At 41.4% G+C, this 72,089-nt stretch overlaps 1 protein-coding gene across 1 annotated transcript; it reads right to left on the bottom strand.

Moving 5' to 3' along the window:
- Positions 1-7,430: 7,430 nt before the first annotated feature.
- UBE2QL1 (ubiquitin conjugating enzyme E2 QL1) lies at positions 7,431-58,514 on the bottom strand. The gene is made up of 2 exons (XM_075271035.1): positions 57,252-58,514; positions 7,431-8,503 (listed from the first exon to the last, which is right to left on the bottom strand). The coding sequence occupies exons 1-2, from the start codon at positions 58,068-58,070 to the stop codon at positions 8,372-8,374; spliced, it is 951 nt and encodes a 316-aa protein (XP_075127136.1). The 5' UTR covers positions 58,071-58,514; the 3' UTR covers positions 7,431-8,371.
- Between the last annotated feature and the right edge of the window lie 13,575 nt (positions 58,515-72,089).

Consider the following 72,089-nt stretch of genomic DNA (forward strand, 5'->3'; position numbering starts at 1 on the left):
TGAGTTTATCAGTCGCAATAGAATGAGATTGACCTTATTGGAATAAAACTGTCTGCTGGCAAGGAAAGGAACACCATAAAGTAGCCCCTTATTTGGAAAATACCCATTTGTCTGAGGAAGTCTTTAACTATGCTGACAAGAAAAGGCTTAGGGGGTGTTCACACTACCGCTGTTGATCGTCAGTAGTGTTTGTTGCCATTGTCTGTTACAAGATTTTAGCAACGGACACTAGCTGAACCATCACAAATCTGTTAAAATATCTATTCATTTCAATGGGACTTTATCTTGTATCCTTGTGTCCGTTATACACCCAGTCCGTCACATTCATTTTTTTGCAGACAAAAAATCCTACACGCAGGACTTTTGTATCTGTTAAAAAAAAAAACAACAAAAAAAAAACCGGTCTCATGATGGATATCACATTTCCATTATTTTTTTAACATTAAGCTCCATGGGTAATGGACAGTAACGGATGGGTGTCCTTTATACTGTCTGAATTTTTATATACATGCTCAGAAAGCAGAAAAAAAAAAATAAAAACAGACACTAACTGACACTAAATGACTAGAGATGAGCGAATATACTCGATCAAATACCTCCAACGCATAGCTCCCGGCGCCAGGGAAGGTGGGAGGGGCAGTAAAAATTTGATGCTCTTGGTCTAAGTTTTAAGTTTTTGGTCAGGAAATTGGTCAAGAATCCGCCTCAAAATCAGCCTACAAAAAAAGCCTCCCAAAAGAGTTCTATTGGGAGGCGTTTTTTGGAGGCTGATTTTGAGGCGGATTCCTGACCAAAAAACTCAGTGTGAACTCAGCCTAACAGTCATATCAAATAGTCAAGAGTCATGGGAGTCCTCCAATATTACCTAATGGGTCATGTGTTGGTAAGAATGATATGAACTACATAATCAACCCAAGTGTACCATATTTTACACTGAGATGCACCAGAAATATTAAAAGATGGAGGCCTCTTAATAATTCTGCTGCATCTCAAGAGTTCTATTGAGCCAGAATTTACATTTAGACCAGCTATAAGCAGGTGTAAATTTCTGTTGGAAGTTATAAGTAAATCTGTCAGGCAAAGCAATTTTCCCTTGAGCTGCCTCGGTACTTGCCCTCCTCCACAGAATTAATATTAATAGCATGTATCAAGTTGGAGAATGGCCAAATGCACCAAGGGGTTTGCCACTTTACACCACAAAAATGAGACAAACTTACCGTATTTTTCGGGAAAAAAAAATTTTCAGGCAAAAAATGGTAAAATATTTAATGTATGGGATTTGTAGTTTTGGAACAGCTGCAAGGCCACATTGACAGGTGACCCTGCAGCTGTACGGGGATGTATAGGGCGTTTTTTTTGTGGGGCCAGGTGTACTTTTTAGTTATACCATTTTGGGAAATGTTTATTGCTTAGATCACCTATTATTTAATTCAGAGGCAAAACAGAGAGAAAAACCTAGCGGTTTAGCACTTTTGATTTTGACGTTCACTGTACATAAAACTATTAGTAGACCGGGCATTTTCAGACACAGGGATACCTAATGTGTATGTTTCACAGTAATGTTATACTTTTATATGTATTCTAGGGAAAGGAGGTGAACTTTTATTTATTTTATATTATATTTTTTTTTAAGTGTTTTTTTTTTTTTTTACTATTTTATTATCCCCGCCTAGGGGGCTTGAACCTGCAATCATTTGATTGCAAGTCCCATAGACGGCAATACAAGTGTATTGCCGTCTATGGGAGATTCTATACATTACTATCGCGGAGTGTCATAGACCAGCCGCGATAGTAATATATAGCTATGACAGGCCTGGGAGCCTTCATTAGGCTCCCAGCTGTCATCGGAACAGGTCGGCTCCTGCGGCCTCGCCGTGCAGGAGCCGGCCTGCATCACTAAAGGTATGGGGTCGGTGGGGACCGGCCCCGGGGCTAACTAACTGCCGGGACCTGCGGAGGAGGAGCAGATTTACAGCATGGCCGTGCTACTGCCACCGCTGGTTTTCTTCAGCGGCAGGAGCGTGGCAATCTGCAGGCCCCGGCAGCTAAGACAGTCCCCGGCATCTGCTGTAAGGCCGGGTTCACACGGAGTTACGTGCCGCGAGATTTGGCACGTAGACGCCGCGTGACCCTTTGCGTGCCGTACACGCTCCCATTCATTTCAATGGGAGCGGGGAGCGTATGCGCCGCGCTAGTTTGCGGCCGTGCATTTATTCACGGCCGCAAACTAGCGCGGCGCATACGCTCCCCGCTCCCATTGAAATGAATGGGAGCGTGTACGGCACGCAAAGGGTCACGCGGCGTCTACGTGCCAAATCTCGCGGCACGTAACTCCGTGTGAACCCGGCCTAATAGACCGGCAGATGCTGGGGAGTGTCTTAGCTGCCGGGGCCTGCAGATTGTCACGCTCCTGCCGCTGCAGAAAACCAGCGGTGGCAGTAGCGCGGCCATGCTGCAAATCCACTCCTCCCTCCACATTCGGACTATAAGACGCACCTTCATTTTCCTCCGAAATTTGGGGGGAAAAAAGTGTGTCTTATAGTCCGAAAAATACGGTATTTTAATAAACTTGGGCCCAAGTATAACACCAGTAAAAAGGTGTTCAGGATTAAATTGTTGCCTGCCAGCTGAGAATGCTTGGGCTAGTGACTAGTTGCAGTGGTGTATGGCACCTGATCTGCTGCAGCAAAATAACTGAAGACTGTCAGAGACCATTGGAATGGCAGGAATTTAAACAACTGAGTAACACTGGGTTCACCCCAGCGTCTGGACTCCGTTATTAGGTTCCTGCAGAAGACGGAAACCTGTCATGCTGAGTCCGGCCATGAGCACCGGTGAGTGTTTTATGCTCTCTGCGGCAAAACCGTTTTTTTTTAAAACCGGACACAGAGTACTGCATGTCTGATTCTGTGTCCGGTTTAAAAAAATGGTTTCGCCACGGAGAGCATAAAATGCTCACCAACGCTCACGGCCGGACACTTTTCAAACCCATTCAAATGAATGGGTTTGAAAGATGCCAGCAGGTTTCCGTCTCCTGCTTCTGTTTTGTGCAGGAAACGGAAACCTGCAGAACGGAGTCCCGGGCGCAGATGTGAATGAGCCCTTACAGGTTTTTTTAAGTGTTCTCTGCTGTTGCTTAGGGGGTGAAGGCCAACATCTCCAGTTGCCAACCTTCAGTGGGTAACAACAGATGGCCATGTACTATTTCCTTACATAAGATGACCCATTTTTTGATATGTGAGTGTTACACTGATGTATCATACTGCTGTACTAATGTGTTGCACTATATTACATTGATTGCTGTTTTTCCTTGTGGGTGCAAACTATAAGGCAGAACTGTAGCTGTCCCTAGACTTTGCACCAGGGTATGTAGTTGTTTTTTCACGTCCCATTGTATGTATCCATGCTGGCTGTTGTATGATGCTTAGGATTCACTGGGGAAAGAGTTTGCTATATATAACGGAGTTTGGTGGTCCAGTCCAGTGGCAGAACTATCACATAGCATTTGCTACGGTGTCTGTGACCTTATGGCGTCAGGTGACCCCCCTGCTTTTGTTTTTTTCAGGGTCCTGAAAACTGTACACAATGCCCTAAAGAAATGACATGGAGTCACTCTCACCAAGTGTCCAAAAGTGGGACTCATCCTGTCACAGGTAAAGAGAAGTACAGAACATATAGTATTGCTCCATATTGTAGAGAGGTGCTCACTAGTCAACCAATCAGTGCCTGCATTTCAAGTGCAACTGGCCAGGCCAAAGCCTCCAAGGTCTTTTTACTCAATCTTGTATTCCAAACTGAATATAGAGCCCTTGGATGCCCCTTTTGCACTTGAGTTACACTTACATATTGATAAGAATGACTTTTTAATTTCAAAGAAATGACAGATCTTTTGGCCTATTTAAAGGTGTATATACACTCACCGGCCACTTTATTAGGTACACCATGCTAGTAACGGGTTGGACCCCCTTTTGCCTTCAGAACTGCCTCAATTCTTCGTGGCATAGATTCAACAAGGTGCTGGAAGCATTCCTCAGAGATTTTGGTCCATATTGACATGATGGCATCACACAGTTGCCGCAGATTTGTCGGCTGCACATCCATGATGCGAATCTCCCGTTCCACCACATCCCAAAGATGCTCTTTTGGATTGAGATCTGGTGACTGTGGAGGCCATTGGAGTACAGTGAACTCATTGTCATGTTCAAGAAACCAGTCTGAGATGATTCCAGCTTTATGACATGGCACATTATCCTGCTGAAAGTAGCCATCAGATGTTGGGTACATTGTGGTCATAAAGGGATGGACATGGTCAGCAACAATACTCAGGTAGGCTTTGGCGTTGCAACGATGCTCAATTGGTACCAAGGGGCCCAAAGAGTGCCAAGAAAATATTCCCCACACCATGACACCACCACCACCAGCCTGAACCGTTGATACAAGGCAGGATGGATCCATGCTTTCATGTTGTTGACGCCAAATTCTGACCCTACCATCCGAATGTTGCAGCAGAAATCGAGACTCATCAGACCAGGCAACGTTTTTCCAATCTTCAATTGTCCAATTTCGATGAGCTTGTGCAAATTGTAGCCTCAGTTTCCTGTTCTTAGCTGAAAGGAGTGGCACCCGGTGTGGTCTTCTGCTGCTGTAGCCCATCTGTCTCAAAGTTGGACGTACTGTGCGGCGTTCAGAGATGCTCTTCTGGCTACCTTGGTTGTAACGGGTGGCTATTTGAGTCACTGTTGCCTTTCTATCAGCTCGAACCAGTCTGGCCATTCTCCTCTGACCTCTGGCATCAACAACGCATTTCCGCCCACAGAACTGCCGCTCACTGGATGTTTTTTCTTTTTCGGACCATTCTCTGTAAACCCTAGAGATGGTTGTGCGTGAAAATCCCAGTAGATCAGCAGTTTCTGAAATACTCAGACCAGCCCTTCTGGCACCAACAACCATGCCACGTTCAAAGGCACTCAAATCACCTTTCTTCCCCATACTGATGCTCGGTTTGAACTGCAGGAGATTGTCTTGACCATGTCTACATGCCTAAATGCACTGAGTTGCCGCCATGTGATTGGCTGAATAGAAATTAAGTGTTAACGAGCAGTTGGACAGGTGTACCTAATAAAGTGGCCGGTGAGTGTATAGTGTGGCAATGTGACTTCTGCAGTAATATGTTTGTGCCACTGGGTGTACAGAAAAATGTGTACAGTATTTCACCCTGGCAAAGCAGGGTGCAAGAAAAAAGTCTCTGGAAAGTTGGGTGTTTCATTTGATTTATAGACAAGTGGGTTGTTAATGAGATGAATTAGCAGCAGGTGGAAGGCTCTACAATAAGGGTCCATTCACATGGAGTAAACGCGCGCTCATTTTGACAAAATACACATGTAAACAATACACGTGTAAAAATAAGACTCCCATTGACTTCAATTACATTTTTTTTACACGTGTAAAAAAAAAACGCTTCAAAAAACACGTCACGTTTTTTGGTGCGTGTTTTACACGTGTAAAACATATAATTGAAGTCAATCTTTTGATTGGTTTGAAACCCTGTGGGGAGAAAAGTATAGCCCAGCCTACCTTAAGGAGATGCTGATTGGAGCAGAAATATCCACTGGGGGTGGAGTGAAGTCCTTTTTAAGGGTGTAGTTTTGCAGGGCTGACAAACAGAGCGGTCCTGCTGGCGGTCAGATGCCTTACCGCTATCCTCTGAGTTGACTGTAGCAGCTTGATTGCTTTTTGAAACTGCAGTTTTTACTGGAAAAATATTGTGAGCCCCTGAGGATTCTCCTTGTTGATGAAACGCGTAGGGATGATTGTTTTGAGGAGTATTTAGTGGAGACTGATGGTATACACTTTGCGGTTATTCTACTGGCAAGTAAGAGCAATTAGTTTTTCCCTTGCCTCTGTTGGTGTGGCGTTAGGCCAGTAGCCTCAGAGGGGGAGCCTCACTATTGCCCTAATACATTTTATCAATGCCAGATAAATCTATTGTATCACTTAGTGTTTATCCACAACTCCTTTGTGAATAACCAGGGAGATTAGGGCATTAAGCTGATAGGGTTGAGTAGAAATTGTACACCCTTCCCTTACCCCTAGTCCTGCAAGTTGCCACACAAGCAGAGGTCCGGTAACTGATCACTGTATTTTTAACCCTTTGTGGTTTTAACCCTATGTGTTGCACTTTTTTATTTTGTATATCAATAAAAGTGAAGTTTTACAATATATTAGTTACCCTTGGCAAAATAGATAGCTCCTGCCTGTACCTTGAAGTCAATGGGAGTCTTATGTATATTCTTTACACGTATATTTTGCCAAAATGAGAGCGTGTTTACTCAGTGTGAATGGACCCTAAGATGTCAACCCTTCCCATAATTCTCCTGGTCTGAGGAATCCAGGCTCCGCCAAAGCCTGTGGAAGAGAACAGCTGTATTTGTGGAGATACTGGGTAGTAGGTCCAGGGTCTCATAGTGAGGGACACTGAATACGTAGTCAGTAGCCACATGGCTCAGGATTTATTTTTTTCCTGTGATGTGCATGATGTTTTGCTGTGAAACAGAAGAATAAAGTTGTGGAGTGAGAATTTATTAGAGATTTCTGATGTGCCAACCATCTTGATGATTCCATGAGCTAAAATAACCCCTGAGCTGTCACAATGGTGTGATAGTGCTCAATACCATGTCCCTTACAGACTACCTTTAAGCATTAACTATCTAGAGTTTTTTTAAAAAAAGCTTTAAAACAAAGAAAAAAAATTCACTGTGAAAATGGTGAGATTATATATTGACAATATTGTGAGTTTGGTTTTATATTCATAAAGTGATGACAAACTGTTTATAGCGACATGTTATAGAATAATAACTATAAACTGTGTGCTGGCTGTAAAATCATACAGGATTTGCAGTAGTTTTAATGAGAGATGAGCGAGTACTGTTCGGATCAGCCGATCCGAACAGCACGCTCCATAGAAATGAATGGATGCACCTGGTACTTCCACTTTGACGGCAGCTGGCCGCTTAACCCCCCGCGTGCCGGCTACGTCCATTCATTTCTATGCGAGCATGCTGTTCGGATCGGCTGATCCGAACAGTACTCGCTCATCTCTAGTTTTAATGATAAACATTATCTCAACTACACTTAATATTTTTAATATGTGTTATACTGTTATGAAACAATAGGGGGAATTTATTAAGACTGGATTTTCCTCTTCCAGTATTAATTCATTCTTACGCAAACTTTCATGTATGAGTTATAGTACATCTGTCAGGCCATGTCAGCATTGATCTTCAACCACTTTTCTAAAAGTAGCAAATAGGTTGGAAAGTGAAGATAGTGCCACATTTTTTGAATCAATAAAAATGTTATTATTTTAGTAAATTCCCCCCAAATTCTGTATTCATGCTAATTGTGAACAGACAACATGGCCTTGGCATGAGAGAAGAATAAGCTTTACCTTCAGCAAAGATAACACAGACAGAGCTGAAAAATACACACCTTACATTACAGGAGAGAAGTTTCCATTACCAGTCAAGAGAAATGTCAGGTTGAGGTTCCTGCCAAGGTTAATGTAATTCTGTATAACGGAGTCAATCTGAAGAGAAAAATGACATGAAAGCCTAAACCCGACCTCTTGGCTGCTGCTCATTAATGATTGCTATTGTCAGAATAAGCCTGTAAACACTTTTGTAATGATTTTATTTTACAATAGTTCCACACTATAACTCTTTATTATTTTTTCCACTGTTATATTTCGTCAGTTATCCAACACAGATCACATCGAACACAAATGAGGTCTAAAGTTTGAGTCACAGCAGACCACAGCTCCACATAAAGACAAATCTTCAATGTTGTGTTGACCTGCCAGGAAAAGAGACAAAGATAAACAGCACAGCAAACATGTACCTGCAATGCACCGCTTGCCTATTAAATATTAACGGCTTCATGTACATTTACATTAATGAAGCAGCAGTGGCTAGGAATTCCACTGTTGCTTTTTGGCGCTGCCGTCAATGGAAGAAGCCGAAAAACCATGCGTCTAGGATGGACAATGAAGCAACCTCAAACTCCTCTCTACAGTGACCTGAAGATGATTGCTCATCAGTCTTGAAGCATGACTTTAACACGACATTCTGTGCCACGCACCTTTCTTCTTCCATGTCTTCCAGTGTAAACACTTCTGAGCATAAATAAATTAAGTCTTTCTGTCAATCACATTCTTAAACTGAAGCTGTAGTAGAAAAAGACAGATGGGTGATGTATGATGTACAGCACTGAGGAGATGGCATAGTGATTTATTTCTTAAATATATATAATTTTTCTCTCGGTGAGGTGGTTTCCTTCCCCTTGTCTTGAAGTCTATTCCTCAGGGTGGTATTTGTCAACCATCAGACACTGGTGGGGTAACCCAACCATACTTCTCATGGGTCTTCACCAAACTCTTAAATGTTGCCTCTGCCTCTTTGCGGCTGAAGGCTTTTTTAGATTTTCCAGCTTTCCTGCAGATACGACCCTATGGGAACAAAAATATGGAACACTGTCAATAAACTTCAAATGATTCATGGTGCTGAATATTTAACATGACACTGTCTAGGCATCTCTATGAATCAATGTAATAAAACAGAATGTGAGTAATGTTTGAAAGGCTTCCAATTCTAAAGTGATCCACATAAACCTCGCTTCTGCAAATGTTCTTCAAATGTATCAAATGATGTATATTCTGAAAGTGAGATTCACTGCAGGAGATTAGGAGCAAGGATTTACATTTAGAATAGGTTTAACGTATAGAAAAATGTAACTACTACATTCCAAACCTATATTACTGAACTGGAATCAAGACAAGCTCATGTCCCAACACAACTAACATAAAACCTATATTACTGAACATAACACCTATAGTATATTCATATCTGTATTAAAGTAATTTTATGGATGAAAGAGTCCTCTATAATGGGTGAAGTGATGGGTATCATAACAGACACCTAATAGACTCCATTACAGTCAAAGCAATCTGTCAAGCTTTAGGGTGTTCATCAATAGATGGATCTGCCCTTATTGTTATTTCTGTTGTGTTCCTATGATAGAACAGAGAAATGGAAAGAATGATGCTGGTGTGAGCATATCCTTAGATTTATTGTGACATCCCAAAACAAATCCTTTGGTTGCAGATATGAATCTACATTCTGTAAAGATCAATCATTATGGTAAGGTTAGGTTCATGCCTGAGCCTTATCTCCACTCGGGGAACCCGTTCCCCATCCCAAACCTGGAAGACCCCATTATAGCCAATGATGTCCGTGGGAAACCGAAACGTAGGTGGGAATGTCTCTACCTGTCCTTTATATAGCAGTGCCAGCAGATTTAAGGGGTTAAAACTGGTGACAATATTCCTTTAACTGTACAGCCCATAACCAAACAGTACTACCTGAAGTTCAATTGATTTCACTAATAGTATATCAGGGAACAACTCATAAAACATGCCCAAGTACATCTGTATCAGGTTTCAAAAGCAATACAACGTTTGCAGTATATTTTCTATATAGCTATGAATTTCCAACCATGCATTAGGTAATCGCAAAACACACACCCATGTATAGCTTTTAAGAATAATCTGCACAACAAGAAAATGAAGGCTTCTACTTATATTTCCATACTATGCTCCCAAAATATCTGAATGTGAGATTTTATAGAAAAAACACAATAAAATCAACATCAAATGAAAGCTATAGAATGCAGGTTCTGGGTTCATAAAACAGATCTAAAAAAAAGTCTCACATTAGCTACCATAGGCGAGGTTGTAGTTTTAGATCAGCAGGGGTCCAAGTCTTGACAGAGCTGCTTATCAGCTGCTTGAAGGGGTGACAGTGCTTTCATTGTTTGAAGGGAGTCAATGATCTCCCCCAATCATAGAAAACTGCCACCACCATTTTCCAGAGCACATTAGTGTGGTAAACATCATACTTTTATGAAAAAAAACAACTTTAAAGTCTTATGAAAATGAGGAAGTTGGTGCAATGAAGTGCAAGAGCCCCTTCAAATAGCCAATCAGCAGGAGTTCTGAAAATTGGCCACCCTACAATCTATATTGATAAAAAAAACACCTTGAGGCTAAGACCCCATATAGTGGGCTGGTACAGAAAAGTGCTGTGGGGAAAAATGCAGAGGCAACACATCAGTTTTTTCCGCAGTGCTTTTCACAGAAAGTCCGAAGAAGATTCCTCTGCAGACCTTCTGCTTCCATTATACCTATAAGGAAACAGCTGAGGTTTCCATAGATATAATTGACATGCTGTGATTTCCAAAACAGTTTTGGAAATCGCAGTGTGTCTGCTGACAGTATTTTTCTACAATGTGTGGATGGGATTTTCGTTCACAAAGACATGAGGGCTTAATGTTTGCGGGACAAATTGTTCTTCGTAATGGTACCATTTCTTTTTTTTTTTTAACTGTAATTTTTATTGAAATTTTTGAATAAAGGAACAGGAAAAACAAAAAGGGAAAGGCGGATAGCCAATCCCCACAATTTACAAAGAATCAAACAGCACAAAAAGAGATTGCACTCTTCCAGTTTCTAGCTATGAGAGTTTTCGTAATGGTACCATTTATTAATCTGTACAATGTACTGGGAGGCTGGAAAAAAATTCTGAATGAGGTAGCATTGGAACTCTGTTGTAGCCATCACTCTCTTTGGTGAAAGAACAGCAGGATATTCAGACAGATGCTTATGACTCAAATTCAGGATTCTAAACAGACAGTAGCAGACTATGGCCTGGTTCACATCTACATTTGGGCGATTCTGTTCCCCTCTCTCCATTTTTCGTGCGGAAAAATGAACCCCATTAAAGTCCATGGGGTCCGCCGGTTTCTGCTTTTTTTTATGTGGATTACTTTTCTATTCAGGGGGTCCCCAAGCGGACTTCCCAAATGGAAACCCATGCGTAGATGTGAACCGGGCCTAAGCCACTGCTTTAGAACAGCTTTGGCTTGATTATGTTTATGAAACAGGTGACCAAAAAGACTTGAGATTTTCAAATCAAACTTTCATGGAAGGTCTTAAAGAGGACCTTTCATGTCCTCGGGCACATGTGGTATTATATTATAAGAGCTATCGGTGCCTTTACTGTAGCTCTTCTGTGTCAGAAGGGCATTTGTGACAGTCTGTGAGGAATGCCCATCCTGACAGTAGAATCCATAGTGCTGTACTGTCAAAGTGGGGCGTTCCTTACTGCACAGCCATGACGCTGAGAGGTGAGAAAAGCTACCCCCCCAGTACTAGTCTATGGACGAGTACTGTCAGGAGTGGGAGGGGGTGTTCCTCACAGCTCAACGTCATCTCTGTCACCCCCACTGACAATACAGCGCTATGGACTCTACTATCAGGAGGGGCATTCCTCACAGACTGTCACGAATGCCCTTCTGACACTGAATTCAGCGCACTATCAGCTTTCCAGCGTTATATAATACCGCATGTGCCCGAGGACATGAGACTGACTGGGGAATCTGCAAGTTCCATGAGCCAGTAGCCATAGCTAAAGGGGTTGTGCTAGATTTGCAACAAAAGAAAACGATCCTAATTGCAGACCAGCAACGGAAACAAAATGGCAAATTTCAACCACAGAAACAATTAAGAAAACAGATTCCACAGATATGTCTGTAGTGAACAGTTGGAATTATGCGGAGAAATTATGGAATTAAATGTCCTAAAACATGTAACCCTAAGACTCCCCTAATCCCACAATGAAGTGCTGGTGATCCTGTGAATTCCTGTGCAACACAACCTCTTGATATTTCTCCAGATTCACAATTGATGGTTACTACAAAATGTCACGATACTGGAGAAAATAGATTTTTGATGTTTTAAGTGCTATGCATGCTTTCATAGACTTTTCTTCTGATTTCCCGCATATTTACACCCCCCCCCCCCGCCCCGTAGATTCCCTTTGCACACTGTTGGCTTTAGGCCAACTAAAGGAAACTGTCAATGTGCCGAATCACCCTGTTTGGCTACATGATGTCCCTTTTTATTTATAATAAATGTCCTTATCACTGCTCTATTTACAATTTTCTACTTTATTTGTCCTCTAGGGGACGGACAGCGTTTGCTATCAGGATAAAAAGGTGTCAGTATACAATCAGTATGTGCACCAGTCAATTTTAAAGTCTCAAAAGGAGGGATGGCATACTGATGTGTGAACCAAGCCTTAGATAAAGGGCCCTTTCAATACCTCATTGTACCCACCCAACCTTCCAAATGACACATAACCACAGAGCGGTAAATGCAGTATCTGTGATCATTGCAACTGTGCCAATCCAATGTTATCTTGCTAGGCCATTGTATTTCATCAGGTACAAAACATCGAAAACCTGAATGGATAGGGATAATTTAAAAATACCCTGTACCCGCTACTTCAATGGTATTGAGAACATTTCTTGGCCTAGCCAGTTATTGCCGTCCTTGGATTATAAAGCTGTTCTATCTGATTGCTTGAAGTTGTAAAATGTTTGTCTCCAAACAGAAGCTTTAGAAGCATTCAATCACCTCAAACAGACACTGGTCTCCGTCCCAGCACTTGGCATGCCAGGCTTCACATAACCTTTCACACTACTCTGACATGAATCAAAAGGTAGTTCCACACGTGTGTCACGCAGAAACATGGTGGGCGTATGAGACCAATAGCCTACCACTCCCCCTTACTAGACAGTGCTGCTCAAGCTCAGCCGACCTGCTTCAAAGCAATAGCAGTTGCTGTCGATCTAGTCCAGAAGTCAGAGGATTTAATCCTACAACATCCTCTCACATTGCAAGTCCCACATGCAGCTGCAGAGCTCTTACACACTACAAAATTCAAGCACCTTTCACAGGCAAGAATGAAGGCCTCAGATTACACCTCAAAAGTGTACAGTTATAAACCCAACCACGCTGATGTCATGGGATCTAGAAAAGGAGAGAGTAGTAGAAGAAGTAGAGGCAAAGCATGATTGTCACAAATTGATAATTGCTGAAAACAAAGGGATTTTCAAATGTTACTGAAACACCATTAACTAAACCTGATGCTGAGTAATTTGTAGATTGATCCAGATGGTGGAGTGAAGAATAAGGATACTTTGTCATCGGATATGAGGTAATCCAAAATGGTAAGGTAGTTGTGCCACATCCATTCCCATTCTCTGCAGCAGCACAAGAGGTGGAAATGAAGGATCTCATTGATGCATGTACATTGTGGAAAGGACTGAGAATTGCTCTAAAAATTCCAGGTATGTTTTTGGAGTAGCACATGATTTTGGTATTATCTGGAAAACAAGGGGGTTTCTGACATTCTCAGGCAAACTAATAAAAAATGCAGAAGTTTTGACAAATTTACTGAGCTATTAGCAGAGGTTGCCCTAATTAAAGTAACCGCTCACACCAAAGATAATGAGCCACAGTCTGTTGGAAATCCACAAGCAGACCAGGCAGCCATAGAAGCAGCTGCTATTCCAGTGCTATTCATATGTCTACTGACAGTCCCAGATGAAGCCCTCCTGACAGAGTTAACACCTCAGGACAAAAAGGTATGGCTGGAGGATGGGGCTGCACAAGCAGCAGGACCCTGGCAGGTAAATGGCAGAACCTACCTACCAAGAAGTTTATATCCTATGATGGCTGAAATGGCCCATTGGCCAACACATTTATCAAATGGGACCATAAGCACTTTGGTCCAACAACATTGCTTTTCAGACTTTCAGTGACAAATTTGTTAAAGGTTACCTTTAACAAAGACAAGACAACTTTTGCACAGGTAAATGTCCTAGTGCTTTGGCATCTCTGATGACTAAAACTAGCAGAGACTGACCTCCAATAGGACTTGAAGGTCTGCACATGTGCAGTGGACCATAGTATAGCCATTCCCTTTCTACAGCCCCCAGCATTCTCGATGCATGCATGGCGAGTTGTCCTACACGCCGGCCGGCTCATTATCTATGCCCAGCGCTGCTTCACACGTGCATGCTGATTAGCAACCGCTGACCCCCATCTAAGGTCAGTCTCTGCTACCTGGATATGTTTCTATTGTGTGTATCTACATTCAATCACTGTTTCTACGTTAACTAATGGTCTTCTGAATATATCCAACATGCATTTAAACTGTTATTTTTTTAGTGATACTCACTGTTGAGCACCAACGGTAGTGTGAACGCTCCCTAACTCGTACCTAAAGTTCTACTGCTCCGTAGGTTACTCTAACAGATGAATGATTCGTCACGTGACTCTTCCTATCCAATCATCTATTACTCTAAGTTTCATTCATATATTTCGGTCACGTGACTCTTCCTATCCAATCACCTGTTACTCTAAGTTTCATTCTTGTATTTTAATATGAATACTTTTCTCTATTCTACGCTGTCTTACCTACTAATTTAACTTGTCCTGATAACTCTTTCCTTAATATTAAATCCTTCTTGCTCCCTAATTGATGGTATCTACTAAAAGAAACATAACCTGGTTGTTTCTCAAATCTCTAGATTGCCTAATAAATAAGCATCAAATCTGTTCTCATGTTCATGCCATTTTGGTTTCGACTATTAAATTTGAAAATATGATTTTAAAATCTGAGGCGCTACTAGTGAATTCAGTAGAGTTAATCACATATCTACATAATTTGCATTTCATAGTACCACATCCTGTGAAACCTGAGTTACTTCTACATGAGTTTGAACATGATCTAATGGGTAAGTAGCTCGGAGATAATAAATTCCTCAGGGTAGTACATTTTTTAGCTACACAATGAATACCTTTTTGTAATATTTTATCTGTAACTGGGTCAGTTTGCAAGATAGGTAAATTTCTTTTTATAATTTCTGAAATTTTATTGTATTCCAAACTGTATGCTGTAGAGAAAATAATTTTGTTATTTATATCTTCCTTATCCTCTTCATTACGATCATTCAACAGGTTAATTCTCTCTCTTAATTCTACCTTTTTTAAAGTTCTAACAAGTATCCAGTTCGGATAACTTCTAACTTTAAGTCTCCCCACTGTTTCTTTAGGATGCCTTCACACAATGTAACGCTCTGCTCATTTTGTCCATTTTACACGTGTAAAAATACACGTGTAAAATGTAGTAAGCCATTGAGTTCAATGGCTTACGTGCGTATTTTTGCGTGCGCAAAATAATGCGCACGAAAAAAAGCACGTTAAAAAAAGCCATTGAACTCAATGGCTAACTATATTTTACACGTGTAAAATGGACAAAATGAGCGGAGCGTTACATCGTGTGAAGGCTCCCCTACTTAGTTTTTCATATTCTTCCTTCTTACTACAAGTTCTTTTTGTTCTCACCAACTCTCCTACTGGAATGCTTTTCAACATATGTTGTGGATGACAACTATTGCCCCTTAGGATTGTATTACCCGCCGATGGTTTTCTAAACAGAGTTGTGGATACTAATCCTTCATCCTCTGCACTTGTGAGCCTCACATCTAAAAAACTAATAGATTCTTGTTCATGAAGATAAGTAAACTTAAGACCCAACATATTATTATTTAGATACTTAATAAATTCTGGTATGGGCACTACATTACCAGACCAGAACGTTAGAGACATGATAGGTATAAAAACACAACAAAAGATTAGGAGTAAATCTAGGTTGAGTTAAAGTAAGAATTGGGATCGGTGAAGTTATGGAGTGTTCTTTTGAATAGAAAAAGAGTTGAGTTGAATGGGGGGAGAAGTTTGAATCAACTTTATTTAAAAACGGACATAGAGATTAATGATAGAATGACGTTCAGATGTTAAGAGGAGTTCCCTAATAGGTATATAAGACTGATCGAACAGAAGATAAAGTAGGCTATGACTAAGGGGTAGGAGTACCCATAAACGCATCAGCCATATGGGTTTTTTATCACTTTTGTGTGTTTTCACCTTCACTTTTTGGATTATTTTGATATTTTGTATACCCGATTTTAAAATGATATATTAAAAGTTAAATTTTAAAGCGTATTCCAGGAGTGCGGACCAATTTTGTATGAACTTTACCAAACACCCTTTAGCTGCCTGGCTGGGACATACCTGTCTTCCCAGATCACACCCTTCACTCTCTTACATAACCGATCACCGACTCTACTAACAACTAAACGCCATTTTACTCATAATTTCAACAATGATTTGTACAATAGTTATTAATTATTATAGATTTATAACCTATTATGTATCTTTATTAAGTTTTATTAAGGGTTTTTTCCATTAACAAGGGAGGGGGGTCAACAAGGTAAAAATATAACACAAAACGTGAGGTGCGCAGGCCTCTCCAAAAAGAAAAGAAAAAGAAAATACATTTGTGGAGCGACGGGTACCCCTGGCCAGCAAAACATAATATGCAAATATCATGGTAAAAAGATGAAGCCGTATAGGCAATGCAATGGACATACAACAAAGGAAAAAAGGGGGGGGAAAGAGACAAATCAAGGAATAACCAAACGAGACAAAGAATCCCATCACCTCCCAAAATCCCTTCCTCTATTTTGTTCCATAAGGGGCTCCACCACTTGTGTCATAGTCTCTAACGCGGTAATAGAGAAAACACTACATATATTTTCATTCAGATTATACAGTGAGACTGCAGAAAAGGTCTGAATCATGTCCCTTATACAATACAAAGAGCTTGCTGGATTTCCACAGGAGATAATATTGTCATCCGCATACATTGTTAATAACTATCTTTCCCCATTCAGAGGAATTCCCGACATCCTTGTATCTGTCCTTAGGGTGATTGCTAATGGCTCTATTAGAACACTAAATAGTAGGAGCTTTGTTGAGTTCCATTTGTTATTTAAAAGCGATCTGATAAGTAGGTTCTTGTCATAGGCAGCGGATTGTGCTACCACACCAATATGGCTTGAGGCTGCCTATAAGGATTATATCTCAGCAGATTCCCCAGTCTTCACTCTTTAAACCCTATATAGGGATTTGGTTTTTGCAGTATGCTGCCTCCTGAAGTGGTAATGATTTGGTAGCAGCTGAACAGTCAGGACAGAACTATGGTACTGAACACCACATACACAAGATAAGAAAAAACAGAATGTGACCAAAGAGTAAAAACATGGCAGACAGGTTAACAGGTTAAAATGAGAGAGATGAGCTATCGTTTTCCTTGTCGCATCTCTTGTTTGCCATTCCGGCATAGGTAATAAGTCCCAATTGATCATGCAAAATCAAAGCTCCCATAACAGCCTTCATTTAATTGTCCAAAAAACTTAATATCGCTAGGTTTTGCCAATAATTTGCCATTGCTTTTTATTGTCTTCTGTGATAAGATATTGTGATAAGACACTGTTGCAGTTTAACCAATTGCAGAACTTTGGGTTAACTCTACTACTTCTGTATGCTATTGTATGCCTGACATATCATGTTTAGATTGTGGCAGTGGGTAAAAGTCAGTTCTCTACCTGTTATACTCAGTTTTTTGATTAGAGAAATACCCTAAATGTGGCCCTAACCTTGTGCCTGGAAATATGGCAGAAGTGAAAGAGAACCAGGTATATTTGAGACCTAAAGGAGCCTTCACACGAAGTAAACACACGTATCACATTGAAAGCAATAGGTAAAAAAGCCTCCCATTGATTTCAATGGGGAGCGCGCGTATGTCGGCACCCATAGAAACCAATGGGATCTGTATTAACGCCGCTCACTGTGAACGAGTTTACATTCAGAATGAGTGGAGCGTTTACTCCGTGTGCAGGCTCCTGGAGGCTTTTTTACCTATTGCTTTCAATGTGATACGTGCGTATGCCGGCATCCATTCAAGTCAATGGGATCTGTTTTTTACGCCGCTCACTCTGAACGAGTTTTACGTTCAGAATGAGCGAGCGTAAACTCAGTGTGCAGGCTCCCTGATATGTTTATTTACACTGCACTGGCAGGAAATTGGTAAGGCTCTGGGGTAAATTTAAAAAAAAACGGAACCCCAAAATATTACCCAGTTTTAAAAAACTACTCCCATCAACAAATTTATCAAAGGGTATAGTAAGCATTTTGAGTCCAAGAATACTTATCAAAAATGAATATGTAAAGGGAAAATATAAATTTGGAAAGGAAATATGCCATTTTAGTGCCTAACTTGTTATGACCATTTTGTAGTAACAGACTCTGTTGTACTCCCAACTATGTCAGTTGTATATGTGGTCTAGACTACTGTTCTCAACACACCTGGATAAATTCCTTGGAGGGGTGCAGTTTTCAAAATGGTTACATGTTAGGAGATTCCACTCTACTGGTATTTCAGCAAATGTGGTATGACAGCCAAAAACCAAATGTCTAAATCTACTCTAAAAACCAAATACTGCTGCTCTGTTTCTGTGCCCAGCTGTGTGCCCAAACAGCAGTTTAGACCTACGTATGGCAGAGTTGACAAGTGGGGTATCCCAGGTATAACAGTGCCATACATGTGGGCTTTAACTGCTGTTTGGCTATATAGCAGGATGCAACAAGGAAGGAACGTATTTTAGTTTTTTGATCCCCTGTCACATTTGCAGAGCCCCTCAAGTGTCCTCTTGAAGGGCCCGTGCACACGGAGTTAATGCGAGCGCATTTTAGCATAATACACGTGTATAGAATACACATGTAAAAATAACACTCCCAATTGACTTCAATGAAATTTTTTACACGTGTGTAAAAAAACGAGTCAAAATATGCGCCAAAAAACGCGACGCGTATTTTGATGCGTTTTTTACACGTGTAAAAAAATTTATTGACGTCAATGGGAGTGTAATTTTTAATGTGTATTCTATACATGTGTATTATGCTAAAATGTGCTCGCGTTAACACGGGCCCTAAGATGTCAACCCTTCCCATAATGCTTCCAGTGCCTGTGGGAGCCAGAACCACTTGATTGGGTAAGAACCTCTTTGTTTGTGGAAAAACTGGGTAGTAAGTCAAGGGTCTCATAATGAGGGATGCTAAATGTGTAGTTAGTAGCCTGAAGGCTGAGGGTTCATTTTGTGCTGTGTTTTACATGCTGTTTTGCTGTAAGGTCAAATTCACTGTGTTGGAGTGAGAATTTACTGGAAGTTTCCAATGCACCATGAGCTAAAATAACCCCAAAACTGTCACACTATATATATGAACTTGTCAAAGAGAGAGAAAAATCTGTGGAACTCACCAAAGTATAAATGATATGTCAGTATTTCTGTAAATTGCCAACTTTCTGCTTTTGGCTTGATTATATATTTATATACCTTGTTGCAATAACTTGCTCTGTAAAAGTGTGAGCCATTTTGGGGCAGAGTATACGTGGATCACATCTGACTAAAGAGGCCGCCATGCCCCAGATTTATTGCTATTATACAGTAGCTTCTTAGGCAGGATTGCACACAAACGTGTGATACCCACAAGCCATGAATGACCACCATAGTCAGTGCATAGGCGACACACGTGTTACACCCATGCATTGGCAATGCCTCTATGGCCCGATCATTCAATGGATAGTAGCCGCGGAAGCATGGCTGCAAAATTGGACAAGAAAAGGACTCGGACTGTTGGCCTGCAAACAGGACTGTGTAATTCATGTTCATGTGTGTTGGCCCACAAAAATGAATGGGTCGGTGCGCTATCTGGAAAAAACCTGGATAGCACACTGATCTTGCACACAGTTGTCAACAAGGGGCTTTGGGGGAATGAATATGACGTTGTTCCAGTTGCTTGGATACAGCGCCGATGCCTCCTTGTGTAATGGCACGCTCTCCTTACTTCATTAGGCTGCTGCAAATGTATTCTTCTATGTTTACCCCTGAACATAGGAGCGAGACGAGAGTAACGATGCGGGAGGAGTTGGGATGTAAGGCACAGCTGTACTGTAGAGTCCTCAGCTGAGTCTGTGGTTTGAGTAAGCACTCAGTGTATGAAACAGCTGTTATCCATGCTGGATTTTCATCTTTTTATGGCATAGTATTCTTCTCCATCCCCGAAGATTCTAAAGTATGATAGAATAAAATTTTTATACTTTGGTGAGTGCTAGGTTTTTTTTTCTTTCTTTGATAAGTTTGATATCTTGATGGACTTTACTTTTCAGTATTAAGCACCACCTAACGTGAATATGTGAGACACCTCTGAGCATTTCCCAGTCTATATGAACATAAGAACGCTAGTAGTAGCCAATCTCGTTTGTTTTTACCTATATACTGTGTGCGTATGAGCCTACCTAATGCAAAAATAATGGTGTTTATTCCCTATGGTGAACACCTAGTTTATTTATTTATTATGTATTTTCATAAAATGGCAGCTTATCCAGGATTAGTGGTAAAACATAATAAAACCAACATAAATATGGTATCGCCATAATTGTAATAACACACTGGAAAAAGTTGCCATTTCATTTTTAATGTACAGTGAACACCAAAAAAAAATACAAAAATAATGATAAAATAAAAGCTAATTATTATATCCTAAAATGATGGCAACTAAAAGTATAATTTGAAGTCCTTATATCACCATATTGACAGAAAAATAAATCATATCAGAAAAATAAACTTATCAATTTTGGAAGGCGGAGATGGAACATATGAAAATAGTTGTCTAACCTTAACCACTTCCGGGCCGCCCATAGACTATATACATCCGGGAAGTGGTTGCCTAGTTCTGACAGGAAGTACCGGTACGTCCAGTCAGAACACAGTAGCTGCACAGAGATCGTGCAGCTACTGAAGCTGGGAGCGGCTGTAACTTCAGCCGGAGCTCCCAGAGAGAAGACAGGGAAGATTTATTACCTCCCCTGCCTTCTCGATCGCTGTGTATACGGCGCTCAATGAACGCTGTATACACAACTATGGACGCTGCCATAATTCAGCTGCCCTCTGACCCGGCGGTCACGTGATCCGCCGGGAGCAGCGTCTTCCAAGAGCTGCTGGGTCCTACAGGACCCAGATCAGCTCAGTAAGCTGTATATACAGTGTGCAGGAGGCTGTATGTCTCCTGCATCTGGGGTTAAATGTAGCAGCCCCAGTTATAGGAGAAAGCCTCCAGTACAAAAAAAAAAAAAGTGATCAGATGTCCCCAAAGGTCATTTATCACCTTATGGGGACGCAATCTGAAAAAAAAAAAAAAAAAAAAAAATTAATAAAAAAGTTAAAAAAATGTGAATAAAATAATTTAAAAAAATTAACAATACGCTAATAAAACGCTGTTATTAAAGGTTATAGCCCCACCCCCAACGACACCCTACAAAATAAAAGTTACCGTAACGGAGAGGAAAAACTATATTATAAAGTTTTTCAGTGACACTTGGTTATTAAATAAAAATAAATAAATAATAAATTGAAAACCAGACACAATTTCCCTCCTATTTTGTTTATATTTTCCCGGATATAAAAAAAAAATTATCATACATTTGAAAATAAAAACATCATAAAAATAAAGCCCTATGTGTCCCCGAAAAAAGACGCAAAAATTAGTTGACTGAGACATACCAGAAAAATGTTACAGCCCTCAAAACCTCACATACAAAATAAACCTAAAAATGTGTCTGGTCCTGGAGCACAAATTGGCCTGGTACGGAAGTGGTTAAAGGGAGTTTGTCAGCAGGAAAATCAGTATCAAACGAATGACAATACCTTGTAGGGCTGCTTCAGTACTTTCCAAAGATGCCTTTCTTATTTTGCATTGCAGGTCTAATTTTATGAGATTCAGTGTCTTTTTTTCTCATGCAAATTAGCTGAAAGGGGGCAGTAGTTTGGAGCAGTTATCTAGAGTAGAAGTTCCAGTTGAAGTTCCAGCAGGAGAAGAAACTTTTCAGCTAATCTGCCTAAGAGTAAAACAGATTTTCATGAAAATTGAGCTGTAAAGCAGAATAAGACAGACATTTTTGGAAAATAAAGAGGTTGTCCTATAAGGCACTGTCAGTAGTTTGATACCAATTTTCCTACTGTACTGTAACACTCAAACTAAGCTACGCAGTTAAGGGCTTAAGGAACGCTTACAGGTGAAATGCACCACAAATTAAATCTGGTTACATTTCAGTACAAGTTATTCTTTTTCATTAATTTTTAATGAACACCTCATATACTTTACTATCCTACTTCTGAGTTTATAGGAAACCATCCCACTTATAAAGTAGTATGAGGCCATGAATGTAATTCCTTGTGTTTTAACAGGTATCAAGCACTTAGCCTATTTTTAGATGTACAAATCAAAGCTACCTAAACACGGGCTAATTATACAAATACATACAAGACCTGGGGCTACAAAACTGCTACATACACCATAATTAAAAGGACATAGAAAATCTAAAAGTAACCCACACAAAATAGGCTCCCTAGTGGTAAGATAGAGTGCATGTTATAGGCCCATTGCTCCAACCATCAAAACAGGCAAACGCTTAAGTCACAAAGTTAGCTATATTAATCGTTATGCTATCAACTAACTACAACAGCTAGTATACAAATAAATAAAGGAGGGGATAGCAGTAAATAATATACAGACTAATAGGGCATAACGCGCCACAACACACATTTCCCCAAAAACTTTGTCCAGTGGTATTTTTAGTTGTCAATATAGACAAAGAATCTTCATAGTAGCTACTTAAAGACATTATTGCATCGAGGGAATGTCAAACATGTGAGAGTGACCTGTGTTTTCTTAATAGGACATGCCTTCATCTAATAATGTAACTAATATTTTGAAACAACTGTTCTAAATCACCAAGTGAATGGTTCATGAACTTATATCTGATGGATTATATTTACAATAATGAAATCTCTGCTTTCTAATGAAGATTCGCAAAAAACGTTGAGAAACTTTTCAATGCCTCAACAGTATTAGAATACTAGAAAAGCTTCTGTTGTAGCTGAATCATTTCTGAAGATAAGAAGCCAAGGACATTTGCAGCATCAATTACTTCTCTGAAATTTGTTTTTGCTTACCTTAAAAATCTATTCCATATAGGTCAGTTCATTATTCCTGCTAAATGTGCATAGGTTTCTAAAAGACCCATTCAGCACAGAAATTTTAGGAACAAATCTTGCATGTTAACTTACCCTTAAAGGTGCTCTATCATTGGGAAAACTCATTTTTAACTAAACATATACTTGCATAGCCTTTGGAAAGGCTATTCCACACATACCTTTCGCATATTAATCCCCTCAGTCATTTTTGAATGAGCCCGTTTTATGCATGGGCTAATTGGCCAGCAATGAGACCCGAAAGTCTCAGTGAGCACTGTCTGCTGTGTGTGTGAGAGCAGAGAGGCTGCTTCTACTGACTCATCAGCCTTCCCTGATCTCACACACATAGCAGAGAGTGCTCACTGAGCCTTCCGGTGCTCATTGCTGGCTAATTAACATGTGAATTAAAACGGGCTCATTCAAAAACCACTGAGGGGATTAACAAACAAAAGGTATGTGTGGAATAGCCTTTCTAAAAGCTATGCAAGTATATGTTTAGTTAAAAATGAGTTTTCCCAATGATAGAACCCCTTTAAGGCCTGGTTTACATCTGTTTTTGGTATTCTGTTTGGTGAGTCCACTTGGGGCCCCCCGAACTGAATAACGAACGCATTAAAAAGTGGTGAGCAATAAAAGTAAACAGATACTGTAGACTATAATGGGGTCCATGTTTTCTACGCTGTGTCCAAAGTACTACAATGTTTCCGCAACCTTTTCCTACGTGTGAACATAACCTTAGACATCTGTAAATAATCATTTTTATATGTTGAAAGGTTTCCTGCGTATTAAATCACAGGTGACTTTTCCCCAGGTTTCAACACCTAAGCACTGTCCCCTCTGCAACCGTTTGCGTCTACCTATCATACTATTATGCCGGATTTAAGTCTGCACTTAAAATATGGCACCAGTTCTCTGCTGTCTAAAACAGAAGAGCAAGAGCATTCAGTACATCTGAGGCCCCCCGATTCCCCTTCGTGTCCTCTTTCCACTTGCCCCAGCCCTTACTTCTCCAATTACATTTACAAGACAAAATTGTGTGAATCGTCCATTGTGACAGGTAAAAGCCTTCTGAAACTACCTGGGTCTGTCATTGGAAGATAACTATTGAGTTCTTGCCTGTGGCCAGCCTCATTAGTTATGCAGTGATTCTCCCAGAGATTGCAATACAGGGACAAGTGATTTAATGGTTGTTCAAGGCCAAATAAAAAAATGCAATTAATAAAAATGCATTAATAAAATACATGAAAAAATAAAAGTTCAAATCACAAAGCCTTTCCCTGAATCACAATTAAAGATAAACAAAAAACAACAAGCAAATTACTATCCCTGCATCTGCAACCACAAAAACATTATGTATTATACACTGTCTAACAATATGTATTTGGGAACCTGTTTTAGAATAGAAACAACAATTCTTCATATTCAATAGTTGGTAGAGCCTCCATGAGCGGCAATTACAGCCTCAACCCTGCGGGGCATCCTTTCCACAAGTCCTTCTATGACGGCTAGTGGTATTTTATTCCATTTGGCTTGGAGAAGACAGGCAAGTTCTTTCACCGATTTTGGATGGCTGCAGTTTTGGGGGTCTGACTCTGGGCAATCACTGTTCATCTTCCTCTTCGTAATCACATAGGCCACTGTCGATTTTGGGTAATTGATTTCGCTTGCTATGTCCCTTAAGGATCGACTTTCTGTGGTACCCCACAATTACCCCTTTCTCAAAATCGGACAACTCTGTACTTTGTGGCATCTTGCATGCGACTAATACCAATGCACTAATGCCAATGCTCTTTCCTATTTAATGGTGGAAAGTGTGACGTACATCACGACTGCAGATATGTGCATTTGCATGGCAGTCCAAACACTTACTGGTAGACAGTGTACAATACAGTAGGTAAAAAAGGCCAAAATATCCAAATTGCTGCTTAGTTTCTAAAAATTGAATCAAAGTGATCAAAGCGTCAGACATTACCCATAATGGTAGAAATAAAAACTACATCTTGTGTCACAAAATAGATACTTTATATACTAGTGCATCTCAATAAATTAAAATATCATCAAAAAGTAATTTTTTTTTTAGTAATTGAATTGAAAAAGTGAAACGCATATATTATACTGTGTCATTTTACAAACAGAGTGAACTTTTTTAAGATTTCTTTCTGTTAATGACTTTCGGGTTTTCCTTGGCTGTAAGCCATAATCAACATTATCTCAGAAAATTAGAATATTATATAAGACCAACAGTACAAAAATTATTTACAACAGAAATGTTGGCAAAATGAAAAGTATGTCCAGTAAATGTCCTCAATACTTGGTGGGGGCTCCTTTTGCATGAATGACTGTATCAATGCGGCAATGTGGCGATCAGCCTGTAGCACTGCAGAGGTGTTATGGAAGACCAGGTTGTATGATAGCAGCCTTCAGCTCTTCTGCATTGTTGGGTCTTGACAATAGCTCATAGATTCGCTATGGGGTTAAGGTCAGGCGAGTTTGTTGGCCAACCAAGCACAGTGATACTGTGGTTATTAAACCAGGTCTTGGTACTTTTGGCAGTGTGGACAGGTGCCAAGTCCAGTTGGATAATAAAAATTCCATCTCCAAAAAGCTTGTCGGCCGAGGGAAGCATGAAGTGCTCTAGAATTTCCTGGTAGACAGCTGCGCTAACTTTGGTCTTGATAAAATATAGTGGACCTACACCAGCAGATGACATGGCTCCCCAAACCATCACTGATTGTGGAACTTCACACTAAACCTCAAGCAGCTTGGATTGTGTATAGCGACCTCTCCACTCTTCCTCCAGACTCCGGGACTGCGATTTCCAAATGAAATGCAAAATTTACTTTCCTCTGAAAACACCTTTGACCATTGAGCAACAGTCCATAACTTGTTGATGATATGCTAATTTATTGAGCAGCTCTGTACATGGGAACATAAAAAGTTTGAGGTGTCAGAATGTGGCAGCTAAAATAATTTTTAAAGCTTTTAGATTTTTTTGGGAAGGAGCAAATGTAAGTGGGTATACGTGTAAATGTAAGCATAACAGAAGAGTATTACCCTATATTGTGAATGGTGAATGTGGCAATAAGAAACATCTCGTTCACTGTTTTTTTCACAAAGTAAGCAGATGTCTTATTTATTTATTTTTAGAGAGAATCCTTCAAAATAGGATCAAAATAGGTCAATGTGAATCCCAGTTGCCGGTAATTTATATACTTGAAAACTCTTATACAATGTTAAGTATCAAACAGGTCTCAGGTGGGAGGATAATGTCTTTTACTACTTGCCATATCACTGAAAGAATAATAATAGATGCTAGACAAAAGAGATAAAAATCATGGCTGAAAATCGATGGTTGTGGATATATTTCTACTCGTTACTGTGTGTTCTTAGGTCTTTTATTGATGAAGGGGTTAATTGTCTTCAGCCCACCAGGGTTCCATTAGGTTTGAATGCTGTATTCAAAGCCACATTATCAGCAAGACTAAGAGTACCTGAATGTCTCTAACTAGAAGAGAAGTAGAGGAGAATGCCTCCCAGCTTCACCTACACAGTGAGTGGCCTTGATCTGTTTTATCGCACACATATAATGAAGTGAAGCTTAGCTTCCTGCTGAAATCACTATGTGTCACTCAATAAAAGTTTTAGATAAGATTACAAAGAATATACACAGTGCAGTTATCTCAATGAGTGGTCACTATGATAAAGCCACCACAATTATATTTCCAGCTTTGACTGCTGTCTCTTTTTCTCACTTCCTGTATTCCTTATCAAACTGTCAAAGCCGCCTCCCCTTGCTTGCTGAACAGGACAAAATGAGATATCACAATACTTCTGCAGATCAGCTAATATGCACATGCTTCTAGAGAAGGGACTCAGTGTTATCTGTGAGTTTACATAGAGAGATAACAGACCAGGGCTTTATCAGCAAACTGCAATTAGCTGAGTGGCAGAGCTATCCATAACAGTGAGAGTACTCAGCCCCACAGAAAGCAGTGAGTGATGCAATCTGTCCTGACCTGTCACACAGGTCAAGCGCCATGAAAACGCTATGTAAACAATGGGAGCAGAAATTTCACATAGCAGGAACACAAAGCAGCATTGCTAAAGAAATATATTTAGAAAAACTCGTCACTTAACATAAGCAATCAGTTTAGATAGGATCCTTGAGATAGGAATACCTATTTAAGGACCTATTAAATGGGCTGAGGCAGGCCAGGAAGAGCTTTAGTCAACAATAAAAGTGACTGATAGCATCTAGATTCTATCTCTGTATAAGCTGACAACCCCCTTATCCAACCAAGGACCACTTCTTTTGAAAATACCACACATTGGACTTACAATGTTAGTCCAATATTGATGCAGCTTTATGCACTGTCACATCACTGGACTGCAGCAAGCAAGAGAATGAGACTTATAAGGGACATCAGGGGAGAGAACCAGCATCACACTGAAACAGAGTCCATGCCATAGTCATAGTCTGCCACTGAGGTGCCAAGCATATATGATAACAGCCCAAATTTTGACAGGAAAATCTTGTGAACTGGGTCAAAAAAGGGACAGGTTTTATTTAAACCCCACACCAAAATGAGACTTCTTGGGCATTCTCAGGTGTCCTTTAAAGGTCAGATTGTAGCCTACAAAATGTCAGCAAGTATTGTGAAGATTAGCAGTGAAGGGGGAAATGGAAAGGGAAACCATGTTGGGGTCTAAGAATAAGAGAGGAGCCATGCTTAGGAACCAGGAATGAGAGGGGTAGATATGGTAAGGTCCAAGAGGGGAACCATGGTGAGGAACATGATTTATAGGGATACCATGCTGGTTACTAGGAATGAGAGGGAAACCATGCTGAGGACCATAGACTAAAGCATTACTGTGCTATGGGCCAGGATAAGAGGGTGATCCATTATGGTGACTGGGAAATAGAGGACAGCCATGCTGTAGACCAAGATTTGGGAATATACTGAGAACCAAGAATGATGTGATAAGATTGCACAGACCATGCTGCTGACCTGCTGAGTGCACACAAAAAATACAGACCTGAATAATAAGGAATGTGTGATGCACTACACAACAATCTACAACAAATAGTAGTGCTACGTATAAGCGCAGTTTACAGTGACAATATGAAGTAGCCTCATTTAGTAACAATACATTTTGTCCTGCTAATAACTGAGTACCAAAGGAAAGTTAACCCTGGCTCTATAACTGTATATATTAATATACTAGTGCATGTATAAAAAATACACACAGGGTACCTCTTCTTGTTTTTATAGTGTAACTCATTTTTTTGTAAGTACTGAGGTGTTTGTTGAACATTTTTGTCATCTAATTTCCAGTTAATAATAAACAAACTGTAAAGTTCCCACTAGCAATGCTTTAAGGCCCGGTTCACATCTGCGTTCGGTATTCCGTTCGGGGAGTCCGCTTGGGAACCCCCCTTACGGAATGCCAAATACATAAAAAAAGTGGTGAGCAATGAAACCACACAGATCCCATAGACTATAATGAACATCATATCTGTATCTGTAAACACATACCTAACACTGAGTTTATGGTAAACTGACTCTCTGTACTGGAGCATGCAAGATTTTCTCTCTCTAAACCTGTGTAATGTGATATACATTTACTATGCACATTATTTGCTCTGCATTTATATTAGATTTCTAGTAATCATAATAAATCTCTCATAGTAAAGACAATGTCTATATCTAGTCAGGTACTTTATAGTGTCCAGTTCATCAAACAGTCAAAGCCCTCCACCCCAGCTTGCGTAAGAATCCAGAAATTGAGAAGAAGAGAAAGCAGGCAAAGCCGCTCAGACGGCGAGATGGGACAACCCATTTAATTTTGGACTGAAACTGGACAACCCCTTTAATGCATTTTCATCTGTTCTGCACAATATAACATATATGCAAGATAATTTTACAATTGATTTCCACTAAATACACAATGACCTGGAATATTAGTAAGCAACATCCTGGCTAAATGTGGCCAAAACAAGTTCCACTCAGTTCACTGCTTCTGAGAATTCCATATTTGTTACTAGAAATGTAAAGAAAAACTACCCCCCATTGAATACATTCCATTAAGTTATTATAGCAGCAGGGAGTTATAAATGTGAACAAAATAATTTGTTAGCAGTTATTTTAGATGTGATAGGAAGAACAGCAAAGGATATATAGGACTATTTTTCCCATCAAAGTGGCAGACACCATGGTGGTCACCATGTGAGGGAGATCTTCCTAACTGAAGAGGAGAATAAAAACTGACATGGTTAGGAAACCAAGCAAAGCGTTCTTCTGGTGGCATCTACTGAAAATCCTTAAAGGGATATTCTCATCTCTAGGATCCTATGTATACTACTAGCTTGTGGAAATTGTAAGGTTTCCTAAATATATAGCTTTAGAAATGCTGCTTTGTTTTCCTACTATGTGAAATTATTCCTCCCATAGTTTACACAGCATTACCATTGCGTTGGACCTGTGTGATAAAACAGGACAAATTACATCACTTACTGCTTTCTGTGGGGGTTGAGTGCTCCCACTGTTATGTACAGCTCTGCCTGCAAGACAATTAGTTTACCTGCTATGTTATATTCTCCCTTCCCATTGTTTACATAGCATTTCTTTTGTCTCTGGTCTGGTATCTCTCCTTATCTAGCATTATAGGATGGATGGCACAACTCACTGCATTGCACTCTGGAGTGAAGGGGGGTTGAGTTCACGATTATACTTCGCCTCAGAACTGCTATTTTCTGTTATTATCTGGTCAGCTAATTGCAGTTTCCTGATAAATACAGTGTATGTTATCTACTATGTAAACACAAAGATAACATTGAATTTACTGCAAGTTATCAAGTTTTTTTTTTTTTCTTTTCAAATGTGTAAGGATCGGTTCACACTAGCGTTTGGATTCCGTCCGGACGAAGTCCGCATGAGGACCCCTTAGACCGAATACAATTGCAACTGCATGCGATGAACAGTTAAAGCATACTGACCCCATAGACTATAATGGGCTCCGTAATAGTCTATGGGGTCCCTGTGCTTTAACTGTTCAGCGCATGCAGTTGCGATTGTATTCCGCCTGGGAGGGTCCTCATGCGGACTCCTTTTGGATGGAATCCAAATGCTAGTGTGAACTGGGCATAAGTGAGAAGAACTAGCATGCAAAGACTTGAGCAAGGGAAAATCCTTTTGAGATCTTTTAACTCCTGGCCAGCTATTCATTCAAGTTGGTGTCTCTGCCTATGACTTAACATGACTCCAATACCAGAACAAAGCGGTCAAAAATTAAAGGGTATTGCTGCATTTATTGTAGGAATTACAGTGGTTCCATTGAGAGTTGTAAATTGTCATAAAATGACCTGATGATCACTAACATGACAAACCTGATAGATATTGTTGCAGCAATTTGCAAATCAAAAACCAGACACATTCACTTTCATTATCCACAAAAGAATGTGTATTAGGAAAGCGGTGTGGAAGAGAAGTCTTTGGAAAGAAAGGTACATCATTTGATTTGCAGACACTTGGATTGTTATTGAGGTTAATTAGCAGCCAGGAGTAGGCTCTAGAACAGACCTGGGCAAAGTCCGGCCCTCTGACTGATTCAGACCGGCCCGCACAGCTTGACTAGGGAGGCGTGTCTAGGGGGCGTGTCTTAGTGCCGGCAGGACAGTGCAGGAAGATGGAGACAAGTGTTGTGTGTCATAAGGTACTGAGGAATGTAAGATGCAGGGGGGAGTGTGTGTGTCTGTATGTGTCTGTCTGTCTGCCTATATGTGTCTGTCTGCCTATATGTGTCTGTGTCTGTATGTGTGTGTCTCAGTAACCTAGGGGCAGAGATGGAAGGGGAATGTTATACTAGGGCAGAGATGGCAGATGGAGGGGGGACATGAAACTGGGGGAGAGATGGAGGGAGGACATGAAATGGGGCAAATGAAGGGAGATATGAAACTGAGGGAGACATGGAGGGGGGAACATGAAACTGGGGGTAGATGAAGAGGGTACTTAAACTGGGGGGACATTAAAATGGGGACAACTGGAGGGGGCATTAAACCATGGAGGTAGGTGGAGGGGGACCTGTCTGCCTCTAGTTGCCCCCAGTTTAATGTCACCCTCCAGCTACCCCTACGGTTTAATGTCTGCTTTCAGCTTCCCGATTTTAATGTCCCCCTCTAGTTGCCCCCAGTTTCATGTCCCGCTCCAGCTGTCAATTTATTACCCCCCTCCAACTACCCCCACTGTTTAATGTCCCCCTTTAGCTGTCCCAGCTTCATGTCCCCTCTAGTTTCCACCAGTTTAAACTGTGGCACCAGGAGAGGGACTTAATACTGTGGGGCAGTTGGAAGGGAACATTATAATGTGGGGACATATAATGTACGGGTGACTGTAGGAGAATTATACTTTGTGGGGGAACATGGAAACATGATTGGGAATGGGCGGAGTCAATGTAGAAGTGGGTGGAGCTAAATTTGCCATGGCGCGGCCCTATAACATAGTTTCAATTTCTTATGCGGCCCCATGGGAAAATTAATTGCCCACCCCTGCTCTATAAGTTAGGTGCCAACTCTTCCCATTGATACTGGATAGTAGGCCCAAGATCTCATATTGAGGGACATTGAATGTATTAGGACACTGAATGTAGGAATTATTTTGTACTGTGATGTACATGCTTCTTGCTGTGTGAACAGAAGAATAAAGCTGGCTGAGGTCAATTCTGAAATGAATTCACTTTGTTGGAGTGAGAATTTATTGAAAGTTTCTGATGTTCTAACCATCTTCATGTAGAGATGGTGATCCTGTGAGCTAAAATAATCTGAGTAGTCCTAATATATATAGAGAGAGATTTTCAGGAGGAATAAATCTCAGGATCACAGTGTTTCTTGGCTTAGATGGAATCACACACCAATAATTTCAGTTTAACACAGATTTTTTGAAAAGCAAACCATAAAACACAAAGTACTAGCCTTGTCCAGGCTCTAACTAAACAGAAAATATCCCTTGACTACTTGAACTGAGCTTATCTCGGACCAGGCAAAAACAGTCACAATGTGAACAGAAAACTGTTATACTTGCAATTGTCCAGGAATTTTTCAGCAATGTCCTCTCACTTTCCCCAGGATGAGAGAACACCTTTATTCAGGAGTCTTCTCAGCTGACACCTAATGAGATTTATAAAGCAGCCCAAATATTGGCCCGCCCTGCTAGATGTAGTGACCTTGGACGGCCCTGTTAGATGGAGTGACCTTGGCCTGCCCTGCTAGATGGAGTGACCCTGGACCGCCCTGCTAGATGGAGTGACCTTGGCCCAACCTGCTAGATGGAGTGACCTTGGCCTGCCCTGCTAGATGGAGTGACCTTGGCCTGCCCTGCTAGATGTAGTGACCTTGGCCTGCCCTGCTAGATGGAGTGGAACCTTCCCTTTTCGTCTTACTGAAACAAATCTGCCATTTTCCACACACAGTGGTAGTAGTGGGGTAGCTATACTGCAGGTTCAGAACCACTGCTGTAGTGAGATCATATATTGTAGTCTGAAACTAACATTATTAAGCTAAACCTTTAGTGTTACATGCATCTAAAGCCTTGCCTTGAGTATTTCTTGCAAATGGAAAAATACTCAAGAAGAACAAATAACATACAAAGGAGTTCCTGGAATCTAACTAATTTTTTCATGTATGAATGCAATAATGATATATGTAAGTGATTAGTGAATATATTAGTGAAGAAAAGGGGTGTGATTAAGAACTCTAACTAGAGGCAGACTGTGTCAGAGCTCAGAATCACATTCCTTGCCTGCACCTGCTTGACACCACCCACCTGACAGTATAGCGCCTAAATGGTGAGGTCGAGAGAAAAATTGTAACTGTGTTGAAATCAGTGGAACAGCACCTATTAAATGACAAAAAGCGTGGGACTTGAAGGAGGTGGTGAAAGGTCCTCTTTAAACGGATTGTTAAGGATTTTTATGGTCTATCTTTAGAATAGTAACCAAAACAATTGAGACAACGTAAAAATACTTTAAAAATACAAAAATAACTTATTGAATGTCAAAAAATACATAAAAAACATACAAGACACAGGGAAACAGAAAAAACATAAAGGTGAATAAATACCAAATACCCTCTCACTGACAGGTGGGCAGGGAGTCCCCCAAGCAATATCAATAGTACAAGAGGGAGGTACCAAAAAGCAAATAAATAGTCCAAAATAAATATGATAAATAGATAAATTAAGTCACCCAAAGTATAAGCTAACAGTACCTACCCACAGACATAGTAAATGTACCGTAAATGGATGCCCAGAAAGGGGGAGAACAACTGCGCACCAAAAGTGAGACCAAGATCAAAGCGCCTGACGTGCGTTTCGCCAAGATGGCTTCATCAGGAAGAACATGGGGAGAACATACAAGCTCCTTGCAGATGTTGTTCCTGGCGGGATTTGAACCCAGGACTCCAGCACTGCAAGGCTGCAGTGCTAGCCACTGAGCCACCGCGTTACCCCATTTTTATGTATTTTTTTAAATTCAATAAATTATTTTTGCATTTTTATAGTATTTTTGCGTTGTCTCAATTGTTTTGGTAACTATTAATTTTGGGTTTTGAGGTTTATTTGGGTACTTTGGTTGTACTATCTTTAGAATAGGTCATAAATATCTCACTGCCATTGACCCATGACTAACCTGGGCATGGATCAGTTGTTCAGGATAGCATCTGATCTTTTACTATACAGTGCACTGACCCGGGTACCGATAGCTCCATATACTGTATAGTGTCCAGTGGCGTTACTGCAGCTCAGTTCCCACTGATGTCAATAACGATGCTTGGTATCTATACAGTGTATGGACCCGTGCTTCCAGTAGCATACACTGTATAGTACAGTGATCGGATGCAGTCCTGAACAGCTAATCTATGTTAGGACCGGATGTCAGCTCCCTACTCATCAGATATTTATAGCCTATCTTAGGTATAGGCCGTAAAAAAACCCTCCAAAAACCCCTTTAAGGCCAGGGATCCACATTGCGAAAATGTAGCGTTTTACAGTTGCAGCAAAAATTGCATTGTTTTACAGTCCTTGCAAAGCAGATGGGGTTTTGGATAATCCCATCCACAGATTGCAGGAAAAAATCTGCAGCTTGCGTTTTTGTAAATCACAGGATGGCACTGCCAGTTTCCGTATAGGTATAATGGAAGCAAAAAGTCCAAAGAGGTCTGTTTTTTGGCTGCGGCTTGCTACATGGGGCCTAACCTGGTCTAAAGTGAACATTTACAAATTACTGATATAAAAGCACTATATACTATACGATATACTATTCCATATATACTGAGTAAAAGTGCAATCTGGAAGTAGAAGAAACCATTTACATTGCTAGATACACATACATTTTATTTAAAATAATGCCTTACATTAAGTTTAGATGACATTTAAACTTCTATAAAGACACGACTATAGCTAATATGAGCAAAACTAAGGGCCCCTTCACACAGAGTATACGCTGGCTGATTCTGAACGTATAAACGTTCCGAATCAGCGGCGTTTAAAACAGATCCCATTGCTTTCTATGGGAGCCGGCATACTTGCGCTCCCCATAGAAATTAATGGGCTGCTTTTTTTACATACTTTTCTATGGGGAGCGCACATATGCTGACTCGCATAGAAAGCAATGGGATCTGTATTAAACGCCGCTGATTCGGAACGTTTACATGTTCAGAATCAGCCAGCGTATCTTCCGTGTGAAGGGGCCCTTATGTACGGATCCCATAGGGACATACTTATGTACATAACGGTAACATTTTATAAATATCTTCCTTCACTGCAAAAAATAAATGCAACAATTAAATAACTGACACTTGTAATAAAAAGTATAACTATCCCACACAGAGTCAGCTGTGGATTTACCAGAGAGGTGAATGGAAGGTACAGGTCAATCCTTGTGTGACAGAGTGGATCAAACATTCATAAATCCCAGATTATACAACCCTTAATTACACTCCAGCTTAATGCAGTACTGATATATCCTACACACACACACACACACACACACACACACACACACACACACACACACCAATCCTGATGGAAGAAATGCTAATTGTATACAGTCAGTAGAAATGCAACACATCATCTTGCATGTCAATCCAAAAAAAAAAAGTACACCAAATGTGGAGTAAACTGAGCCTAAGCCCAAAAGCAGCACTAAATTTTGCAAATGAGTAAAATAAGTACCAATATGTACAACACTGTGGGCATGTGAAGGACGAATGAGATCTTTTTAAAGGTGTTTTCCGGGCAAAAAAATCCTTTAAAAAAAAAAAAAAAAAAAAAAAAAAAAAAAGGTCAGTTAGTGCTATTAATAGGTTAATAAGTAACCCAAATACCTTTATCAGTGTTTTCAGTGATTTCTTGCTTTCTCTGGGAGCTCCTGACATCTTCTGCATTTGTTTACTTGGTGTAGCTTCCTGTTCTGTTTTCCTACAACTACCATGATGCCTTGCGTTTCACTCAGAGCTGACTCCGTCCTCCTCTTCCTGTTTCCCTAGCTAGCCCACCCACTACTAGTTCTACCTCGCTAACTCATCCCCCATCCCATCATACTTGCCTGTATTCGAGGCAGGATCTTCTGGGCAAAGGACTCCTGCACAATAGAGCTAGAATGCTGGCATGCATAGTCGCCCAGAAGTGATATCCTGTGCCCAGAAGATCCTGACAGGAAGATGGGGTGGGGTAGTGGGGTTTGTTTTAATATTGGTGGAAATGGGAAATGTTGGAATGGAAATTCCAGAAATGGGGAAAGTGAATGCTACCAAAAATTGGAAAATGTGTCTGGGGTGGAGGTAGGGGGTTTGTATCTCTGGGGTAGCTTAGATTAGGAAGAACACTTTATACATTAGGAAGAACACTATAACAATGAAATGAAGACATCCTGTACTTCTAGAGCAAAGAAAGTTTCACCACCATCATAGACGGGGATTCCTTATTTAAAAGAAGTGTGTCACATGGTGCTGTGATGGTTGATACACTGAATAAGTTTAAGAGGGGCCTGGACACTTATTTGAAAGTAAAAATAATGCATAATGCTAATGGGTACTAGGGTGCCAAAGATCACCCGCTATTACCCCAAGGTACAGAGGGTCTGACAAAGATGTCAGTTCGGTGTCCAAACACGTTGCCTATAATCCAATTTTTGTGTGTTCAAGTGGAACCAATAAAATATTATCAGCTTTAATCGGTTGTACATACAGTCTCTTCCATCAAGCAGAGCTCATTAACAATCACAGTTTTTTTGTATATTTTTATTTGTTATTTTAAACATAATCTGTCAGGTTTGTTTAAAACTAAAATAAACTACCCAAAGGTCCTTATAGACTGGTGGTTTAGTGTCCCAAATACTGTAGTTCTAAGTTAAGAGTGTTTATGGCTGCAATGAAAAAATTTAACTTCATACTTATCCGGCTCCAGTGGAGTTGTTCACTGAAGTCGGAGTAGTACATATAGGCTTTAGTGTGCACGCGCAGTAATGTTGGGCTGTACTCAGGGGTGAACCTGCCCCTTTCGCCGCCCGAGGCGAAGGACAGAAAGGCTTAGCACAGTTCACAGGCAGAGAGCAGGCAAGGAGATGACCTGCTCTCTGCCTGAGCGTGAGGGGAGGCTGCTGGAGCAGCACTGCTCCAGTGGCCTCCCCAATCCACCGCTCCGTGCTAAGCCAGTCCAGGACAGCTTGTCCTGGACTGGCTTAGGTAAGAAAAAATGCCGCCCTCCCTGGGGCACTGGTATAGCGCCGCCCGAAGCAGTTGCTTCAGGTCGCCTCATGGGAGGAGCGGCGCTGGCTGTACTTACCTGGCACCGGGAGCACCAGACATGAGTGTGATAATCTCATCAGACAGACATCTAGTTAAGTATAAGGGGGCATTCATACGGGGCAAAATGGCTCGGGTTCTGGCATGACTATGTGCGGAATTCACGCGGTGTCCATGCGCAAATTCTGTGCAGGATTGCCGCCAGAATCCGCACTCTATGGAGAGGCTTTTTAACTGCGCGGATTCTACCGGCAATCCCACACGGAATTTGCGTGGACACCGCGTGAATTCCACGCGGGGTTGTGCCAGAACCCCAGCCATTTTGTACTGTGTTAATGCCCCCTAAGGTTGAGCTCATGCAGGGGCTTTTTGAAGCCGGGTTTTTAAAGGTTGAATCAGCCTTAAAAAACACCTTATGACTCTCATAATTATTTCAGTTTTTTTTTTTTCTCTAGCTGAATTTTTTTCACCTAGAGGGAAAAAAGTGTTACACTATCTTCAGGCAGATTGCACCTTGCAAAGCCCAGTGAAATGAGCTGCAAACAACAACTTGTGTTTTTTTCTGGCTCCCATTTATTTCAATTGGATTTGCAAGCAGGAATGCAGCTGATGATGGGTTATGATGCTTTTTTTCCCCCCACTAGTTAAAAAAATCAGCTAGAGAAAAAAAATTTACTACTAACATTGAAATGAATGGAAGAATTGGGAGGTGTATTTGAGGCAGATTTTGAAGTGTATTCTGCCTTAAAAAAAAAAAAAAAAAAAAAAAAAGAACCTGTGGGTGGTTTCATGCCCCAGAGAGACTTGACATGTTCCCTTGGCTCCTGTGAGGCTTTGTCTTTTATAATTACCATCACTTTTGTGTGTACATCTCAGACATTCAGTCAAGTACGAAGGCAGTTTTCTCTATTCCTTCAGATATATTGTGCATGGGCTTATTTTCATATTTCTTACATTTTTCCCAAATGAGGTTTGGGGTTATGTTTTATAGTATTTCATAAGCAATGTTTGTAAGGGTTATGTGACATTGTGTATAAATATTTAAGTTTGCTCTCCATGGACTGATCCAGGAAGAAGGATCATCCTTTCAACCCACCTCAATGCAGGAACATATGAAAATAATGTTCCATTCACACTATGATGACACAGGTTTGGTATTCAATCCAGCTAAACATATGTACACTTTCTTCTCGAACTTTTTCATATATAACCACAGTATAGGGAATAACTTTCTGATCAGTGGAGGTCCGATCACTGGGACCCCCAACAATCACGAGAACAGGGTTGTTTTGCACTCCGATTTTAATTTACTGTTGTAATTATGAAATTCCCTTTAAAAGAATCCTGTCACATGAAAAATACTGTTATAGAGGAGAAGGAGCAGAACAGATCCATGTAAAAGACTGTGAAAACATTCAATATAATGTAATTTATCCATTAACATCTCAGTTCTGTCTGCCGGGAAGTGAATCACTGGAAGGACAGCCCTTTCCCACAAAAATATCAATCTGCTCAGCAAATTCAGCCCTATGACATCCTGTCTGCAAACTGAACAACATTTGTAAGGTGACAGATTTTCTTTACCTTTTTTCCGGATATCCATTGGATATTGGGTCTTTGAAGGGATATTTCAATGAACGTAACAATATTTACAATTGGAGACAAATACAGTTTAAACTTTTGTACAAATATTTCAAAATTTAGCAGAGTTTTAAGGATGTTCTCTAATCATCTTAGTAGTGACAATGTGTTTTGATCGGTTGCCAATGGATACGACCATGAATGCAGGAACTTCCTCTACTCTGAAACTCAGCCATGATGTCCTTATTGTGGTTGGGTTATCTTTTCATAGATGTAGTATCCCCGTTTGATAACACCACACAACAAAAAACAAACAAAACCTTTTTGTCTGCTACTGGGCAAAAACCATTTGTCCTATACTAAATCAAAATATGAAATTGGAATAATTGTAACACATCAGGAAATTTTGCTATGTATAAGTATGCCTAATGAATGAAGCACTTGGAAAGCATTGAATAATTTTGAACAGAACGAGTTTTACTCCAACAATTTCCTGATCTACATCAAATTTTTCGTAGTAAACAGTGTATGAAAATGTAATGGAATAGCAAAATTTCAAAAAGTCTCGTTTTTCAGTTTAGAAGTCTTAATTTAGCAAGGACTAGGACTGTTAAAAGTGCTTCAGGCATCTGCTTTTGCGTACGGTCATATTTTCCCGTTGCAAATACCAGCAGTAGTCCCCATCATGCTAGGACTCCAGCGGCCTTGATATCTGTTCTCCATTATAGAAATATCTTTATGGAGCCGTTCTCCATGTTCATCACTTACGTGTCCTAAATTGGGTGGGGAAAAGTCAAAATGGGAATGTAAGAAATGCATTTTCAATGACATTCGGCAGACAAGTTGTCTATATGCTGTAAGCCTGTTGTCTACTAATTCAGCAGTTTTCAGCTCGTCTGTTCACACAGAAGTTCTGCACTACTAGCACAAATGCATCCCAAGCTGCAAGGTCCAGAGGGTTGAATTTTGTTGTGAATTTGTCTTCATGAATTAGTTTGTTGATTTCGGGGCCAATAAAAATTTCAGCCTTTATTTTAGCCTCAGTTTTCAGTGTACTAAACTTCTCCTTCAAATAATGTGCGATCAAGTGCAATTACAGAATTTTTCATTAAACCAAGTTTAATGTGAAGTGGTGGAAGATAAACTTAAAGTGGATTGACCAATGATTTGTGTTGTACATTGTACTGACCAACTGTGTGCTTGGCTCTGAGAGGCCACTGTCTCATTTTGAGTACCATCTAACTTCATCATAAGACATTTACATCAGTACAGAAATAGACATTGCTTTTCATTGCATAGTATGCAGCTAACTGGGAGTGTCGATGACGAAACTGGGAAGTTGTGTTGCCAGACAGGTCTGGATATGTCCGTTGCAATATTTCCAATATATAATGCATTAATATCATAAATGAACAGGCTTTACATGTATAACTTAAAATCTAGACGTGTGCGGCAAATTCTGAGTTCATATTTGGAATCAGCACGCTCATTTTAGTATAAATCACGTTTTTCTCTCAGTAGCAAAATCATTGTTGCGTGGTGTAATCTGCCCACAATAATGAAACAATAGCTGGGTTTCTGTGTCTCTGGTCTCGTTCACATCTGCGTTGGTAATCCGGAATACCAAACGCACTGGCAAGTGGTGTGCAGTGAAAGCACATGGACCCCATAAACTGTAATGGAACATGCGTACAGAAAAGTACTCCGTGATCTGCTTTCATGTCTGCATATTCCGTGCGGGCAGCACGCAGAAAGCACATGGACCACATTATAGTCTATGGGGGTCCGTGTGCTTTCACTGCAGTGGCTTGCCAGTGCGTTCGGTAGTCCGTTCGGGAGGTCCCAATGCGGACTCCCCGAACGGATTACCAAACGCAGATGTGAACTAACCCTCAAACCAAAGAAGTTCCTGCGTTCATGGTCATATCCATTCGCAACTGATGAAGAGAACAGACTGTCACAACTAAGATGTTTAGAGGAAATCTTGAAAAGTCTGCTAAATTTTTAATTACTTATATTTGCAAAAATGTTTCAATTTTTGTCTACAAATTTAAATATGGTTATGGTTTCATGGAGAAATTTACCTTTAAATATGGTCCATAAATATAATCTTCTCTGATCGTGGACATTAACCCAACAGATATCTTGGTAAAATGTGACAGTCATCTAATCGCTGGCAGCATGTGGGCGCTTCCATTTCTATGACAGCTGGGAGCCTACTGCAGGCTCACAGGCCTGTCATTACTATGCTTCTATGATGGGCTGCTTGACTGCTGGCAAGCTGTTCCCTATGTAGTTTCCCTGAAAAATAGGATGGAGACCCGGCGGGCGGACATGGCCGCAAGTGTGAACGCCCCCTTATCTGTTTGAGTACTAGAAAGCAGCTGCCTCTAGTAAGCACTGATGTTTCTGGACTGTATGAGGTATATATGTTTTGTTTAATTTGACAATGAGCTATGGAAGTATGTCTACCACTTATAGGGGTATCCAGATCAAAGTGGTAAAGAAGAGGCCTTCTGTGGCACTGTACATATGTCATTTTTATTATACTTATGTGCTTTTGCATTCACAAGTGGATACAATTTGTTAATATACTCCCATAATGGTAACATAAACATTACCTTTGATGATATAGCAATAGCTAATGAACTAATAATTCCCATATCTCCATCATGAAATATAATTAACCATCTCAGGAGAGCTTTACAGTGAAGAGTAAAAGAGAATATAATATCCCTTGAGGTTCTTAGTTTTTGCTTTACCACTATTCAACTACTGTATATACACAAGTTTTTGCAAGTACGGACTACTGAAGGGGAGAGACACTTGCGCTTTGTCCACTAAAACACATGCAGCTGACAATAAACGGTTAACCAAAATTAAGATATCCAAAATCTAATATTATCTTAAACATAATACATGCTTACTCTGCTTTTACACCCCGAGGCTTCAATACCTTTTCCCATAGTGACCAATGTTTTTCTCTTTATACAAAAAACCTAAAAGACTTTAAAGGGGCTCTATCAGCAAAATCATGCTGATAGAGCCCCACATATGCGTGAATAGCCTTTAAAATTCAGGCTATTCAGGCACCGTAAATGTTATATTAAACTACCCCCTCCCCCCCATTTTAAAATAAAACCCTAACAAAGAATGTTATCTACTTACGCATCGTGCACGCTGGGCGGGCATTCAGGGTGCACCGTCTTCTTCATCCACGCCTCCTCTTCCTGCGATGTCCTCCGGTCCCGTCCTCCTCCGGCTCTCGCGGACTGACACTGATAAAAAAAAAAATGGCCTGGGCACCTGCACAGTAGCCGTAGTAGAAGCAGCATGCTACTGCGCACGCGCCCAGGCCATTTTATTTTATATCAGTGTCAGTTTGAGAGTGCCGGAGGAGGACGGGACCCGAGGACATCGGAGGAAGAAGAGGCGTGGATGCAGAAGAAGACACACCCTAAACCTTTTTAAAGGCTATTCACGCATATGTGGGGCTCTAGCAGCATGATTTTGCTGATAGAGCCCCTTTAAGACTGGCTTTTTTCTGTTTCAATAATATTTGAGTATCCAGAGAGACTGTAACTGATATGTGTATTTAACCCTTTCCCAACATCCGTATTGAGAAAGTTGCACAAATCCAGTTTTATTCACATTCTACCACATTTTGATTTTTTTTTTTTACAGCTACCCAGCAAATTGTATAGAATATAAAATTTGTCCCACAAGTTTAAGCCCTCATACAGCTCTGTGAACAGAAAAATAAAAATATTATGGTTTTTGATATGTGGGGAATAAAAAACGAAAATTGAAAAATGGTTGCAGTAGGTTAAAATTTTGCTCACACATCTTTATTTTATCAATGTGCTGCCTCCAAATAAAATAAATGGTATGTTCCGTATTAGACCTCTGAAATGCATCCCTAGGAGAAATGGAACGGACTAAACATGGCATAAGTCGTGTGAGGAGACAAATAGTACAACACCGAGGAACAGAACAAATAGAGTATTACTATAGCATCATCTCATCGTCATGTCTATAGTGAAGAAACTCTTATATTCTTCTCCCCTTTGTTTGGTTGTTTTCTTGGTTTTGGTTTTTACCGTATTTCACAGACACAGCCTAAAGATACCTTAAAGACCAGGCCTCATTTTTCAAAACGGCCATGTGTGACTTTATATGGCAATAAGTTTGAGATCCATTAACTTAGACAAATGATTTTGAGATAGTGTTTTTTGTTTTTTTTTTCTTTCGTGACACATTGTTCTTTATGTTAGTGGCAAATATTGATCAATATTTTTGTATTTAATTTATTTATAAAAAAAAAAAATAGGAAATTTGATGGAAAAAAAAATTGCCATTCTCAAAATGTGAAATGCTCTGCTTTTCAGACAGTCATACCAATCAAATACATTAAGAAATATTATCTGCCATATCTCTGCTTTATATTGGTATAATCTTTTAATCGTCCTTTAGTTTATTTTGAACATCAGAAGACTTACAAGTATAACTGTGATTTCCTAGATTTATAAGAAAATTTCAAAACTAAATGTTTAAGAACCACTTCAGTTCTGAAGGGGATTATAAAGGCCTATATATTAGAAACCTCCAAGAATCACCTCATTTTCACAATTGCACCCCTCAAATAATTCAAAACAGCATTTGGACAGTTTATTAACCCTTTATAGATTTCATGGGAATTAAAACAATATTAAAACAAAACACATTCAGAAGGGGTTAAAGGAGAAAATGCATCTCACAGTTTGTTATGCAACTTCTACCGAGCACAGAAATACCCACATGTGGTTGTAAACTGATGTTCGGGTACACGGCAGTGCATGGAAGGGAAGGAGCGACACTGCAGACAGCTACAGATTTTATGGAATAGTTTTCAGGTCTCATTTGCCCCTAGAGTATCAATACAATGGAAACTCTCCAAACGTGACCCCATTTTGGAAACTACACCCCTGACAGAATTAATCAAGGACTATAGTGGGCATTTTCACCCCACAGCAGTTTCACACAGATTTTATTTACATTGCGATGTGTAAACGGAAAATTTACTAAAATGTCACTTTATCCCTAGTTTTCATTTTCCCAAGGGGTTAAAAAAGAAAAAGTCCCCCACAGGTTGTTAAATAATTGCTCCTGAACATGACAATACCCCATATGTGTTCGTAATTTGCTGTATGAGTACATGGTGGGTCTCAGAATGGAAAGAGCACTATTTGACTTTTGGAGGGCGGATTTTGTTCGAATAGCTATTAAAAACTATAGTTTTCAGGTGCCATGTCATAATTGCAGAGCCCCTAGAGAACCAATACAATGGAAACTCCCATATAGTGACCCCATTTTAGAAACTACACCCCTCACAGAATTTCTCAAGGGGTATGGTGAGCATTTTGACCGCACAATTGTTTCACACATTTTATTAACATTGGGATGCGTAAATAAAAATTTACTAAAATGTCACATTATCCCCACAGTTTTCAATTTCACAAAGGGTTAAAGAAGAAGCAGCACCCCACAGTTTGTTAAACAATTTCACCTGAACATGGGGTGTACCCTAATGTACACTCGCATAGCTTATATATTCCCTTCCTGTTTATGTCCTAATAATTTGTCAATTTTGGTGGGGTTTTGTCTTCACACTGTGCAATATATGTTGTTCTTTTTTTTTTTTCTTGTAACATAGCCATATGAGGGTTATTTTCTTGTGGTATGAGATGCATTTTGTAATGATTTAATTTTAAACTTATTGAATACATTTTATTAACTCTTTATTTGATGGACTACAAAAAAAAAATTAAAGTAACATATTACCTTTATTCTGTGGGTCAGTATGATTACAGAAATGCCTAATTGATATTGTTGTTTTATGCGTTACTAATTTTGTAGATTTTGAAAACCATTTCAGGACATAAATCAATTATTTTTGCATCTCTGAGATGTGTAACATTTTTATTTTTCAGTTGACAGAGTTGGTTGATGGTCTATTTTTGCAGGACTCCCTTTGATGAGGACAAGACTTCACCAGAGTCAAATAAGAGATCTCTGGCCTGCAACAACCGGTTGAGGATCTTGAATTTTTTAAGACTTCAAGTCTCTTGAACCATACTAAAGCTAAAAACCTTGATAGACTCGCACACAATACAACAGCTACGCTTCACCTCATCTCACAACTCGACGATTTGGATAACAAGAATAGGAAAGCGATATCAGTCCCGGAAGTGAATTATGCCACTGATCTACTACCATCCCTCAAGGGTATATTTCACATGATTCTTGAGCACGCTGAGAACATTCTAATTGAAATACACAACATACCGTAGCCTGGGGCTTTTCTTTTTTTCCTAAATGTGAGAACTTTTGATGGTATTGTGTTCCTCTCTTCCCTGGATGGCTTTCAACAAGCATAAAACTGCCTTCTATTGACCTCCCAGACTGGGAGGGTGTCATCACCAAGTAGATGACATCTACCAAGTCCCTATCTTCGTGGGACACAGACAATGGCAACCAGTCTAGGTTGCCTCGGTCGCATAGAAGGAGACTATGCCCCTGACCCCCATTGGATAAAGATGAAGAATTCTATTTACTCTCGCAGCTTTTCTTCTCATGCTTTGCATTCTACTGCAAGTGTAATGACTTTGTTGTTCATTGTTTGATTGCAATTTCTCATCCTAGGCGTTTATTGCAGGTTCAGTTAAAAATTGATTGCGACCCAATTGAGTCTCCTCCTGGGTTCCGTGGGCCACCCCAATGAAGTGGTCTTTGTACCCTTTGTGAGGCCCGAGATAATACCTTAAAGACCTTCTCTGTTATGCATAATGCAAGGCATCGTCAGACACTGCTACTTTTACTCTCATTGGACACCGAGAAGGCCTTCAATTAGGTGGATCGGGGATTCCTCAAGGCCTAAAGAGGACCTTTCATGGTTTGGGGCACAGGCAGTACTATATACTGCTGGAAAGCCGACAGTGCGCTGAATTCCTCCCCGCTCTCATAGTACAGTGCTATTGGTGCAGCTGTGGAATAGGACGTTCCTGACAGACTGTACAGACAGCTACGGTACTGGGACCGAAAGCTGTCCGGGGCACAGATCGGGAAAGCCGACAGTGCGCTGAATTCAGCGCACTGTCGGCTTTCCAGCAGTATATAGAACTGCCTGTGCCCAAACCCATGAAAGATCCTCTAAATTGGGATAGGCTATGTCATGTTACAATGAATCCCTATACCAATCTCCCTGAATTAACAGTACAATGTTGCCTTCTGTCACAATACACAATTGAATGGGTCAGGGCTGGCACCTATCCCCTTCCTCTATGCCATAGTCATGGAACATTTACTAATTGAAAGACAGAAAAATAAAGACATATGGGGAACACACATATGTGGTCAGGAAATTAAATGCTCAGCGTTGCTGACAACATACTATTGTACGTTAGACAACTCTGGACCTCCCTCCCATCTCTCATGGCCACCTTCAGAGAATACAGTTACCACAGCAACTATATGATCAATTTCCTTAAGAGTGTGTTTCCCTAGATCCAGCTTTGATTTCTGCCCTGCAAGTCTCTTACTCCTTCACTTGGCAACCAAAAGGTGCTAAGTATCTTGACATCCATATCTCATCGGACCCTTCTGATGTTTATGCTTAGAATTATAACCATATTATCCAAGCCATTCAGCGAGACCTATCTCTCTGGGAACACTAGGATATCCCATGGTTGGGTCTCATAAATGTTATCAAAATGTACATACTCCCTTCCCCCTTACTATGTCTGTATAAGACAATCCCCCTCATACTCCCAAAATATGTTTCAAAGATTCATTTAGGCCACCAAACCTACTAGAGTCGCCAGAACCACACTCATATAAACAAAACACAAAGGGAGCCTTGCTCTCCCTGAAAGTTTTTATTATTACATGGCAGTGACCACGTCCAGAACTTTAAATTTCTTCCATGCCAGGCAGACTAAGCTTTGGATGTATACTGAAGCAACTCAATCTCCATATTCTTTAATGTCCTACCCCTGGGGCCCTAGTGTGGTATACAAAGAGACTTTACTGTCTTTTCTCCCACCAGTGACATACAGTGTCATGAGGTTATGCAAAAGCTATTTGCATAAAACAAACCTCTTCTCAAAATGATGGATCTCTTATCACTCTCTCCTGCAATAGTGACTTTCCCTCAGGCCTAGCCCAATACTTCCTTGGCAAAAAATCCACATGTAGGCCCTCCAAAAACACTACTACAAGACAGTCCCCCTCATTCCGTATAAAGGAAGAGAGTGGAATGGGAATATATGCACATGATACATTTTCAACAGGTCTATATGGCCGTCTTAATCTTCACCACTCGATCATACAATTTGAGGCACTCTGCATTTCATCCTCCACTCCTTACAGAGTCATCTCAATGGATTACAATATAATGATGGAACCTACTCAATTTTCTACCCTTCCTCCCTTTGTGTATTGCTGGGAGAGAAAGCTACACAACTCCCTCCCCTACTACAGTGGAAGAAGGCCTATCTCCTGCAATGCATAAGAGACACATTATAAATTCCTAAGTACTCTTTAGTACAAAGTATATGCCCTTCTGCACACCTAGTATCTTAATACATCTTGTCTGTGTCGACTGGCTAGAGGTACCATGACCAACGTGTGGTGGTAGTGCCCCCAGATTTGCTCCTTTTGGTCTAAGGTCATAGAAGTAATAACTAGTGACTGGTGCAGTAGTAGACCATGTTCCAGTGCCCTTACTCCTGTTGACTCTCCCTGGCCACATTAGGGCTCTTACTCGCTCTTCAATTGGATTTATGTTAACTATGGATAGGACAATGATCCCAAGACTCTGGAGACTGACTTGGGATACTTCAAATACTCCATATACAGAATATAGAGGAATTGACTGCAGTGGCCCATGATACTGAAGAATGGCGCTCCCGCACTTGGAGTCCATGGATAGCATGCTGATTCTCAGCAGAATTCCTGATGCTCTCTGAATTCGCGCCCACTTCCTGTGGCAGGAAGGGGTTAAAAAACTAGTTTACATATGTAAAAGATAGGTCACCAATTTTAGATTGGCAGGCCTCCAAATGTCAGAATTGCCACAGATCAGCTATTTCCTAGAGTCATTCTCCCTATTCCAGTCTATGGAACACCCTGCAGTACCCATAACCACCATTACTAAAAGTATGGTGAGTGAGCAGAGCAGAAGTCAGCAAACAATTCCAGGAGTGGCATGTTGCAGGAAACAGCTGACCCGCAGGACTCTCAATAGTCGGGCACCCACCAAGTCTAGGTTTAGGCCTGGTTTACATCTGTGTTTGGTATTCCGTTCAGGGAGTTCGCTTGGGGACCCCCAGAACGGAATACCAAACGCATTGACAAGCGGTGAGCAATGAAAGCACACGGACCCCATAGACTATAATGGGGTCCGTGTGTTTTCCGCACAAGTCATGCGGAGAGGAAAGTAGTTCATGAAGTAATTTTCTCTCTGCATATTCCGTGCGGACACCGCATGGAACACACACGGACCCCATTATAATCTATGGGGTCCGTGTGCTTTCATTGCTCACTACTTGTCAATGCGTTCGGTATTCTGTTTGGGAGGTCCCCAAGCAGACTCCCCGCACGAAATACAGAACACAGATGTGAACCAGGCCTTACTTGGTGCTGTTTTTTTTTTTTTTGCTGAAAAGCTGTGTGCAATTTTTAATTGCAGAAATTAATAGCACAAGCTACTATGTATCACCTGTATGGTAACTGCTGATACACCAGAGTTTAATGATTGTTAGCATACAGGTGAGATGCATAGTAACCTGTGCTAGGCATTACTGCAATAAGTCATGCACAGTTCTTCAGCAAGAATATGCTGTCTGTAACATACATTTTAGATTTTCACAGAAATTTCCTGATTTGCTCTCCTCTCAATTTTGTGCTTTTGTGAAATTCAACATTACATTGAAGCTCTGCGTCGCATTATAAAACTATCTAGATTTCTCTTGGATTATAAAATACCATCCTTTAGTCTTTTAGGTACACAAGTTTTTTGTTATAGCCATAGCAAGCAATAAAACATGTACTGATATATTTTAATACAATTTTAGTAAAAAAATAAATAGTTTGCTCTTTTCTATTATACAGTGTTTGTTTTAACTGGTGCATCAGATCATTCTGAAACAATTTTATGTTTGAAATATAGTTTTATTAAGACCCAAGTAAAAACTCACTAAAGTCAGGAGTGAACACTACACTTGTAACCTTATAGGTAATAAATGAGTAAAGACTCTGCTTTGTCTGACACATCACTGAGAGAATCCATTAAGCATGCTTCTACAGTAAGAGTAAGAGCAGAGATACACAGGATGGATGACCCTCGGAGACAGGGAAAGATAATATGGTTTACAGAAAAAGAAGGCTAGAATATAAATTTGCTGCAAAAATGGCAATGTGTCCTATAGTTGGATGGCCTAGTTTTATTACATATTATGCTCAGCTGTATCCTAGTCATATCATTGGACATATTAAACTAGAACAAAGGATGCTAACACACAAAGAACAATACAGGCACTCAAGTCTCAAAAAAGAAGGAAAAAGGGAACCAGTACCCATACCAGTTAAGAGCAATCTATGTACAATATGTTATTATCAACAGCAGAGGAACAAGTCAAGAAAGAGGCCTACGCCATTCCCCGAGTTCATTGAGATACAATGGCACTATCACTCATACATCACAATCACACTTGTGTTCCTTGGTGGGAGGAATTTAGGACATGGATTTGGCATATAGCCATCTGTGCAATTACCCAAGGTTCTCTTATTTACATAAAGTGATCTGGGGTATCTCCAGCCCTGTATTTTAAGCTTAGATTTATGGAGAACCAATCTATTAGTTGTACTCACTGGGAGAGAGGGAGCCTTAGGGGGTTTCCAGTTCAACAATATAGCCTTCCAACATAGGAGCATCCGGTATAGCCTTCTACCATATTTAATGGGCACAATATCTCTAACTAATTCCATGGGACTCATATGCCAAAAAGATTTATGTTCTGTGCACTCCCACACGGACTTATTCAGAGACCACTGAGGCAATCTACATACTAAAGATAGGTGTGGAATAGACTTTCTAAAGGCTATGCAAAGGTGTGATTAGTTAAAAATGACTTTTCCCAGTGATAGAGCCCCTTTAAAAACATTCTAAATAGGAGCAATACAAAACATATAGCTTATGGGAATAAGCTATATGAATAAACTAATATAGCTAGCTAAAACAGAAAAGAATGCAATGAGGGTTAAAAAGGAAGCATTTAAAGTACTACAACAACAAAGTAGCAACACAACATTAAAAAACTGTAAGGAGAAAAATAAATTGTGCACAAGAAAAATTAGGAGGTGAAGAATGAGGCCGAAAGAAAAATTGCCAAGGAAAGTAAAATAATATAATCCAAAATTATTCTTAAATTATATAAATAATAAGAGAAAAAAAAACTATTTCCTACATGTCGGCAGGAACCAGGAAGTAAAGAGTAAATGGGCACCCAAAAAGTGATGTAAACTGATTGGTGGGATGCTTAATGTCTATTTTATTTTAATTTTTAAAACCCATTGTCTTTTTTTTAAGAAAACTATATCCTGCCAGACAATAGCTTTAAAGGGACTACACCGTAGTATGCAAAAAACCTCTTCATTTCTACTGATAATTGCATTTACAAGTTAGCATGCCTTCTTAGCATAAATTTTACTATGGATGCAAGAAATTACTATTTTCTGAAGATGAATTTATTTTTATTTCTACTATAATACTACTAACAACTAACTAATACATACCCATGAAAATATAAAACACCAGCATAAAAGCTTTTCAAAAGGCAATAGAAAATAAGCCCTATTTACATTGATGAAGTAGTGACAATGAGGTATTGCATTAATGTGGAAATACTATTTTATCACAACCATTGTGCAAATGATAACAATTATGAATGGTAACTGTGCTGGAGATCAGATGCTTAACTTGATCTCAGAGTAAAGAAGAAATTGGGGCAATATTCTTCAGTGATTGTAACAGAGCACCAGGACCAGTGCCAGAACGTAATAGATAATTGCTGGAAATGGAAAGACACTAGTCACTGCCAACAATGAAACGGGGTTAATTTAAATAAATAAACACCTTAAAATCCTGTCTCTATTACATGGCTATTAAAAGGTTAGAAATCTTTTCACTTTTATATACTGGACTCCCACCTTTGAAGATGAGTAGGATTTTTTTTATTTACGGCCTATCTTTAGGATAGTCCATACATTTCTGATCGGTTGGAGTCCTGACAGACACCCATACTATACAATGGAGCCATCTGCTTCTAGCTCTATGCATTGTATAATATGGGTATCAGAAGTGGCCACAAACAGCTGATCTGTACAGGGGCAGCCTGGCGGCCCCCAACCAATTTGATATTTATGGCCTGTCCTATAATCCTGGCACACCCCTTTAAACTCTGTAATGTATTCAGCATAGAGGATAGTAATACAATTATAGAGGGATACAGGGAAGCTGTATGTTTGAGTGACAAAACGCTAAATTAAGTTTAATATGGATATACATAAGGTAATGCACCTGGGCCAATAAAATAACTTTAAAATACATACCCTGCAAAAGTATCACTTTTTAAATTAATTTAGTTATTTATTAAAAGCAAATAATGAAATATATGAGTTTTTCTATTCTGTTTTTATTTTCTGATTGTAGATCGTTTTTTCTTTATTATGTGGTCAGCATCTTGCTGGAGATTCACCTCTACGCTGTAAGGGCTCGTTCACATCTGCGCCCGGTCTCCGTTCATACAGGTTTCCATTTCCTGCACAAAACAGAGCAGGAGACGGAAACCTGCAGGACTCTTTCATACCCATTCATTTGAATGGGTTTGAAAGATGTCCGGCCGTGAGCGCTGGTGAGCGTTTTATGCTCTCCGCCGTGAAACCGTTTTTTTTAAACCGGACACAGAGTCAGACATGCAGTACTCTGTGTCTGGTTTAAAAAAAACTGTTTCGTGGCGGAGAGCATAAAACGCTCACCGGCGCTCACGGCCGGAACCGGTCTGACAGATTTCCGTCTTCTGCATGCTGATATGCTCTACATCATAGTCATGGCCATAGGTGGCAATAGTATTATGGAATGATGGGTCACAATGGTTGTTATCTGTAAAGGTGTGAAGTTTTATTTTGATCCTGTCAGTCTTGTTTAAGATATAAGGGAGCCTTCACACGGAGTTTACTCTCCGCTCATTCAGACACGTAAACACGTGTCAAAGTGACCTCTGTAAAACACTATCCCATAGACTTCAATGTGTGCCGGTCTTATGCGCGCTACACATTGAAATCAATGGGTTTTTAAAAGCCTCCCATTGATTTCAATGTGTAGTGCATGTAAGACCAGCACACATTGAAGACTATGGGATTCTGTTTTACAGCCGTCACTTTGACACATGTTTACGTGTCTGAATGAGCGGAGCGTAAACTCCGTGTGAAGGCAGCCTAAGGGTCACTGCTGAAATTAAATGAAAACCTCTATAAAATTAGCAAGTGTAAGGCTGCTAGCAGGCAGCAGGGGCGTAACTAGCAAAAATCGGGCCCCATAACTTTTGACTGGGGCACTACACTCCCACACAGTATAGCTCTCCCTTTCCTGGTCCCCATACCACCCACCTTTACCAGCGGCGATCAGTGAGTAAAATATTGATCACTACCAATTGGAATAAACCAAGCAGCTTGTACCAACAGGTGCAACATGAGGCTTTCGCATCAGGGCAAGTGTAGCCCTGTGTATAATGTCCCACAGTGGCCCCTCCACACAATATGATATCCGCAGTCACGTAGGATACGTCGATGTCCTTCTGTCACGACGCCAGCGTGCCTCACGTCACTGCTGAGGCCCAGACAAGAGGTTAGGAGAGGTAACATTGTTATTTATGTTTAGTCACCTTCTCTAGGCCTTGGCTCATTATACTCTGGAGTCTGAAGACAGTATAGCAAATACGTTTCAGAACAAAATCGGCAGCTGAACCTCGCGAGGTTCTCTCTACAAATATAGCGGGCCTGCTTCCAGGAGGTTTCATGTGCTGCACTGAATATTGTCAGCATAGGTAAATATCAGATCGGTAAGTAAATAGTGTCCATTACTTGCTGGAGAGTAACATAGCAGGTTAAGGAGTATTTAAAAAAAGAAATAAAATAGTCTGCAACAAAAAGCACTGCTTTTTTGCAACATGGGGCCTTAGCCTAAAACTTACTATATCTACCAAACGGAGCCACGGACAGCAGTTAACCTACACTTTAAAGGTAGTCTGTAAACCAGAACAGTCCCTATTTATCTAGGCACATTCAGATAGTAAGGGTTCATGTGAGTTGAAATGCTTTTTTCTGCTTTCCAGCTGGTACCACTTTGGCTGAAATATTAGCTTTTTCCCTTATATCCTAATGAGCTCTGGGGTCAATGTTGCTCTCTCAGTTTATAGTTACAATAGGGACTGTTCTGGTGACAGACTGTGTTTAAAGCGGATGCCTCACATTGCAGAAACACAGCTTTTTTTGTTGCAGATTTTTCTGCAAAATCTGTAACAAAAAGAGCTTCCTTTCTGCATTATGGGGCCTCAGCCTAAAGGAGTCTTCCAAGGTTCGATATAAAAAAATGTGTGGCAGTTGCTTTTGGAATACACATAACTTGTATACACAAACATCCTGATGATTCAGAACCACTGACTGGTAACCTCCTGCCCTGCTTAGTTTACACTAATGCAGCACTGAGATGCTGTATACACTAGCATCAATGTGATTGGCTGCAGCAGATTTTGCATGGCACATCACTGCAGGGAACAGAAAATGGGAGTGGCAGGAGATATAAAAGGCGAGTATGCATATATTTGTTATTATACTCCATAAGCAGATGCCAAGCCATTTAATGTTGGAAAACTTCTCTAGGAGTCAACACACTGCTGAATTTCCAGCATGATTCCTGCCAGCCACTGCCACAAAAAAAGCTCCAAATAGGGTACTTCTTTGTGGCAGCACTCCTGCTGGAATCACAGTGTGTCTCCCACTGCCTTTGTATTGCAAAGGATAAAAGTCTGCAGCAGAAACTAACAAAGTGATCTGCGCTGCAGTATATTTATCGCAATGTGTGGATGTAACTTGGTAAATGCTGTTACTGTACATTGCAGCTACTGGCGAGTGTGTGACACCGGCCTCAGGGTGAAACACTGATGTGTCTATTATAATAATAAAAAAAAAAAAAAAAATCATGGACCAGGGATGTCAGCTGTCTGAGTAGAACTACTGTATAGTTGGGGTAAGGCACACGAGGCCCTGACATTTTGAATGACAATACATGGAAGTGATGTGGCCTGGTACCCAAATTCATTTTAATAATGGTAAAGGGTATTATTAACTTATGGGTACTGAAGTTGGTACTGAATTGGTTTTAGGGCTTCTGGCTGGGGTCTGATTACCGTATTTTTTGGACTATAAGACGCACTGGACTATAAGACTGTTTTAGAGGAGGAAAATAGGGAAAAAAAAATTTGGAAGCAAAAAATGGTAAAATATTTAATATATGGGAGTTGTAGTTTTGCAACAGCAGCAAGGCCACATTGACAGGTGACCCTGCAGCTGTACGGGGACGCATAGAGTGGTTTTTTTTGCGGGGCCAGAAGTACTTTTTAGTTATACCATTTTGGGGACTATATATTGCTTAGATCACCTTGTATTGAAAAAAAAAACTGGTGGTTTATGATATAGGATTTTCTACTTTTAGACAGGGACAGGAGGTGATTTAGAACTTTTATTTATTTCATATTATTTCATATTTCTTATTTCATATTATTCATTATTATTTATTTCATATTTTTATTATATATTTTTAAAGTTTTTTTTTTTTTTTTTTTACTACTTTATTCCCCCCCCCCCCCCCCCCGGGGGCTTGAACCTGCGGTCAGTTGATTGCAAGTCCCATAGACGGCAATACAACTGTATTGCCCTCTATGGGACATTCTGTATATTAGTATTACGGCTGGTCCTAGGCCCAGCCGCAATACTAATATATAGCAGTGACAGGCCTGGGAGCCTCATTAGGCTCCCGGCTGTCACCCGAACAGGTCGGCTCCTGCGATATCGCCGCGCAGGAGCCGGCCTGCAACTTCACAGGTACGGGGCCGGTGGGGACCGGCCCCGGGGGAGAAGGGGCCACCGATACTGACCCGGCATCCGCTGTACTAGAGAGGCGGATGCCGGCGAGGGATAGACGCTGGCACAGGTGCCGGGGCCTGAGACATCGCTACGCTCCTCTGCCCTGCATGAAGCCAGCGGCGGGGGGACGGAGGAGCGGAATAGCATCGCCGCTGCTGGCTTCATGCAGGGCAGAGGAATGCAGCGATGTCTCAGGCCCCGGCGTCTATCCCTTGCCGACATCCGCCTCTCTATTACGGCGGGTGCCAGGCGCCACATTCAGACTATAAGACGCACCCTTCTTTTCCCCCCAAATTTTGGGGAAAAAAAGTGCGTCTTATAGTCCGAAAAATACGGACTTATCTGTGAACTGAATTAATTTAAGTTTGCTGTTCTGATCTGGGATCAGAACAAAGCTAAAAAAAAAAATAAAAAAAAACGCTGCGGAAAAAAAATGCAGCAGAGATGTATTGTTTTTTCTGCAGAGTGTTTCATCATGTTTTTGCTAGTATTTTCTCAGCGTTCTTTCTTCCCTTATTAAATGGAGTCTCTCATTGTTTCCTTCAGATAAGCTGGCCTAGGGAACCTTAGTCAATAAATGCATCATGCATGAGGATCTATTGATGGATACTAGAAAATACCCCTGTAATCAGATTGCCCAGCAGCTCTATAGGAAAGACATTGATAACAGACACAAATCTCACTGGCTATTGTAAGGACAGCTTTAGGCTACACCTTCTCCTAATATGATAAGATCCATTTTAAAATGAGGATGCCTGTCTAGATAATGTCATATACCCTGACAGGATGCTAGAGGGTCATTTACCCAGCAAGGGTAACTAATTCCTAAGTCACCGGTTACCGAAAACAATGCATACACATTAAGTTCAATAAGCAATTAATGTTTTCCTGCAGAATAAATACACGCATGGTGGTGAACTGGGGTTATTGGGAAGGGTTAAAGGTACTGTGAAATACAAAATACGTAATATGCATAGTTAGTTTACTGCATTTTAACTTATTTATGTATCATAGTTATTTATGTATAAGTGGCTGTAAAACAATCTGGGGTGATCCCATGGAGCGTAGAGGGCTTTAATAGATTCAGTGCAGAAATTCATGTATTGCATGGCCTTATAGATTATGTCAGGTATATGCTCACATTCCATTGGACTTTGTATAAAATTCCCTATACATAACAATACATCCCTCTGCAAAGAACTGGTTATAATATTTTATATAGTATATTCCCAATACTACTACTTTATATCATCTGTACCTAAAAGCTTATCTGCATTAATTTAATATGTATAAAAGTATTGCCATATACTTACAATCCATAAATATGTGTATAAAGTGTGTATAGATTACAATTGATAGGCAATACTGTGTCATCTGTAAAATGATATGCAGAATTAGAAGAGCAGATGGTGGGGTAATGAGGTAGCACATATAAACATTCATGACGTATTCCATACACATAACAAAGACATCAGGTAATGCACAATGTGGCCACTACCTATTTCCATATCTGCAGATACTCAGTGTCCATTTCATAAACTGCCTCAGTTAAAGAAATAATTGCAGTTAAAAAAGACAATACAAATCATTATATATTTCCCAATTTCAGATTAGGTTTTGTAGCATACATTTAGGTGGGGGGGAATAGCTATAGATGATTATCAAACATATATCTGGTCCCATTTCATATACATTAGGAAGAAATTGAGGGTTAGCCATAAGAAGTCTTTTTATGGTTGAGTGCGCTCCCTTTATAATGCCTCCTTTGTAATACCATCCTTTACATGGCTCGGTGTGTTCGATGAACAGAAGTCAATTAAATGTATAATTTCCATTGCACACATCAGCAGCCTTACATTACCAGCCGTGCTTGTGTTACACTTGCAGTATAATACATTGTCACTGCTCATGGCAGGCTTCTACTGTAGGATTAGCAGTTCTCATTCTCACAATGGAAAACTTATGTTAGTCGTTACCTTTGATGTATAAGATGTAAAAATGACTTGTCAAATATACATGACTATATACCAGTATGGCTTAAACCCACATATTGGATTTACTTCTGATATGACCAGTGATAAAAGTGCCTGAGGAAGGCGACCCTGCTCTACATAATATTCCTCTGGGAACTCTAACTTCAACCTCACAAGCAGATGTGTTCTGAAAATCACTGACAATAGCTAGACATGAATTAAGATGTGAGGTCAGCAAATGGTCACTGACTAATTACAATCCCCCCAATCCCATGAAGCGCAATGATTATAAAGAACAATGCTCAGGCCCACATGACGGGCACCCAAGACACAGGAATCATTTTCCATGTGCCCCCACCTGCATTTACCCTTCGCCTGCAGTCAATGATAAGGCTTGATGATGACTATGAAGATTTAGCCTTAAGATAATAACAAGAAATAGGTAGTGGTTGACTGGCTCCAATAATACCTGTAAAGGGTGCCATATTGTGGAGATGCTTCTACTACAATGAACTGCATTAGAGATGACAAATTCACAGAAAAACCTCTGTGATGAACCAGTTCTGCTAGTAATGGAGGGTGTAAAGAGCAGGACTCATAGAAAGGTGTAACTAGCACAACATTCCCATTACTACCATGCCACTCACACAAGACTACTATATACCAGCGCTGCCCATTACACAACATGAAGCTTATGGATAGGCAGCACAGCTGGCTGATGGCTGGCACCTCCACTGCCCATGGCACAATCTGGAAGAACTTACCTGCCCTTTCACTAGGCTGGCTGCGAACTGTCTCATGACTGCTTCCACCGTGTAGGCACTGGACCATCCCCTGGGAGTCAGCAGCTCCATGCATATAGCTCCACCATCCAGCACATAGCCATTCTCCAACCTGGGGCTCAGCACCCTCATGAAAGGTGGGGAGAAGGGAAAGTTGTCCGGGAAGGTGAGGTTGAGCAAGATATACTCTGTGTTGGTCTCCTTCATGTCCTGCCACAGGGTGGAGTCCTTGTCCACCTGGTGCAGCTTGACATTCCAGTCAAAGAGACTGTCGTCCACCAGCTCCACGGAGATGAAGTGGTCGCTCAGTTTGCGGATGTCTTGGAGTTCCTTCATCAGCCGCCGGCTCCTCACCTGGGTGCAGTGCTGCCTGTTGGGGGGCATGAGAGGCTGCAGCGAGGAGCCCCCGTTCTGCTTGTTGCCCCCTCCTGCGCTGCCTCCACCTTGTTGTTTGGATTCCTTTGTAATAGTAGGGGTGCTGGTCTCTTTGGCACTGGTCTTCTCCTTGCCCCCGGCGGTGCCGTGTTTGTCCTTGTGGCACTGCTCGTTCTTCTTGCCATTCTTGATATCCGCTTCGGTGGTAGTTGAGGTATTACTGCAGCAGCCGCCGCTGCCCCCTCCGCCGCTGCCCCCGCTCCCCCCTCCCGCCGAGCCTCCTTGCTGTTTGTTGCTGCTGTTCTTGCCCTTCTTCAGGGAGCCCTGCTGGTTGCGGTGGTGATGATGATGATGGTGATGCTTGGGGTCCTCCGTATCTCTGTCGTGAAGACGTATCAGTCCTATTTTCCGCAGCAGTGTGGCCATTTTCCAAGGGCTCTTCTATATAGGTCCAATGTTAGACTGGTGGTGAGTGCGAGGAGACGGTGCCACAGATTCCGCTCAATGTGAACACAATTCAGGGAGCCCAGCAGCAGCACAGCATCAGAGGTGACACATAATCCTCTTTACCTTGCACAATGTCACCGGCGGTGTAGTGAGCACAGCAGCACATTCATGGACGCACAAGAGACAGTCTGCTGGAACTGGTGCTTTGCATCTCTCCCCCTGCCTGATCGTACAGATGCCGTCTGTTCAATCCCCTACAGATCTGGACGTGCTGTCATTGCCATAAGCATCAGCTGAGCATCCTTCATTCTAGCACACGTCGTGCATGCTGTGTGTTCTCCCTCCCTTAGTGCAGTGAAATAGTACAGATCGGCTGCCAGTCCTATGCCTTCTGTCTCTTATCTGCAGCCCTCACAAAAGAGGGGGGAGGGCAGCTCTGGGGGTGGGAGGAGGAGGGGGAAGGAGCACTGCAGCTCACATGGAAGCAGCAGGCAGCCCGTACACACCACTGGCTACTCCACAATTAAAGCTCCTCTGATTAATGCACTGGCCCCGCCCACTGTGGCGGACGTCACCAGGCCCCGCCCCTGTGAGCAGTTACCTGTGCTGCATCCTAAATCGCCTGGTCTGCAGCTATTCTGCATCATGTGAGCAGGAGGAAGGAGAAGGCTGCACTTATTGTGCGTCTCCCTGCTGTCTTGCAGACATTGCCAGGCTCTCCATTTCTTCTCAGCTGACCCAGTTTCCTATCAGTTATTCCTGGTACCAGTCATAAACATTATGTGCTGGCAGAACTAGGGCAGGACGGAAGCATGTCCCTGTGATCCAGACAGACAGCTGGGGCTCTGCCCACTCACTAAGGACCAAACTTCAATGAGTCAGAGTGATTGGCAGGGATGATGTGGCATCTTTGCCACAGATCAGCCAGCTGGTATTGATGTTAGTGCCTGCTTTTACTCACTGAGCGCACATAACAGTAATATCAGTAGTGTCTTTGGTCTATACTGGAGGACAAGGAATCCTTACACTGACATGTGGATTGTGGGGTCTCCCTGCAGCCACAGCCCTATGACTAGCACCTTATATGTGTAGGACCTCCATATATTATGCCCCTACTCCTCCACGGCTGAGGTTATTACTACAAATGCATTGCTAGATGTTTCATGTTCAATGCAAATCACCAACGCCTTAGATCTTGTATAAATGATGACATTTGCATCTGTGTGAAGACCTTAAATCTTGGTAATTTATATAGAATATGTGAAATGCTTTCAATCCCCAGGACTAGGATCTGCTGCCAGGGCAGTATATGGTCGAGGGGGTATTCTATGCACCTGGCCTGAGACTGAACCCTATAAATTACAGGTTTTAGTGAGATATGTGACTCGATTATAATAGGCCTAACCAGTCATTTCTTTATACTGTATTTTTATGAGAATAAACACTTTGCATTACATGTGAACACAAACCACACCACTTTCTACAATGTCAAAGCTATTGGTAGATACCTTAAGGCTTAGAGACTGCCAAAGACTGAGAGCAATGGTAAAACTAAAGTCTTGTGGGCCCTGATGCAAACTTTTGTACGGGGCCCTCTACCCCCTACCTACAGCAAATTCTTGATAATAACGGTTACTGGTGCTGCATTGGTATTTCAGATACCTTAAAGGGGTACAGCTTTAGTATCCACAGTTGCAGTTATCAAGAATACATGAGCAGCACCTGCATGTAAACAATACTGAGAGATACATGCTGTGGGAAACAGCTGACCTGACAGTCTATGAGATCAGTGGGAGTTGTGCCAGAGTCTACTTTAGGTCAGTAACATTACTCCTTATGTTTTATTCTTTATTATACTATTATTCTATTATACTTTGGGGTCTGAAAAGACTCCAGAGCAGTGGCATAACCAGAAATGGCTGGGTCCCAAGGTGAAAATTTGACATGAAGACCTCCGAGTATAATGATAGCAGTGTTTGTGGGGTTTGCGGGCCGGCGGTCTGACATGCCAATTCCCGCTCGGGATTGGTAAGTAAATAGGGCCCATTAACTGCTGGGGTTTCTCCAGTAAGTAATGGCCTATTTAAAAAAAAAAAAAAAAACACCGGGCCCCCTAATGTCCTGGGCCATGTGGCAGCCGCTATCTCTTCTACCCCAGTAGTTATGCCACTGATTAGTTTCAGACATGTTTGGTCTGAAAGAAACCACTGGGGCTGCTGTGCCAGGGAAATATGTCTTGCGTTCCACTCTTGAAACACATGACGGTGGTTGGCAACCCTTGCTATAATCTAAATGTCACTCCAGACTACAGTGGTTTGACATCAGAGTCACTTGATGTTAGATCACAATGGAATAAGTATTACTGTAGCCTTGTCTGCATATGGCAAAAGATGGGGGACTGTAAAAGTAAAACGTTAGTAAGTCTATGGCTACATAGTAATTTTTACCTTACTTACCTCAGAATACATGCATCACTAACATCAGACAAATAGGTTTAGCGTTTGGGGCAACATTCTTAAACTTCTTGTGATATCATTGTGTGATCTACATGAATTTTGCGGGTTTCAAGACTGCAGCATGTATGCTTCATTAAAGTCTATTGTATGCCAAAATTACTATGAAGCCCTAGCCTTAGAGTATGTTCACTTCAGAGTTGGACTGGGACCAGTGGTGGATTTAGGGATTAAGGATTATATTAAAATCTGCACCAAAAAATACAAATCAACAAAAACTCAATGGGGCAGATTCATTGAAATGTGCTGCCCTTAGCAACCAATTGCAAAGGAGGTTTAATTTTTCAGGAGCAGAGTAAAAAATTAAAGTTTCCTTGTGATAGGTTGCTATAGGTAACTAAGAGAGTTTTGCTTATAGTTGGAATAAATCTGCCATTGTATGTTTTCGGCCTACAGTATAGTTGGATTGCATGTGCTTTACTATCCGAAAGATATTGTAGAGATCTGTGCAATGTTTGTTATTTCACTGTTGAATGATTTAGTTGCATAGTATATTAAAAGTGCATCATCACATTAACAAGCATAGTATGGGAAAAGAGACTGACTACCATTTACAGTAAACGCTACAAATAGACATGATATAATATAATGACTTTCTCAAGGCAACACTGAAGAGGTCATCAACCAATTGCTGTAGCAACTGAAACAATACCTCCATGCAGAAAAGACGTATAGTATGGGTTCTTCTCAGTATAGAGTCGATCTATTTCAAAGGGCTTTTTGGAAAAAAAAAATTAAGGCTAAGGCTCCACACTGAAAAAACAGTGTGGTAAAAATCACATGGGGAAAAGCACAGAAAGTCTGCAGAGTTTTCCTTTGTAGACATTCTGCTTCAATTATACCTATATGAAAACCACCACCACCCGACGGTTTTGGAAATAACAGCATTGCCACTGTGAGTGTTTTTCTGCAGTTACTACAATCCTATCCACTTTGCAGAGACTGTATAACGCCACGGTTTTTGACACAGAATTCCGCTACGGTCACACCGCAGTGTTTACGCCACCTGAGGCTAAAAATTTTGGCTTTATATAAAAGATGCAGAAGCAGAATCTGTTTTGCTGATCTTAGATAGTAAGTACTGTTTTGTCCACAGGAAAATTACAGTAAATGAATTTCACTGTACATAAATTACAGATACAGTTTATAAACTCTTCACTGAGGAAGCTTTTTTTCTGCAGTGTTGGAAGCAAAGGCTTGTTTATTTTATTGGTGACCAAACATTTTAAAGTGAGCTACTAATAAAGGCATTATCCAGTTTCTAATATTGATAGCTGATGCTTAGGAGAGGTCATCAATATTAGATCTGCGTGGCTTTGACAGCTGAGACCCACCCTCCCCCACTTTTCAGATCCGCTGTTTCTTTTCTGGATAGTCTGGCTCCCTGTAATGTTTATATCTATGGCAGAAGCAACACTGTTCACTCACTGTGCGATTTGGGGTTTTGGCTCTACAGCGTTGCCCCACTGAAGTCCTCAATGCAGACCTTTAAGAAGGAAAGTTAAAGATTGTCCATTCCTCCATATGAAATGTCTACCAGTTGATGTCATATATAATGCATGTAGATGCACTAACATATATGGTGTTGTTGTGTACACATTCCCTACAGAGGATCTATGCTATACTTATATCCTTCTTTCCTACACTGTTTACAGCTGTATTGGTGTCTTGAATAAACAGAAAAAATTGAGATGAGTAACAATTGGCATAGCTTTGTACCTAAATGATTGGTATCTATGTAGGGTTTTTTCCTTTGTTATTCAATACATTGATAGACACTTTGTATTTAAAATATATTTCTCTATACAAATCATGATTCATAGAATTTACACACCAATTACATAAAAATAAGAAATATTTATTTAGAATTAGTTTTATTTCTATTTCCATAAATTAAATCTCATGTTACTGAACTAGAACATATTGTTCAACAATTTGGCTGCATAGGTACTGACTTAAGCGGCTATTAGTACAACATGTGAGTGTAAATGGTTGTCTGTCGCATCCTCAGGCCCAAGCTATTAGATAGAATTAGAAGATTATAGTTTTTCGTCTATGTACAAATGTTAATGGTAACTGTAATACTGCTTGTCTACTAAAGAACTTATCATTCACACACAATAGTGCAGCATTGCCTGGTAAGACAGTGCACTTGTGTTACTGAAATCTAATACATTAGAGGTAAGGCCTGGTTCATATCTGCTTCAGTATTCCATTTAGGGAGTCAGCATGGGGACCCCCCCCCAACGGACTACCGAATGCATTGACATGCGGTGTGCAGTGAAAGCACTCGGACCCCATAGACTATAATGGGGTCCGTGTGCTTTCGGCACAGTCTCCACACGGAACATGCGGACAGAAAAGTAGTTCACGATCTACTTTCCTGTCTGCATAACTCGTGTGGAGACCATGCAGAAAGCACACGGATCCCAATATAGTCTATGGGGTCCTTGTGCTTTCACTGCTCACCGCTTGTCAATGCATTCAGTAGTCTGTTCAGGGGGGTCCCCACGCGGACTCCCCAGAACGGATTACCGACACAGATGTGAACAAGGCCTAATAAATTAAGGAAGGCAGTATGGTCATAATTGTTAATGGAAATTATTTAAATATATATATATCATACTGTACACAAGGCAGTATTAATGCCCCCTAGACTGCTGCAGAACCTCATACTACACCCCTATTCTCCTACAGAATATGATAATAGACACCTCAGCAGCTCTAGGAACATCAGAATTAGAAATGTGCGAACATTCCAGAGTTTTGCCTGTCAGTTTCATTTTGTACCAGACTTGTTTAACCATGATTGGAAGTGCTATTATTACAGTGCCTTGCAAAAGTATTCATGCGCCTTGAACTTTTTCATATTTTTTCCGCTTATAACCACAAACTTAAATGTATTTTATTGAGATTTTAAGTGATAGACCAACGCAAAGTAGCAGATAATTGTGAAGTGGAAGGAAAATGATACTTGGTCTTCAAAATTTTAATCAAATATAAATCTGAAAAGTGTGACGTGCAAAAGTATTCAGTCCCTCTATATCAATACTTTGTTGAGCCACCTTTCACTGCAATTACAACTGCAAGTCTTGTGGGGTATGTCTACCAGGCTTATATATCTAGAGATGGAGATTGTGATTATGTGCAAAAGTTCAAGGTGCAGAAACACTTTTGCATGCCTCTGTATACTGAGAGGTCCATGAGAGACCCCTGAGTATAATAATGAGAGGCAGTGGGGTACAGAAAATAATTAAACAGTCATAGTCCCCTTCTCTCACTTCTCCTAGGCTCCATCATGGCATGTGGCGTTCATTTCCAGGTATCTTCAAGCCTCTTCTGGTAAAGTGTCATGACAATGACGTGGCCCCACATGTCTACTGACGCCTAACTATAGCTCCCCCTCCCCCCCAAGGCTGGTTACATCACCCAGGAAGTCCAAGGCTGATTATTTTGTGCACCACCCTTGGGTCTCCTATTAATAAAGAAGAGATCCTCATTTTACAATAATGATTTGTCAGTAGTGAAAATCTGTAACAAATTTGACTTGTTATCCAGTTTACTTACCTGTAATCATAATGCACACCTTCATTTTACTCACTTTTGCTGCCTCAGAATATCATTATAAACACTTTGGCTGCAACAGATCTTCCTCATCCCTGGAACATAACAATACGATATCTCTTATGCTACAGAACTAACATGTCAGCTGCTATTGAACCTCATTTCACGCACGTCAGCTGCTGCAGAACATTGTTATACACAAATTGGCTGCTACAAGACACCTTAATACACACCTTGGCTGCTACCGAACCTCATTAAATAAACCTTAACTGATGCAGAACGTCTTTATACACATCTCTCTTGCTCCAAAACATCATAATACACACCTCTACTGCTCCAGAACATAATAATATACACCGATATAGCAGTGTTAGTCCAACAGTATAGCATAGTGTCTCAGATGTAACCTACCTGGTCCAGATGTAAGGTAAATCACAGTAGAGTCTCAAATGTCATCAGTGTGCACCGGCAGTGGAGTGGACAAGAGATGTCGCAGAGCAGACACACAATGTAGCAAAGCAGACTAGTTGTAATACCTGTGCTCGCTGGCATTCTACCATTCTTGTGCTGGGTTCAGAGTGTATTCAGGTTGCATTTATGGGGACCACTTGGGTACCCCACGAATGGAGACCTAGTCTGCTTAAAAACATGGTTACACACGGAAACCCATGAACTCCATAGACTATAATGGGGTCCGAAAAATGCGGAGAGAAAAGTCCTGCTCGCAGAAGACTTATTTTCATAACAAGAAAACGGCTGCAAAGATCAGGAAAGAAAAGGTACACCTACAATAGCCTTTCTAAAGGCTATATGAAGATAGGCATAGTTGAAAATGTAAAATCCCAATGGTAAAATTCCCTTTAAAGAGAACATTTCACCTTTACTAAGCCCAGCTCTTTGCATCATTAAGTAATCTCTACTCCACTGATTCTGCCATAGCTGAATTTTTTTTCTGTAGCCCTCAGCTTTCCCAAGAAATAATGCTGACACTAGTATGAACCAGTGGCGTAACTACCAGCATAGCAGCGGAGGCAGCTGCCACAGGGCCCGGGACATTAGGGGCCCGGTGACAGCCGCTACCGCTGCTATCATTATACTCGGGGGTCTTTGCAGACCCCCGAGTATAATGATCGGCGGACTGGGAGAGGTAAGGGAACGTAATAAACACAGTTACTTTCCTCTCCACGATCCTGCCAGGCCTCCTTCCTTCTTGTCTGACGTCACATGAACCCCGCCTGCTTCCCGAGTCATGTGACGTCCGACGTCATAGAACAAGGACGGCAGCGGAGAAGACCCCCCGGGTCTCCAATTATTATACTCTGGGGTCTGAAAAGACCCCAGAGTATAATAATTATTTATGGGTGTCCACTATGGACTATAATACTGTGTGCAGGGGCCACTATGGGGGATAATACTGTGTGCAGGGGCCACTATGGGGGATAATACTGTGTGCAGGGGCCACTAAGGGACATAATACTGTGTACTGGGGCCACTAATGGACATATTACCGTGTACAGGGCTTACTAAGGGACATAATAGAGTGCGGAGGAGGGGTCGGTCGAGGTCTTCGGCGTTGGTGTCAGTTGTGGGGGGGGGGGCATGTCAAAAGTTCGCCATTCCTAGTTACGCCACTGGTATGAACATAGCATTACTTAGATGCTTTATAACATTGCTAATAGGCAGTAACAGAAGGAAAGTTTAACACATCTTTGATCATATACACACAGGATGAATGAAGGCAACAGTCCATCAATTCCAACCTACAACTCCACAGTCCCCCAAAGTGTTGATCCAGAAGAAGGCAAAAAACTTCACAAGGCTTATGCCAAATGCCCCATTTCAGGGGAAACAAATTCCTTCCCAACTCCAATCTGGCAGTCAGTATAAAACCCTGGATCAACGTACCTTTAAAATCTAGAACCCATGCCGTAATATTGTTCTCTTCGAGAAAGGCATCCAGACCCTCTTTGAACTTGTTCAATGAATCCACCATCACCACTTCCTGGGGTACAGAGTTCCAGAGCCTCACTGTTCTTTCTGTAAAGAATCCCCTTCTATGTTGTTGGTGAAACCTTATCTCCTCCAGACGTGGAGGATGTCCCCTTGTCACTGTTACTGGCCTAGGAGTAAAAAGATCATTAGTAAGTTCTGTGTTGTCCCTTCATGTATTTGTACATTAGCATTAGATCTCCCCATAGACGTCTTTTGTCTATCCGTCAGTGCCTGGCACTGTTCAGTAAAGGTAAGCTTACTGTTAACAGTGCGCTGAATTCAGGGCGTTTCTGACAGTCTAGCTGGGAACGCCCCTCCTGACAGTACTGTCCGTAGCGCTATTCTGTCAGAGGGGGTGGTAAGGAAAGCACCCTCACAGTATAGCACTACACACAGTACTGTCAGGAGAGGCATTCCCAGATAGTCTGTCAGGAACGGCCTTCTGACAGTGAAGAGCTATCAGTAAATGCACCAATAGCTCTTCACCCAGGGAACATAACGGGAAAGTCGGCTTTCTAGCAGTATAGTTCATAAAACGGCATGTGTCCGAGGTAATGGTCCTCATCAAGGCTGGTCATACAGAGCCTCAATAGTAATATTCTTTTGGAAGGCCTGGGAGCCTTCATAAGGCTTCTGGCTGCTGTAGAAACAGAACGACTCCTGTGATCTCATGATATGGGTAGAGATGAGCGAAGACCGTTCGATCGAATAGGTATTCGATCGAATATCAGGCCGTTCGAGATATTCGTTCCCAATCGAATACCACGCATACGCAGTAAAAATTCATATCCCCTCCCACCTTTTTTGGCAAGTTTTTTGCACCAATAACTGTGCAGGGGAGGTGGGACAGGAACTACGACAACGGAGGCAGTGAAAAACATTGAAAAAACCCATTGGCTGCCGAAAACATTTGTCCTCCCATTTATAAGAACACCGCCATATTTGCCATTTTTGCAGTCAGAGATAGGGAGAGAAACATATCTGCTGAGGGCTAGATACCGATTAGCTTCAGATACTATGGGAAGAATATGCAAATCTGCCTTCCACGATGTAATTAGGAAGACATTTTGCTGCCTCAGTATTGCAAACCAATAGAGGGCGCTCACTGTGCAAGCCTGTCTTATGACAGGATTCGAGTGAAATAACCCAATAATGGCTGCTCTCTTTAGCATCATGCCCGACCTTCCAAGAGGCCTTTGTTTTGCAATGATGCTGGGATTATTACCAGGTATAGTCTCTCAATCGAGGACAGCTGTTTCGATCTACTTGGATCTCTTCAGCCCGATGTAGAGAGGACTATAACCTGGTGGAGGTGAGAGGCTTAGACAGGGTTAAGGGGATATTGTCACTCCTTAGGGAGAGACCACCATATAGGTGTGTGGAGACTTGTTAAGTCTTTAGCACTCCACTTTGCAAGGAACTATGGGAAGAATATGCAAATCTGCTTTCCATGATGTAATTAGGAAGACAGTTTGCTGCCTCAATATTGCAAACCAATAGAGGGCACTCACTGGAATGTGCAAGCCTGTCTTATGACAGGATTACAGTGAAATAACCCAATAATGGCTGCTCCCTTTAGAATCATGCCCGACCTTCCAAGAGGCCTTTGTTTTGCATATTCTTCCCATAGTTCCTTGCAAAGTGGAGTGCTAAAGGCTTAACAAGTCTCCACACACCTATATGGTGGTCTCTCCCTAAGGAGTGACAATATCCTCTTAACCCTGTCTAAGCCTCTCACCTCTACCAGGTTATAGTCCTCTCTACATCGGGCTGAAGAGATCCAAGTAGATCGAAACAGCTGTCCTCGATTGAGAGACTATACCTGGTAATAATCCCAGCGTCATTGCAAAACAAAGGCCTCTTGGAAGGTCGGGCATGATGCTAAAGGGAGCAGCCATTATTGGGTTATTTCACTGGAATCCTGTCATAAGACAGGCTTGCACATTCCAGTGAGCGCCCTCTATTGGTTTGCAATACTGAGACAGCAAACTGTCTTCATAATTACATCATGGAAGGCAGATTTGCATATTCTTCCCATAGTTCCTTGCAAAGTGGAGTGCTAAAGGCTTAACAAGTCTCCACACACCTATATGGTGGTCTTTCCCTAAGGAGTGACAATATCCCCTTAGCTTCAGATAGGCAGGGAAAAACCGAAGAACAATAACAGCTCTTCTCAGAGCTATACACTGCAGGAACAGGAGTCCAGCTTTCCACGGATGGTGGAAAACAGGGATACAGAACAGTTGCTTGTTGCTATATATGTGCACACCAGCTTTTATTAGGGCTGTCCCCCACAAAATAGCAGGAATCCACAGCAGTTACATCTTGCTATATACGTGCAAACCAGCTTTTCTCTGGGGTGTCCCCCACAAAATAGCAGGAATCCACAGCAGTTACTTCTTGCTATATACGTGAAAAACAGCTTTTATTAGGGGTGTCCCCCCAAAAAAATAGCAGGAATTCACAACAGTTACTTCTTGCTATATATGTGAAAAACAGCTTTTATTAGGGGTGTCCCCCCAAAAAAATAGCAGGAATCCACAGCAGTTACTTCTTGCTATATACGTGAAAAACAGCTTTTGTTTGGGGTGTCCTCCCTCAAAATAGCAGGAATACAGAGCAGTTAGAACCGGCTATATACGTGCAAACCAGCTTTTCTTAGGGGTGTCCCCACCACAATATAGCAGGAGTACAGAGCAGTTAGTTCTTGCTATATATACGTGCAAACCAGCTTTTCAGGCAGTGTGTTACCCCAAAACAGGGATACAGAACAATTAGGTCCGGCTATGTACGCTCAATCCAGTTTTTCACGGTGTGTACCCCAAAACCTACCTAGGAGACACAGAAATTCAGTCAGGCTACGTATGCTGAATCCAATTTTTAAACCCCCCAAAGCTAAGTGGGAGACAGCAATTCAATCAGGCTATATCAGCTCAATCCAATTTTTAAGGGTCTACCCCACAAAAGCTAAGTGTGATACACAGCATTTCAGTCACGCTATATCAGCTCAATTCAATTTTTTGTTCACTCCAGTATTGTTTGCTCTCCATGATGTGAACTATGCCTTTGTCTCTTGAAAAGCAACCCAACATGAAGTCAGCCATGTGTTCCAGTGTGTTACTTGGCATGACTTCGCTGCCCCCAACTGTAAGGGTCACTCTCCATTTCCTCCATTTTCCACTCCCCTTCACACCATCCGCGCTGAAGCAATGGGATGCACTGAACTTCACCCTCAAGCCTCGTTTGGGACAGTGACATGAAATGCCATTTCATCCCCCTCGTCTTCCTCCGCCAGCCAACGGTGCGAAGATGACAGGAGTGTTGCTCTGAATGTTTTCAGCCTAGCAGAGGCTACTTCTCACTTACTAAAATGGCCGCACTTTGACCAGTATATCAGGCACAATGGTGTAGGTTTCAAAGAACCTTTGTACCAACAAGTTGAAAATGTGGGCCGTGTGTGGACTGTGTTTGAGTTTGGTAAGCTGCAGATCTGCTACCAGGTTCCAGCCATTATCACATACACAAACATGCCTGGGCCCAGGTGCAGCGGGAAAAACCATATTGCCATATGATCCTGGATGGCATCCCTCACCTCGGAGGCAGTGTGCTGTCTGTCCCCCAAGCTGATGAGCTTTAGCATGGCCTGCTGACATCTCCCCATGCCAATGGTACAGCGTTTTCAGCTCGTAGTTAGGGTCGAGGTTGCAGCGCAGGAGTAGGCTTTCAGAGAAACCCTGCCATGAAATTTGGGCTAGGAGAGGAGACCACCCCAGGCCACCCCAGTTTGCACCCCAGGCCCAGTCTCCACTACATTCACCCGCCCTGTCATTAAAGATAAGCAGCATCCCTGAAAACAGGTGCTTGTCGATGCGTCGGTGGTCAAGGGGACCTTACAGCAAAGTGCGGAACTCTGGGCCCGACTGATGTTATGGGACACATGCAGGCGCAAGGCCAGGACAGCACACCAAGAGAAGTAGTAACGGCTAGGCCCAGCATAGGGAGGTGCCCCAGCTGCCATCTGGTGACGGAAGGCCTCGGTATCCAGAAGCATAAACGCCAACATCTCCAGGGCCAGTAGTTTTTAGAAGAGGCCGTTAAAGGCTTGGGCATGTGGGTGGCTTGTGCTGTACTTCTGCCTGCAATGAAACGCCTGGGAGATGGGGATTGGCTGGGAAGAGGCGCATAATGGTGCAGGCCAAAATGGCAGATGAGGGTGAACTCCCCAATGTGTCAGAGAAAGATGTGTAGGTGTCCAGGCTGGTGTAAACAGTAGAAGAGGCAGTAAGGTTGCTCTTTTCAGAGCCCCTACTCAGTTTAGACTTGCAAAGTGTGCAAACCGCACTAAACTTGTCATGTAACTGGTGACACTAGGCACCTCAGTGACGGTAGTTTGCCCAGGGGGTGCCGCTAGCCTCCTGTGTGACAATGAAATCATCTGCCACTTCGTCATCCTCCTCTTCCTCCATCAATATACGCTGTGAAGCGGACAGGAGTAAGCGCTGACTATCCTGCTGGAATGGTTCTACTCCTATGCCCAACTCCTCAGCATACAATGCTTTATCCCTGATGGTGATGAAGGATTCTTGCATCACACACAGGAGCGGGATTGTTAAAATCAGTAATGCGTTGTCAAAGCTGACCCTCTTGGTGGACTCCTCAAAGACACGGAGAGATCTCGCATAAGTCTGGCAACATGGGTGAGTTTTGCATGAGTGGCTAGTACATAGAAAATCTTTGGCCTTGCTGCCTCTGGACATGCCTCTGCCTCTAGCCACCTTTTTTCCTGCTTAGCTCGCCTCCACATCTACACTGCTTTCCCCGCTATACATCACCCCCTGTCCATGCCTCTGCCTGTAGCCACCTTTTTTGCTGCTTAGCCTGTTTTTTTTTCAGCTATATGAACTTGTAACTGCAGTGGATTGCTGCTATTTTTCAGGACAACCCAAAATTCAAAGTTCCTGTTCCACCTCCCCTGCACAGTTATTGGTGCAAAAAATGTGCCAGGGAAGGTGGGAGGGGATACGAATTTTTACTGCGTATGCGGCCTTGTATTCGATTGTGAACAAATACACTGAATGCCATGATATTTGATCGAATACCTATTCGATCGAACGGTGTTCGCTCATCTCTAATATCTCCAGATGCAGCCAAAGTGGAAGCTGTAATCAACTGGCCCAAGCCCACCAAGTTGGGGGAGCTTAAGTCTTTTCTGGGATTCTGTGGATACTACAGAAGATTTGTACCATAGTACTCAAAGATGGCCAAACCTCTGACTGCTCTGACACAGGGATACCCACCTTCGAGAGGGACAAGGCAGTCCAAGAAATTAGAAAAGAGGGCTTTGTTCAAGGTTAAAGAGCCATTTGGGGAAAGATGGACCCCTGCTTGTGATGAGGCTTTTGAGAAGCTGAAGTCCTGTCTAACTCAAGCGCCTGTGCTGGCGTATGCCGACCCCAGAAAGCCATATATTCTACATGTGGATGCTTCATTTAAGGGCCTTGGAGCAGTTCTATACCAGGATCATGGTGGTATTCTGCGATCTGTCTATTACATCAGTCGAGGGCTAACCCTCAGTGAGCGCAACTACCCAGCTCATAAGCTTGAGTTTTTAGCATTGAAGTGGGCAGTGGTGGACAAGCTACATGACTACCTCTATGGGGTTCGGTTTGAGGTCCACACAGAGAACAATTCATTGACTTATGTGAGGACCACAGCCAAGCTCGATGCTACAGGGCACCGATGGCTTGCAGCCCTAGCGGTGTATGATTTTAGCTTAAGGTATTAACGGGGTGCCGCCAACATCGATGCTGACACCCTCTCCCGTTTGCCTAGGCACCGGTTAGATGAGGACGAAGAGACTTGTATAGAAGTACCTGCCCCAGAAGTTAAAGCTCTGTGTCACAAACATCTAGCCAAGAATGCTTCGGTA

This window comes from Leptodactylus fuscus, chromosome 4 (assembly GCF_031893055.1).
Source record: "Leptodactylus fuscus isolate aLepFus1 chromosome 4, aLepFus1.hap2, whole genome shotgun sequence".
Taxonomy (NCBI): Eukaryota; Metazoa; Chordata; class Amphibia; order Anura; family Leptodactylidae; genus Leptodactylus; species Leptodactylus fuscus.

Coding starts and splice junctions, on each gene's coding strand:
- UBE2QL1 (XM_075271035.1), bottom strand. CDS start 58,070: ATGGCCACACTGCTGCGGAAAATAGGACTGATACGTCTTCACGACAGA. Junction 8,504..57,251: donor CCAGCCTAGTGAAAGGGCAG/GTAAGTTCTTCC, acceptor TTGTTCCCATAG/GGTCGTATCTGCAGGAAAGC.